The sequence below is a fragment of the Muscardinus avellanarius genome, assembly GCF_963383645.1.
Source record: "Muscardinus avellanarius genome assembly, chromosome: 17".
In the NCBI taxonomy this organism is placed as follows: domain Eukaryota; kingdom Metazoa; phylum Chordata; class Mammalia; order Rodentia; family Gliridae; genus Muscardinus; species Muscardinus avellanarius.
In genome coordinates, this window is record NC_137803.1 from 24,625,451 (window position 1) to 24,697,539 (window position 72,089).

Sequence of the window (72,089 nt, forward strand, 5' to 3'; positions counted from 1 at the left end):
GTTATCCCTACCATCAAAAGGCCGGGATGATAAGTTGGGTCCTGCACTCATGTGACTTTGTGTCACATGACCTCTGCAGGGCAAGGGAGGGGCTGAAACCCCCGCGAGAATTGGGCGTTCCCGCGAGTAAACCCTCATCTCGCGAGATGCATACCTTGAAAAGGAGAGCCCGCGTCCTCAAGCTTCGGACAGGCGCGCGGGCCCCACAGTGCCTCGCCCTGATCCCCGGGAGAGCCGTGCCATTAAAACTTTACATGCCACGTGTACCGGACCTCTCTCGTGTTTTTCACACTCCGCCGTACTCACTTATTTTTATTTTACTCGCATTTAATTTTTTATTTTACTTATCAAGATGTATCACAGTTGAACCATTCATCTGTTAAGGGACCTCTGGGTTGTTTGCAGTTTTCAGCCACTACAAGTAAAACTGCTATAAAAAACCAGATACATGTTTTTATGTCTTCTCTGGTTTACAGCCTGGGATAGAGCTGATGGTTCTATGATAGGTACATGTGTAGTTTGTTTTTTGTTGTCGTTGCTTTGTGTGGTAGTAGAGATTGAATCCAGGAATGTTCTACCTCCAAGCTGCACTCCCAGCCCTTTTTTAAAAAATGTTTTATTATTATTATTATTGTGTGTGTGTGTGTGTGTGTGTGTGTGTGTGTGTGTGGTGCTGGGGGTGGAACCCAGAGGCTTTCTACTTCCGGGCTCTACTCCCAGACCCATTTTATACTTTATTTGAAAACAGGGTCTCACTAAGTTGCTGAGAGCCTAAGTAGCTGAGGCTGTCCGCAAATTGCGATCCTCCTGTCTCAGCCTCCCGAATGCTGGGATGACAAGCGTGCACCGCCACGCCTGGCTTCGTGGTGATTTTAAGTGTGTCTCTCTGTAGCTAATGACACCGAACATCTCTTCATGCGCTGATCTGCCTCCTGGGCGTCCTCTGGTAAAATGCCTCTTTGTGCCTTCTTCACATTTTTAGTTGGAATGTTTGGGGGTTTTGTTGCGCTTTGATACCTCCTTATCTATTCTGGACACTAGTCCTTAGTTGGATCTGTGGTTTGCTCATATTTCCTTGCAGTCTCACATTTGTCATTCTCTTAATAGGATCTTCCACAGAGTTTTAAATTTTGATGGAATCCAACCTGTTCTTCCACTTACAGATCATGCTTTTAGCATCACATCTAAGAACTTCTTTAATTCTAAAGCCTCCAAATTTTCATTTTTCCAAGTTTTATAGTTTGTCTGTGGTCTATTTTTAGCTGTTTTGTATAAAGTATAAGACTTGGGTCAAGATTCATTTTTCTTAATGTGTCCAAATTCCCCATCACTATTGGTGAAGGGTGGCTTTCCTCCACCGAATTGTTTTTGCGCCTTTGTCAAAACTCAGGGTTGCAGCTGGGTACAGGGGTGAACATCTAAAATCCTAGCTACTAACCGGGTGTGGTGGCACAGTTTGTAATCCCAGTGCTTGGGAGGCTGAGACAGGAGGATCGCGCAGGTTCGAAGCCAGCCTCCGCTACTTAGTGAGGCTCTCAGCGACTTAGTGAGACCGTTTCCAAATAAAGCATAAAATAGGGCTGGGGGTGTAGCACAGAGATAGAAAGCCCCTGGGTTCGACCCGCCAGTACCACCAAAAAACAAATAAATAAAATGAAGAAAATAAAATCCTAGCTACTCAGGAGGCAGAAACAGAAAAATCACAAGTTTAAGATCAGTATAGACAACTTAGCAGGATGCTGTCCCAAATTTAAAATTTTTAAAATCCAAGGATGAAGCTCAGAAGTAGAACACCCCCAGGTTAAATCCTCAGTGCCCTCCCAACACACACATATGCACGCGCGCACACACACACAATTGTGCATATTTGTGTGGGTCTATTTCAGGGTCCTTTGCTCTGTTTCATTTTCTGTGTCTATTGCTCTGGCAATAATGAGTCTACATTACTGTAGCCACATAGTATCTTAAAAACAGGTAGAGTAACTCCTCTCTTTTACTTTTACAAAATTGTCAGCTCTTCTGGTTTTTCTTTACATATAAATTTTAGTATAATCTTGTCTATGTATTAAAAATTCTTGCCAAAATTTTAGTTAAAGTTAGTTGCAGTAAGCCTGTGAATTTTTATATTTAGGGAACACTGACATCTTTACTATGTTGAGTGCTCCAATCCATGAACTTGGTTTCTCCATTTATTTAGATCTTCAATTTATCAGCATTATGTAGTCCTACAGATTTTTGTTAGGTTCACGCCCATGTACCATAGTACTATAAAAATATCACAAAAAATAAAGATACCCAAGTATCTTTAGGTGATTACAGATGGTATATTTTTAATCTGTGTAATTGTTGATAACAGCTGATTTTTTAATGTAAAGCTTGCATCTTGTGACCTTGCTCAACTTATAGTTCTAGTTTAAAAAATACATCCCTAGCTAGGTGTGGTGGTACACACCTGTAAGTCATCCCAGTACTTGGGAGGCTGAGACAGGAGGAAAGCCAGCTTAAGAACAGCCTCGGCAACATAGTGAGACTCTCAGCAACCTAGCAAGATACTGTTTAAAAACAAAAAAATGGGTCGGGATGCAGCAGCGCCCCAGGCCTTCCAGCACCCCCTATGGGTGGGTCCTGGCACAACCTCAGGGCACCCTGGGTACCCAGGCCCTGACCCACAGTGGTGCAGACAGCACCTGCCAGGTCCTCCCCACAATGTCCAAGGCCAAGGAGGCCAAAAGGATGGCGGAGAACCACGTGAGGAATAACCAAGTACTGGGAGTCGGAAGTGGCTCTCCCCATGGGGGAGCACGTAGCTGAAAGAGTGAAGCAGGAGAATCTGAACTTCGTCTGTACTCCCGCTTCCTTTCGGGCCCGACAGCTCATCTTGCAGGACGGCTTCACCCTCAGCCACCTGGACAGACGCCCAGAGATCGACCGGCCATCCACGGTGCTGATGAAGTAGGAGCTGATCTCAATCTCATCGAGGGTCCAGGAGAGGATTGAGGCTAGATATGCCCTGCTGCTTCATCCTGCTTGAGACTCCAGGGAAGAGTCAAAGAGCCTTGGGGAATAGTGGCCCAAGGGAATCCCTATCATCCCGATGGCCCACGGCCCAGTGAGCCCCGCTGTGACCAGGAAGTTCGGTGTCAGGTTGAACTTCAGATGGCCGTCAAGAAGGCAGGTCCTGTGGTGGACACTGGCCTGTTCATCCGCATGGCAGAGAGGGTCTTACGTCTGGATGCAGGCTGGCTCCCTGATCATGAGCGGGAAGCCGTTCTGGTGACCTTGTGAGGGGCGGCCTGCTCCCCTCAGTCTTCAGCCAGGCTCTGTCCTTGAAGACTACTCTTGGCTAGAAGTCTAAGAACAAGATAGAAGAATAAAGCTTCCTTCACAGGCTCCTTTGGAGGGGAAAAAAGCCAGGCCTCTAGGACAGCCCCCAAGATAGGCACTGAATTGCTAAAGAAACGGTGTACAGACTAACCACTACTCTGCTTCTGCATCCTGCTTACCTGCTAAAACAAGTCTCACACGCACTGCTCCCTTCTAAAAAATTAAATGATCAAATGCATAAAAGAAGTTGCATGTTCTGAGCTCTGGGCTCGGACCCGGAGCTTTGCTTACTGAGCCACACCAGTGAATAAACAAACTCCAGCCTCTGTTCTCCAGGAACTGAGCCTCCCACGTGGACAAGGTGGACATACCTCCTGCCCAAAGTGGACAGCTGGCTACGCAGGAGGTAGGGGCAGCTAAATCCAGTCTTCTTGAGGTATTATGTTTTTAAAGAGAAATTTAAACATGTATTTTTACTATTAAAAGTCTTTTAATAAAGTAGAACTTGATTTCATGTTTTATATGAGACACAAAAAAAAGCAGCGGGAGATGGGACTATCTTTGAAACTTTTAACTTGAGCCTGTTGATTATTATTTTGTGTGTGTGTGTGTGTGTGTGTGTGTGTGTGTGTGTGTGTGTGTGTGTGTGTTACTGGGGATGGAACTCAGGGGCATTGTACCTCCAAGTTACACCCCCAGCCCTAGGTTTTGGTCTTCTTACTTTTGAAACAGGGCCTCACTGAGTTGCGAAGGGCCTCACTAAGTAGCTAAGGCTGTCCACAAAGCACCATCCTCTGGTCTCAGCCTCCTGAATGCAGCGTGTGTCACCACACCTGGCTTAAATTTGTGAATATTGTGTTTGCTGAGAAATGAACAACACAACTCTCTTTAGGCTGGTAAGATGAAAGGCCCATCCAGCAGTGACCTCCTGATGCCCTATGGGGAACTTTGTTTACTTTTCTGCTACTCTATTTTTTTGTTTTTGTTTTTAGGTCATTTTCATTAGGAACACACACAGTACCTGGTTATCTTTTAAGATCAGGTTTATAAAGGTCTGTGACTGGAGCAGTGTGGGATGTAGTGAGTAGTAGAGATGTGAACCTTTAGGGATGCTTCTGTTGCAATCAGGGAGTTTGTGCACATCCCTCTTGTCGGAATTCAACGGCCAGAATTCAACCTTGGAATTCAGTGCAAGGCCAGAAGTCCTTGCTGTGAAATGTGAAACACTCCTTTTTGATTTCTTGTTTTTTCTGTCCCTTACTCACATGGTTTGGCATCAGAAGTTGTCACCTGTTCATGTTGTTTGAAGGTTGAGATAAAAGTGTGTTGTCAAACGACAACAAAGGGCTGAGTTGTAGCCTGGAAGTAGAATGCCCCGGGTTCAATCCCCAGTACCACAAAAATAAAATTAAACATTCCTTGGGTTTTCTACGCAAATGACCATGTACAAAGAGGAGCCAATCTGTTTCTCCTTTATAGTCTGCATGTTTATGTTTCCTTCACTTGTCTTATAAGATTGCCTAGAACTTGCAGCATTAGAACTTACCAAGTACAAAAATATATCCTTGATTTGCTTATGATTTAAGTGGGAAGTACACAGCTTTACATCAGTAAGGATGCTAGCTGCAGACGTTTTATAGGTGTTCTTTATCAAGTGAAGCACACTGCCCTCTACTTTTTTTTTTTTGAGCTTTTATTATGAATGGCTGCTCAATTTTGTTACATGCTTTGTCTGCATCAACTGATGAAATTTTCCTTCCTTAGCCCAATATTGTGGTGGGTCAGATTGACTTATTTTCAAATACTGAACTAGTCCAGCATTTCTGGAATTAATTTGGTACTAGAGATTGAACCCAGAGGCATTCTTACCTCTGAGCTACATTTCCAGCCCATTTATTTATTTGTTTGTTTCTTACAGTACTGGGGATTGAACCTTGGGACATTCACCTCTAAGCTACATCCCCAGCCTATTTTTCGTTCGCTATTTTGAAACAGTCTCTCAGTTCTCAGTAAGCTGTGGGGGCCTAAGCAGTTGTGGCTGGCCGAGAACCTTCAATCCTCCTGTCTCGGCCTCCCAAGTACTATGGGTGTATATTACCATGCCTGGCTCATTCTTTTTTTATACAGTGGTGAATGCAATTTCATAATAGTTTGTTAAGGTTTTCCACAAATATTCATGAGGGATATTGGTTTGTAGTTTTCTTCTATATTGTCTGTTTTGTATCAGGATAATACTAGCTTTTTTTGGGGGGGGCTTGCTTTCTTCTCCTTTTTCTTCAAGAAATTGGTCCATTTCATCTACGCTGTTTAACCTATGTGTGTAGTTATTTGCAGTATTCCATTATCCTTGTGATGTCTGCAGTCTGTAGTGTTAGCTCATTTTTATTCCCCAAATTAGTTTTTTTTTTTTGCAGTACTGGGGATGAAACTCAGAGGCATCCTACCTCCGAGCTACACCACAACTCTATTTTTTATTCTTTATTTTGAAACAGGGTATCACTGAGCTGCAAAGGGCCTCACTAAGTAGCTGAGGCTGTTCGCGAACCGCAATCCTCCTGTTTCAGCCTCCCAAATGCTGAAGCGTGTGCCACCACACCTGGTTTCCTAAATTAGTAAATTGTTATCTTTTTTGTCATTCTGTTAGATGTGTTACTTTTATTCTTTCTGAAGAATCAACTCTTTGTTGTATACTTTCTCTATTGCTTTTCTGCTTCAATTTTATTAATTTTGGCTCCTATTTTTATTTTCTTCTTGCTTTTATTTTGCTGGGTGCTGGAAGTGAGAACACTTAACATCCTGACTTGAGATTTTTTTCCTCCAAGGTTTGCATTTAGCACTATAAATTCCTCTTTCAACCTTTCTTTGGCCATATCCCACAAGCAGTGGTATTGTTTGGTTTCTATTTTCATCCCGATCAGTGTCTTATTTTTTAAATTTTCCTGATTTCCTCTTATCCCATGGATTATTCAGAAGTATTTTTAGTTATAAGTGTTGGAAGTTTGTTTCTTGCTGAGGTCAGAACACTTTGTATGACTTAAATTCTTTAAAATTTTTTTATAACCCATGATATGATCTTTTTTGGTATGTGTTATATTAGCACTTGAAGAGTGTATGTTTTTTAAATATATTTTAAACTGACACATAGCAATTGTGCCAGGCCCAGCTAGAATTACTCTGCATCCTTGACAGATTTACTCCATGGCCCCCAACCCTCTTTTGGACAGGTCTTGGCTCTCTGCTGCCCAAGGTGTTAAACTCCATGGGTTAGTGGCCTCAGGTGACTTGATGGCTGGGACTACAGATGTGCATAACCATACCTAGCCAGACGGGTACTTTTATCATTTTATAATTCTGCTACCTTTGGTATTTTTCTCTGTCCCAAAATTTACTTTACTAATATTAACAGCCCATACTTGCTTTCCCTTTTTTTTGTTCCACAGTGTTGAGGATCAAATCTAGGACTTCAGGCATGCCTGGCAAGTGCTCTGCTGCTGAGCTACACCTCCAACCACCTGCTGCTTTTACTATTTATCTGATACATACTTTTCCACGCTTTTTCAATATTGTTTGAAGTGAGTTTCTGGTAGACAGAATATAATTGAGTCACATTTCTTAATTCTGACAATGTCTCTCTTTTGATATATTTAGACCATTTACTTTTTTTTTTTTTTTTGGGTGGTACTGGGGTTGCTGGAAACCCTTCTACCTCTGGGCTACACTCCTGGACCTATTTTTATACTTTTTTATTTGGAAACAGGGTCTCTTAAGCCAGCATGGCTTGCTTCGAACCTGTGTGATCCTCCTGTCTCCGCCTCCCAAGAGCGGGGATTACAAGCGTGCGCCACCACGCCCGGCATGACCATTTACTTTTAATGTAATTATTGATACGTTAGCACATAAGACTACCTTTTTTGTTGATTTGCTTCTATTTTCTTCTTCCTACCTTATTCTGAGTTACCTGAACATTTTTTAGAATTCTATTTTATCTGGGTTTTTTTCAGTGTATCTCTTTGTATAGCCTTTTCAGTAGTTATACTATTACTTTAGATACAGATAATTTATTAGTCTACTATTACTTTAGCACTTTGAGTGAAATCTGGACAACTTCTAGGACCCTATATTCTTCCTTGTTTATAACTGTTTCAAATATTTCTTGTAAGTATGTTTAGATCCATCTTAAGCAGTGTTATAATTTCTGTTTCAACTATGAAACATCATTTCGAAAACTCCAAGAAGCCTCTTTACCCATATTTTTGCGGTCTTTGTTCTCTTCTTTCTTCCTGATGTTCCACTTTCCTTCTTTTATTACTTCCTTTCTGTTTAGAGAACTTTCTTTAGCTGCTCTTTTGGGGTAGGCCTGCTGGCAACTACTCTGCAGCCTCCCTGAACCCATCCTGTCCCCCTGTCTGAGACTAAGTGGAGCTAGTGGAACTACTTCAAAGCACAGAGCTAGATGCCACCCCCAAAGCAGAGACAAAACTAAAGGATTTGGCTTTAGAACATTGAGGGCTAAAGGGGAAGGGCCCTGGAATTTATCAGTGAGACAACAAGGGTAGGAAAGGTTTGAAGGAGGCTTAGAAACATTTCAACATATGTGTGTGTATGTGTGCAGGCTTGGAAACATCTCAACGTGTGTGTGTGTGTGTGTGTGTGCACACGCGTGTGCACGCACACGTGCACGTGCACATAGTACTGGGGATGGAACTCAGGGGCATCCTATCTCCAAGCTACACCCCAGTCCTGTTTTTTATTCTTCATTTTAAAACAGGATCTCACTGAGTTGCAAAGGGCCTAAGTAGCTGAGGCCGTCCACAAACCGCAATCCTCTTGTCTCAGCCTCCCAAATGCTGGGATTACAAGCGTGCGCCACCACGCCTGGCTTACATCTCAACTTTTGAGACTGCCACCTGTGGGAGATGAGATCATGTGGAGATGGAAATAAGCACAATGGTTCAAGGGTCAAGTGCAAAGGGCAGGAAGAGAGGAAGAAGACTATACAAACTTCCCTTTCTCCTGAAGGGCTCCACAAAGTAATTTTTTTTCTCAAAAACAATGATTTGAGTGTTAATTTACTACCTTCTTCTAGTTCTAGCCTAAAATATGATAAGTTTTGGTTAGTAAATAGGTGAGTCTCAGCCTCATAAACTTCTCTAAAACTCATGTCAGCAAGATCAGAAAGAAAATATTGATACGGTTATATGTACAAGCCACTGCCACAGAATCACCTTACCTGACACACCTCTCTCAATAACTCCCATCACATTGAGGAGGTAGCTGGGAGGGAGACAGCTTCTCTTAATCCTCAGATGGGCAATGGCAGGGTCTCCAATTTCTGCCTCCCCTTTAAGCATCCTGGTCTCATAACTTTCCCAGCACACACATCTTCTCCGATCACTATCATTCCACCCCTTCTTTTAGAGACAAATGAAAAGAGAACAGGGACCATTATTTCACTGTCATAAGAAGGCCATTATTTCCCATTTCAGTGGCTACAAAGCAACAACGGTAAACGTTGACCTCAAGCCCAAGAATACTTTAAGTGATTAGGAACTCTTTCCAGACCCAAGACATCACAAACTTAGAAAAAGAATGAGCACATAAGGATTTAGTTGGCTGTCTCTTTTAATCAAAAACATACTTTGTTACAGAGTTCTCAAGAAAGGTTCAACTATTTTTCAGCCACAGACGTCAACCAGGCAAAAGTATACAGAAAGCCACAAAGGAAATAACTGGAGCTTTATCTGACCAGTTTTCCCAAAAGCAGAAGCTAAGAGTGGCTCTTCTCTGGGTTTTAGTATAGCTGCATTCCTGGAACTTCAGGGAGCAGACAGAGTTGGGAGCTACTGCCACCAAATCTGTCCCTAATCCCCTAGTCACTTCTTCCAAACTGGGCTCTGCAGGCCCCAGGTTTTCACCAACTCTAAGCAGTCATACTTCCCCTTAAATCACATGTCCAAGGCATTAAACAGAACCCCATTCTTGGAGGGAGTTTGCTCACTCCATGTTTAGTCTTTTAAGCAATCCAAGCCCATGAGTCCTTCTACCAATGACAAGCAGCCTTAGCAGTAAGGAGCAGCTGGTTTCATGCCTCCCTCTCCAGCTACCACAGAGCTGGCCTCTACCAGGACTCCCCAGGCCCCACCCTTAGCCCTCCCCAAGGAAGGCTCCCCAGGTCCTTCAAAATGGCAAACACAGTAATTATACTTATCTACAGGAAGGCTGGAAGAGAACTCTGAGAGGAATGATCCAGCCAAAAGTTGTCTAATCAAAATGGACAGAGAGCCAAAAACAAAGCAGATAGTCACTGAATGGTACTCTTTTGAGTCATATAAACCATTTTAATTGATGCAGTTCAAAGGAACTTCCATTTTAAGCACAGAAGAGTTAGGAAACCAAACTCAAACTAATTACCTCTATTAACATTAGACATTAACAATAGGTTTTCAATCCATGTTAGTTGAAAAAAATTATCAGCACACAGCACTTAGGAGGATGGTATCACACACATACCATCTTGAAAGCTAGAATGACATGACCCAGAAAAAGCCTTTAGAAACTTTGAACAGAGATGATGGAAAACTTTAATGAAGGCTTTTCCCCATTCTTTCAGGTTTTTGTTTTTGTATTTATTGCAGACCCTAAGGTGGTGCTAGGCCTTTGGTTAAAATTAAGTCTTAAGAACGTATTATGTAACTTCTTGTCCATAGGAGAACAGTAATAAAATATCAAGCCTAGTCTCATCTGAATAACATGGAAATAAGTAAAAAGCCCCCTCAAACAGCAGAAAAAGGTAAGGAATAAATTCAAAACTGCTGCAGGTAGGCAAGGTCACTTGGAATTCAGAGCTGGAGGAACAAATTTAGTCCAACTCCCTCATTTTACAGATGAGGCAACTGAGGCCCAGAGAAGGGAAACGGCCCACCCAAGGTCACGCTCTGGCCGTGGCAGAGCACAAGCTGCAGAATGCAGCCGCCTGGCCTCACCCAGAGCGCGTTTCAGGCTGAGGATGAACAAGAACTCTGGACCTACTGAGCAAGCATCTGGAGTAAACGGCGTGAAAAGTACCCACGTCAACAGAGAGATGATTGTCGTCACCTAAGTCTTCTCCTCAGTCCTTCCTAGTTAAAAGGGGAGGGCATCATTCTTCCATTCAGATCTGATGTAAAGTCCCTGAAAACATCAGCCATTACTTTAGCTATTCCTTGGGGCAGATCAGATAATTCTAATAAAGGCACCTATGGGTCCAAAGTATCTTCAGAGGGGAGGCCAGAAGGTAGGGCTAAGAAGACACCAAAACAAAACAAAAATGTCTCTTTTTCCAAGGTGTGGTGTGTGTGGTGTGGTGTGGTGTGGGTGTGCAGTGTAGTGTGGTGTGGTGTGTATGGTGTGATTGGTGTAGTGTGGGTGTAGTGTGGTGTGGTGTGGGTGTGTGTGGTGTGGTGTGGTGTGGTATGGTGTGGGTGGGTGTGGTGTGGTGTGTGTGGTGTGGTGTGGGTGTGTGTGGTGTGGTGTGGTGTAGTGTGGGTGTGTGTGGTATGGTGTGGGTGTGTGTGGTGTGGTGTGGTATGGTGTGGGTATGTGTGGTGTGGTGTGTGTGGTGTGGTGTGGTGTGGTATGGTGTGTGTGGTATGGTGTGGTGTGGTGTGGTGTGGTGTGGGTGTGTGCAGGTAGTGTGGTGTGGGTGTGTGTGGGATGTGGTGTGGTGTGGTGTGGTGTGGGTATATGCAGTGTAGTGTGGTGTGTGGTGAGGGTTTGTGTGGTTTTCTGTGTCCTCGAGGGAAGAGTGCTGCCTCTGGCTGTTGATGCTAATTTAGGAATCCTTGAAATTCCAGTTTTTATATGAGCAGCACTTAAGTGGAAGCAATGAGACCTTTCCAATCATTATCTAAGGGGGGAAATATGAATGTAACTTGTTTCTCTCCACCTCAGCCACCTGAAATGAATTTCATCAAGAATCAGGGAGCACTAAGAGCAGTCTAACGACACCCAACACCGGTGTACTCGAGCCCTTCCAACACGTGATTCCTGGGGCCTGTCCCAGAGTTAATACCATGGTTTTAAGGGAAGTTCTAATAATTTTGGTTATCTGATTTCCTTACTCAAGCATTTAGAAATAATAAATCAGAAAAGGAGAAGAAAATACTATGGGGAAATACACTAACCACCACACAGGAAGTGGTAGCTTTCAGAAAAGAAGAAGACCACAAGAAGGGAGGGTTGAAAAGACTGAAAATTCATAATTGTAGTAATCTAGGACCATTCCGTAATGGCAAAACAGTTTTCAGAAAGCTAAGCACAAAAAGGAAGGCTATACCCAGTATATTTGGATATATATATTAAATAATTCCATCAAAATTTAAACTGTACTGCTTAGTAAGGCAAGTTTATGGAAAATTTCACCCCACAGTACTACCAGATAAACCACCCAGCAACACTGGGACAAGTGCTGGGATTAAGGCTGGGCCGAAGACGCTGCCATGAATAAGGCCACTGACTTGTTACATCCTTCTTGGTATATTAAAAAAAGAAGAAACTACCTAGATGCCAGAAGGAAAAACTGGAAAGGCTTAGACAAGACCCTCACAGCCTAGTCTCTAGAATCTTGCAAAGCAGGATCTCAGGTATTATTACAGACAGCTGTCTGCGACAAGAGGAGTCCTGCCTTCAGGAGGAAAGAGAAACATTTCTTCATGCTGAGTGTTATCTGCTTGACAGACTCTGGCCAGACCCCACTTTAGAAAGTTAACTGACTCCACAGGTCACTGCTTTCACGCACTCATTTATCACTGACCTCACTAAACTAATCCACCATTTCACCAGTCGATCATCATCAAATGCTGATAAAATGACAACACTTGAAGGGAGCGAACTACAGAAACTACTAAGAACAATTCTGCCCTCCTTGGACAATGAAACTGCTCCTTCCAGATGGCTCTCAAAAAGGGTCTGAACTAGTCATCTGACTTTGCACGAAAGAGCTAGTGAGTGACCACTGACCAGTTACCACTAGAATATGAGCACAGAAATCCTTCATCTCCACAAATACATTATGGGAAAATGTAAAATTTCCTTCCTCAAGATGGCCAGTCAGAAAGTGACCTGCAATTCACCCCCTTACAATTAGCAATACATGGTTAAAATAAGGTATTTAAAATCTGGAAGACAGGACATTTTACTCTGCCTTCCAAATTACTATTAAAAGCCACATCATCACCCACAAAACTGAATTTAACTTTGAAATGCAGCGCATCAAGTGTGTTGTTTACTTGGGTGTTCCAGGTACAGCTGACCAGATCTCTCAATCTGCACCCCTATACTGCTCACAAAAGGAAGAGGTGGTGGTCAGGCCAATACAAAGTGAGCTATGTTTCTGGAAAAGCAAGGGTACATGGCAGTGATTTTTTTAATTATTATCTTTGTTTACCAGGAGCAGTAAACTATAAAAAACAAGATAAGACTACCCCACAAAAGGATCTAGTCCCTGGCAAATAAAGGCAATACCATTAAGGACTCCCTTTGATAATATACAAAAAGGCACAAGACAAAAGTGGAATGAGTCTCACTCTGGATCTACCTGGTTCATCTCTCATTCAGAAATTCAACTTTGAGATACGAGCACGCTAGAGAAAACTCACCCAGAACCATCCCACATTGCAATCAGACTCCAAGAACTATAGAAACTAATCCATCCCAAGGTAGACAAAAAATTTAAATCTAATGAGATCCTTAGTCTTACTCATCACACATGAGCACCTCTAAGAAATGGAAATACAGTTTAACAACTGAGCTGTCAGGAATAATTGATAACATACTAGACTTTTCTCAAGAGCATGTGACAATCTAGATACGAATATAAGTCACTACTAACTAGAAGTACTTCTATAAGTTATGGCTCTTAACAGAAAGAAACCAAGATAGGTAGCTTGGCTCCCCAGAGATACTTCTTAGCAAATATTTTCACATACTTTCTGAAAACCTTCCTTGAAGTAATAAAAAAAAAAAAAAAAAAAGGCAACAGGTTATATACCATTGCATGGTTAAGGTTTTAATCAAATAATTTGGATTTTTAAAAAAATTATTCTAAGTACAATAGATCTAAAGACACATTTTTTTGGAGATGGTATCTCTATATAATTCTGCCAATAAAACTTTAAAAATCACCAAGCTTAGACAGAAGAAAAGTAAGCTTTATCAAGAGTATTTGTGAGTATTCAAGAGTAGAAATGAATTGATAGAAAAGCTGTTAAAAAAAACAAGATGTGTAATTTGGATTGAGATCTATGTTTAAATCACAGCAATAAGAACTCAGTGGTTTCTAGAACAATCTTAAGACTTTCTGAGTGAGGCCATAGAAGACTTGTTCATTTCAGCTGCTTTAAGGAGGACTACAACACATAAGTGATTTTAGAATGCAAATGTGTAAAACACATTAAAGAATTTTAAAGAGATTACAAAAGTCCTCCAAGCAAAAAATAGAAACATCTGAAAGATAATCCTTGATCTTATTTCATATTATTTATCCTGTAGACAATCAGGCCTACTTTTTGCTATAGTAAAATAAAAGTTAAAAAAAAAACAAAATAAAAAACCAACTCTATACATTACATAATGTCCATGGGAAAGTCCTGGTAGAGTATGAGGGAAAAACCAAAGCTGCCCAATAACTGGCTGCTGCCTGTCATTCAGTAGAAGGTGTCTTCCACTGAGATTGGACTCAAAAGTGCACAAAAAAAAAATTAAAAATCAAACCTAGAATTCAACTTTTTATGTTGAGATTCAGTTTTATTTAGGCTACTGGCTAGGTAAAAAGCATACATATTATGTCTGTGGTACAGTCAATACATCTGCAACTTTTCTACTTAAATTCTCTATACAAAACCACTGCCGATTGATATGATCATCGATGGCAAAGGGCTTAGAATAACCCAAAGGTATAAAAAAGTTTGCAGTCTTGCCCCAAGATACAAAAACTGAATTTTAAACAGTCATAACATACATGATTTAAATGGTATATGAAATAAAGGTCACACATCAAATCAAGTACAAAAATATCCAAACTACCCTATTATGAACTGCAATGTTTCCATTATTCTGCACAGTATTGAACATAAAATTTAGCAGTTCCAAAACACTCATTATTTAGTTTAAGCACTGCACCTTTGCAGAACAGTAAGATATTAGGTAGAGTGACACTGCTTTTAGTGTTTTTAAAAATACAAAACCTTTCCCTGTGAATTAATGAAGGAAAAAAAATTCCTCTTCTAGGCTTCTTAGCAACCATCCATGTGCCTAGAAATATAGAATACATCTACTGTTTAACAGGGCAAAAGTATACTTCTTGATAAACAGTCACCCAAATGGGATAACAAATGTAATATTTGTCTGATAATTTTAAGGAATTCTCAATATACACACAGATTAGTGTTTTGCCTTGGTAAAAATAAAACTGGAGTTGCAAGACAATCTGAATTGAAATCATCTTCACTAGTTTAACTTGCAAAAAATATTTCAGATAAAAGGTTATATAATACATTGCTATCTTATTTTTTAAACACAGAGTAAAGTTGCTCTTGATAAAATTAACTCACCCACATGGCACAATATTTTGGAGTAAAATATGTTCACCAATAACAATTTGCACAAAAAAATAACATAGGTGAATTAACTTTGAGAACTTCTCTGCCTTTAAAATCAATATTAAGTTTATTCTGTAGAATAACACACATACCAATGTTCTGCATATAAAAGGCTCTAAGACATTTTAAAGGGCTAAATTTTCCAGCATTGGAATGACTCCTTCATACATAACTGGTGAAGATTTAATAAGTGTTCTTCCTGATCTTCAAGCTCTGAACCATGCCTGAAAAGTTCTAAATAGGAAAAAAAAAGTTTTAATCCAGTTTCTGTCTGCTAGGAGCAAGGCAGCAAACACATCTTTCAACCCTTTATGAAAAGATAAAGCAGAACAAAAATGAAATCGATCTTCAGATTATAAACAGGATTGTATTTTGTAGTCCACCATCCTGACAATGGCAAGGGCCCCCAGAGAGAGACCTCAGTCTAAAGGCTGCGGGTCTGCAATAGGCATGGTGTGAAGTACTTCATCTAGGAGCTGGAGGGCCCGGTGTAAGTGGATCTCAATCCAGCAAGGCGTTTCTTTGATACTCTGTCTTGGGTAATCCGGTCCCCAGCCTTTCACAAAGCTCATCCTGAGTATGCATAAGCGACGGAGGTCATCAACGCCAATGCCGGCAGCAGCGGACAGACCTAGCAGAACACGGTGGGAAGACGTCAGAGGGCAGGTGGTCTCTCCCCATCCTCCCTACATTCTACTTTCGTTCTTTTCCTCAGCTTATAATGTCTCTGAAAATGCCAAGAAGCAGTAGATCTAAACCTTATCAACAGGGACTGAAAGCTTTTGGTTAAGACAGTTATATTCCACATGTGTCTTCTAGCTACCACCAATTACAAATTACCACAGTCCATCAATACCCCATCTATTTTTCTCTTTAGAGTGGAGGTGAAAGGATAAGAAACAACTTGTTTTAAGAGACAGTATATATCCACAGGTTGGTTCTAAGAACCTTACTGTCTACACAGCCTAGTTCAGAGTAAGACATGACTAATAACGAGACAGTTAACATGGCTGGCTCCACTAAGACCTCTCAGATGACCCAGATGATGTTTATCTCTCAACTTTGCAGTGTTAACAGAGATAAAATACAACAGAGGCAGTAGATGAGAATAAGGAATTTAAAACTAGTTCTGATTTCTGTAGAAAAAAATAAGTTTATAACATCAAAACTAGCAAATTAATGGTTTAGACGCCCATTTTGTTAAATTAAAACTCTCTACTGAATATGTCTTACCTACATCTAAATTGTAAACTCCTGAACATAAGTCACAATGAAGACTCTGCATCTAATTTTCCACTCAGAATATACAGTCATATAGTCATCTGCATAATCAGCATTACCATGAAACTAATGGGAAGAATTTGCATGTACTGTAGAGAAACCTGCAGGGCCACTGCAGTTTTCTTGGCCAGTGTGATTTGCTTACCACACTGAAGAGGTTAAGAACAGGGGTTGAATGAATCACTAGTTATGCCTTCAGACGTGGAAGATGGGTGCCACGTGTTTCCATCATAAAAGTCTATAGTCAGGAGTTTAACTCTGCAGTAAAAAATTCCCCATCAGTGTGAAACCTGGCACACAGTTCAATTTTACCCTAAAATTAAAAAGAAGTCTACAAGTTATCAAAATACCACCCTCACTTAAGTTTTCTCTCCATGCTTAGCATACTTGGGAAAAAATCAGAGAGGTGTTCAATTCTAAAATTCGAATATGCTTTCCTTACTAAACAAAGCCAAGCACTTCAGTGATTACAACCCACCCTGGGTGGTGAGGCACAAATCAGAATAAGCATCAATGAAAAGGGGAGACAGAATAATATAATATCATAATAAGACCCCTTTCTCCCATACTCCCTTTTTGATACAGAAAGAACTCAAATAGGGTTCTATCCTAGTCGAGGCAACTATTATCATCCCAGTAAAAAGAATGTTAACTTCTATTATTACTTAATTAATCATCTGAATAAATAAAAGAAAAAAGCCACTATTACACTTTTAAAGAGAAATCAAGAGTATACTTACTGATAGCAGGAGCTATGCCACCTACTGATCCAGGACCAGGGATGTTTCCTGCCACGGCTGCTGCCTGGGCAGCAGCGGCAGCCTGGGCGGTGGCCGCCTGCTGCTGCATCTGTCGATGACACTGACGCAAATCAAAGACCTTTAAAAAGAAGTTAAAGGTTATGAGTCTGTCAGAAAAGAATTCAAAGATAAAAAAATCAATGTCCAGCCTGGCATGATGGCACACACCTATAATCCTAGTACTTGGTGGCTGAGACAGGATGATCATAGTTTCACACCCTGCTTCAGCTACTTAGTGAGGCCCTCAGCAACTTAGTGAGACCGTTTCAGAAAAAAGAGTAAAGCTGGGCATGGTGGCGCACGCTTGTAATCCCAGCATTTGGGAGGATGAGACAGGAGGATCGTGGTTTGGGGACAGCCTCAGCTACTTAGTGAGGCCCTGTTTAAAAATAAAGAATAAAAAATAGGGCTGGGGGTGTAGCTTGGAGGTAGAACACCCCTGGGTTCCATCTCTAGTATCGGGGGGGAAAAAAAGAAAAAGAGGCTGGAGGTGTAGCTTTAGCTTGGAGGTTAGAATGGCCCTAGGTTCAATCCCAGTACCTCAAAAAATATATATAATTTATTGAAACTCACAGCTTCATTTTTACCTCTTACAAATAGCGAATTAAGCCGGATGTAGTGACACACGCTTGTAATCCCAGCATTTGGGAGGCTGAGACAGGAGGATCTGGGTTCACAGACAGTCTCAGCTATTACTTAGTGAGGCCCTTTGCAACCCAGTGAGACCCTGTTTCACAATAAAGACTAAAAAAATAGGGCTGGGGCTGAATGTGGTAACGCACGCTTGTAATCCCCGCGCTTGGGAGTCGGAGACAGGAGGATCGTGCAGGTTCGAAGTCAGCCTCGCTGGCTGTTTCCAAATGAAAATACTATAAAATAGGTCTGGGAGTGTAGCCCAGAGGTAGCAGGGCTTCCAGGAACCCCAGTACCACAAAAAAAAAAAAAAATAGGGCTGGGGGTGTAGCTCAGAGGTAGAATGCTTCTGGGTTCCATTCCCAATGCTGCAAATAAATATATAAACAAACAAGTAGAGAATTAAAATTTAAATTTTCTATGTAGATTGCAACCAGTATAAAACTAGTTAGAAAAGGTGGCTTGGAGCACCCCAAGAGGTACACTTCACTATCAGTACAACTCTGACCACCACAGGCCTCTGTACCCTTCATCTCATTCAGTGTGGACCAGCTGCTACTCTCCTTGTGAAAAGACCAAACTCAAGAGTTTTTCTTTAGACTAGAGTTGATGGCTTTGGTCACTTTGTCAACATCTTTTCTCACCATTCCTTATCAATATTGCTATCTATTTATTTATGCACTGGGATTAAAACTTAGGATACTCTAACTCTAAACTACATCCCCAGCCGTATTTATTTCTTAATTTGGAAACAGCATTTCACTAAGTTGCTGGGGCTGGCTTCAAACTGTGATCCTCCTGTCTCGGTACTGGAAGGACAGGCATGTGCCACCAAGTCTGGCTCATTCTTGCTATTTAAAGGAGTGTAATGTCACTATATAAAACATCTACATTTTTACAGATGTATGCTTTAGTAACTAGGAGCAAAATAACATGATAACTAAGGCTTTTTTCAAATTCTCCAAGGAAGAAAAAAAAGTATAGATCAAGTAAATATAAAATCTTAACTACTTCATCTGGGTGATGAATATATGGAATTTATTCGTTTTTTTTTGTATGCTTGAAAATGTTTATAGTTTGGCCAGGCGTGGTGGCGCACGTTTGTAATCCCCACGCTTGGGAGGCAGAGACAGGAGGATCGCGCAGGTTCGAAGCCAGCCGCGCGCACTGGCTTAGGAGACCCTGTTTCCAAATAAAAATATAAAAAAAATAGGTCTGGGAGTGTAGCCCGGAGGTAGAAGGGCTTCCAGGAACCCCAGTACCAAAAAAAAAAAAGTTTATAGTTTTAGCTCTGTGTGTGTGTGTGTGTGTGTGTGTGTGTGTGTGTGTGTGTGTGTGTGTCTTTTTGCAACCAAGGATCAAACCCAGAGCGCCACACCCGTAAAGCAGGCCCTTTTCCACTGAGCTATATTCCAGCTACAAAAATGTTTAATTTTAAAAGAAAAAGACCAATTTTGAATTGTTGCTACCTGCGAATTGTATAGGTTAAGTTTGATAACCTATCTGGAGCTTCAAATTTCTTATCTCTAAAATTAAGACTGCTAGCCAGGTGTAGTGGTGCACACTTGTAATCCCAGTACTTGGGAGGTTGAGACAAGAGGATTGCATAGGTTTGAAGCCAGCCTCAGCTACTTAGTGAGGCTCTCAGCAACTTAGTGAGATTCTGTTTCCAAAGGAAATAGAAAATAGGTCTGGGAGTGTAGCCTGAAGGTAGAATGCTTCTGGGTTCTATCCCCAGCACCACAAAAAATAAAATTAAATTAAAACTAGACTGCTAAATATATGCACTTTTATAGGATTATTATAAACTCAGTGTAATACATGGTAAGGTATCAATGCATTTCCCTTATTATTTTGTTTCTGACCTCCCCGGGAGCCATTTTTCTTTCAGGATGAGTGAAGGAGTAGCTGACATGTACTTATACTATCCTAATTTTAATGCTCTCTATCACAAAGCAGGGGAAAGAGGCCAAGAGGAGGGCAGAGGCAAGGCAATTCAGTATCAACTCTTTTTTTCTTTTCTTTTTAAACATGGTCTTGCTAAATTACTGAAGCTGGCCTGGAACCTACAATCCTTCTGTCTCAGCCTCCCAAGTCCTGGGATTACAGGCATGGGCTACAGTTCCAAGCTCAGCTATTTTTTAAATCGTTTTAACTTCTGGTATGGAAATAATCCAAATATGAACAATTATCACTGAAACTAAATCAAAGAATGCCTAATAGGTGACAGGTCTGGAGCCCACAGTATAAATTTTGAAATGCTTGAAAAATCTTTAACCATGGTATTTACATAAACTGTAACAAACAACACACAATAATAAGCTCTTTGTAAACTATAACTTAGAATAATACACTCTCTTCACACAGCAAAGCGCCTTCCTATTTACTTCTCCACTGAGTGCCTATCTTCTCTAGTCATTCTCAGAATCAATGAAAGACAAAACTTATACTGTCCTATTCTATGAGGAGATAAGAATTTGTCAAATGACCAAATTATTAAGTCCTAATATATATTCCAAGACAGAAGCATGACAAAATCAGGTTCTAGAAATCAGAAATCTCAGATGCCCAAAACTTTATCAGGATTTCCCAACAGTTCATTAGATTCTAAATTATTTCCCCAGGGTATGACCTTTGTAGAAGGCATTACCAAGCATGGCACAAACACTCTAAATGACCATACAAATGCTTCTTTTAAAAAATAAGAAAATGCTGAGCCAGGCATGGTGATGCACACTTGTAATCCCAGCACCTGGGATTGGGAGGCTGAGACAGGAGGATCGCACAGGTTCGAAGCCAGCCTCAGCTACTTATTAAGGCTCTCAGCAACTTAGTGAGACCCTGTTTCCAAATAAAATATAAAAAAATAGGTCTAGGGGTATAGCCTGGAGGTAGAAAAAGCCCCTGGGTTCAATCCCCAGCACCACACACGAAAGAAAGAAAGAAAGAAAGAAAGAAAGAAAGAAAGAAAGAAAGAAAGAAAGAAAGGAAGGAAGGAAGGAAGGAAGGAAGGAAGGAAGGAAGAAAGAAAGAAAGAGCTAAATTTTTACATTTTAGATAAGTTTTAAGCTTATAGAAAAACTGAATAGAAAGTAAAGTTCCTGTTTCCTCAACATACACATACACTTCCCCCCACTATCATCTTTAGTACAGTGTAGAGACAGTGACATCTTATCACCCTAAGTATACAGTTTGCAACTGTTTGATGTATTACCATTTACTCACATATGAAAAATATCTTGGCTGCTTTCAAGTACTGGCAACTATGAATAAAGCTGCTACGAACATCTGTGTGCAGGTTTCTGTGTAGACTGAAGTTTTTAATTTATTTGGGTAAATGTCGCAAGGAGTATGATTGCTCGATCGTATGGTAAGAGTATGCTTAGTTTTATAAGAAACTGCCCAACTGCCTAATGACGACACCAGTTTGCATTCTCACCACAATGATGAGAGCTGCACCTCCTGGCCAGGACTTGCTGGGTAGTTTGGCTTTCCTAGTAGGTGTGTAGGAGGGTCTCATTTTAGTTTCCATTCACAATTCCATACAGCATGTGACACTGAGCACCTTTTCAGATGCTTGCTTGCCATCTGTGTATTTTTTTCACTGAATTGTCAGTTTAGGTATTTTGTCCATTTTTTTAACTGAGTTGTTATTGTAAAATTTATTAAGAGTCTCTGTATATTTGGAATGCAGTGCTTTATCAGCTATGTCTCTGGGAAATATTTTCTTCCTGGCTGTGGCTTGTCTTCTCGTTCTCTTAACATTGTCTTTCAAAGAGCAGAGATTATTGTCAGTGAATTCAGGCCTATCCATTGTTTTTCAAGAATTATGCCTTTGATGTTACATCTAAAAATTCATCACCAATATCATTAGATTTTCTCCTGCTTTTAGTTTTATAGTTTTGTGTTTGACATTTAAGTCTATAAAAACACTTCTTAAACCACCACTAACCAAGTACGGTACATATGTAATCTTATTATCTGCGAACATGGAATAAAACTTATTACTTCTGTTGATGATGAGATCTAGGTTGGTTCCATATTTTGGCTATTACAAACTGTGCTGCTATGAACATGGGTATGCTTATGTAAACGTAGTTCTCTGATTTCAACCCCTTTGGAAAGATACCCAGGAGTGGTATAGCTGGATCAAGTGGTGGATCTATTCCCAGTTTTCTAAGGAATCTCCATACTGATCTCCATAGTGGCTGAACTACTCTGCACTCCCACCAATGGTGTAAAAGAATTCCTCTTTCCCCACATCCTCGCCAGCAATTGTTGTTTGATTTCTTTATGTTTGCCACTGTGATTGGGGTTAGATGGAATCTCAGCGTAGTTTTGATTTGCATCTCCCTGATGGCTAGTGATGTTAAACATCTTTTCATGTGTCTATTGGCCATTTGTATCTCTTCTTTTGTGAAATGTCTTTTCATTTCAGTTGCCCATTTCTTGATTGGGTTGTTTGTTTTGCTAGTGTAGAGTCTTTTGAGCTCTTTGTATATTCTGGATATTAGCCCCCTATCAGAGTGGTGGCTGGTAAAGTTCTCCCATTCTGTAGGCTTCCTCTTTAGGTTCTTGATGGTTTCCTTTGATGAGAAGAAACTTTTTAGTTTGAAGAGATCCCACTTATTAATTCTTGCTTTAATTTCCTGCGCTTTGGAAGTCTTATTGAGAAAGTTGCTCCCTGTGCCTATATGTTGGGAGATAGATCCTATGCCTTCCTCTAATAACTAGATCTCCATCAACAGATGAATGGATTGCAAAATTATGGGAAATACACACAATGGAATTCTATTCAGCTATAAAGAAGAATAAAATAATAGCATTTGCAAGAAGATGGAAGGAAATGGAGAACATTATGTTAAGTGAGATTAGTCAAGCACAGAAAGAGAAGGGACATATGTTTTCTCTAATATGTCCAAGCTAAGGAGTAGTGGTAATACCAGAGGGACTTCAAATGATGGAGGGGAAATCTCAGCAAAGCTTGAATGGAAAGATAGGAGAGGAAGAAAGCTGAGGTTGTTCAATGGAGGAGCTACATATGAATATGTGTAATAGTATAAATATAACATGGTTAACCTGGACACTCTCTATTGGGAGGGGGGAAGGGAAATGGAAGGGAAAGGCATGAAGCACAATCTAAATGTACACCACTTTCAATATGTTCCACTTATAAAAAATTAAAATTAAACAAAAACTTATTACTTGAATTCCAAGATTCAAATATGCTCAACATTCCCCTGCCTCACCATGAATCACTAAAAACAACCAAGTAATCATCACACAGTCATGCTACAATTACACTGTAAATAATCACATTTAAGGTTTAGCCTGAATCTATAATACTGAACACCAGCAGTATATATTATAGACAATCACAAAGATAAAACTGGGAAACTTTTATCTGAAGATGTAGCAAAAATGATTCATTAGACATCTCGGCAAACTTTCCTTCTATGATAGACTATACAACACTCAACCAAAAAATGTAAAATTCCTCAGTTAAACTCCGTAACACTACTAAGACCTGGATTGTCTCCTAACTTCACTCCACTGATACAATACACATAACATATTTATCTATTATAATAAATGGTAAAATTGAGGCTGTCATTGAATGGTAAAGTTGGGCATGGTGGCACACACTTGTAATCCCAGTACTCGGGAGGCTGAAACAGGAGGATCGCACAGGTTCAAAGCCAGCCTCAGCTACTGAGTGAGGCTCTCAGCAACCAAGACCCTGTTTCTGCCGGGCGTGGTGGCGCACGCTTGTAATCCCCGCGCTTGGGAGGTGGAGACAGGAGGATCGCGCTGGTTCGGAGCCAGCCTTGCTGGCTTAATAGACTCTGTTTCCACATAAAAATGTTAAAAAATAGGTCTGGGAGTGTAGCCCGTGGGAGTGTATATCGGAGGTAGAAGGGCTTCCAGGAACTCCAGTACCACCAAAAAAAAAAAAAAAAAGACCCTGTTTCCAAATAAAATATAAAATAGGTCTGGGAGTTTAGCCTGGAGGTAGAAAGCCCCTAGTTTCCATCCCCAGTTCCACACACACACACACAAAAACCTGACTATCACTCCTGTAACTACCATGTATGTTTATATGTAGTTTCCTACAGTTACTCTCATATTTTTCCTTCAAATTTTTTATTCAACATCTTCAAGATAACTTCCTTTCAATCAAGAGTCACATTTTGACATTTTTCTTTCACAAGGTTTAATTGCAATAACACTTCCGTTTGAATTAACACCAGAAAAAGTAATATGGAAGGAGAAAAAAAATGGTTTTGTTGGTAATTGGGGGGCATCTGAACATAAAAATGCATTAAGAACTTGCTAAGTAAGCCGGGTGTGGTGGCGCATGCTTGTAATCCAAGTGCTTGGGAGGCTGAGACAGGAGGATCGCACAGGTTCGAAGCTAGCCTCAGCTACTGAGTGAAGCTCTCAGCAACTTAGTGAGACCCTGTTTCCAAATAAAGTATAAAAAAGGTCTGGAAGTATAGCCTGAAGGTAGAAGAGGCCTTGGGTTCCACCCCCAGTACCACACACCAAAAAAAAAAAAAAAAAAAGAAAAAAGAAAAAAAAAGAACTTGCTAACTTATGGAGGAACTGAGAATAAATTTAAGTGGATTTCATAATACCCTTCAACCTAACACACCTGTGGCTTAGAAGCATCTTGTCTTCTCTCCCTGACATGGCCCGACTCAGGATCAGAGAAAAGAAAACCAAAACCACCACAAAAGCCGGGCGTGGTGGCACACGCTTGTAATCCCAGCACTTGGGAGGCTGAGACAGGAGGATCCCACAGGTTTGAACCCAGCCTTAAGTGAGACCCTATTTCCAAATAAAGTATAAAATAGGTCTGGGAGTATAGTCCAGAGGTAGAAAGCCCCTGGGTTCCACCCCCAGTAAAACACACACACACACACACACACACACACACACACACCCCACCACCACCACCACCACCACCACCACCACCACCACCACCACCAGATTTCTCTTCACATCTACTAGGACAGTGAAATAAAAAAGATAACAAATATGGATGAAAACGGAAACTGGACCCTCACACACTGCTAGGGAATATGAAATGGTATAGCTATATTTTTAGAAAACACTAGCTGATCCTCCAAACATTTCACACAGAAGCTACCCTATGATCTGGCAGTTCTACTGTCAGGTATATTACCAAGATAAATAAAAATATGATCACACAAATATTTGTACACAAATTTCCACAACAGTGTCATTCATAATATGGCCAGAAAGTAGAAATCCATTGCCTATCAAACAATGAATGAACAAAATGTGGCATATGGAATATTATTTAAGTATAAAAAGGAATAATGTCCTGCTACATGGTACATGGATGAAGCTTGAGACATGCCTAGTGAAAGAAGCAAGTCACCAAAGACCACATTATATGAATCCATATATATGAAATGTCCTGAATAGGCAAATACATAGAAAAACTAGTGGTTGTCTAGTATTACAGAAAAAAGGGTCTGGTGGTAATAGCTAAAGGGCATAGGATTTATTTCTGGTATGATGAAATGTTCTAGAATTGAACATGATAATAGCTGCACAATTCTGAATTGTACACATGAAAGGAATAAAATATGGCATATGAATTATATCTCAATAAAGCTGTTGAAATTCAGAATTCCCTGTGTGCAAGTAACACAAAACAAGACCTTACTTGTGGAAGTAAAAGAACAAGGCCACCTAAAGAGAAGTTAAACATGTTTTATTTAAAGCTTGAAAAATATCATTCCACTAGATTTTTATGAATATCAGATGACTATATTATGAGAGAAATAAAAATATCAACATCTAAGAAGAAGAAAATTTAAATTCTAGCTTCTTGGCTTATAAAATTATGGCTCTCTAAATCTATGCTTTCTTCACTAATTAAAGAGGGGAAAATGTGTATGTGCACTTACACTCAGTGCCTAAGCACTCTTCCTCGGGTTACTGCATACAACTCCCCAGTAATACCACTCCTAGTGAGACTCTTATCTGGCAACCTAAATATTAATTTATATATTCTTTCATTACTGCTGCCCCAAAAATTTGACTAATAAAGAAAATGTAAATGGTTAAATTTAAGGTATACTTGCATCTGTCTCTTTTTAAGAGTCTTCTGAATATCAGCCATATAGTTAATAAAAATAAATAAATCATGCCGGGTGTGGTGGCGCATACTTGTAATCCCAGTGCTTGGAGGCTGAGACAGGAGGATCACACCTTTTCGAAGCCCAGCCTCAGCTACTGAGTGAGGCTCTCAGCAACTTAGTGAGACCCTGCTTCCAAATAAAATATAAAATAGGGCTGGGAGTATAGCCCAGAGGTAGAAAAGCCCCTGGGTTCCACCCCCAGTACCACAAAAATTTAAAAAAATTAAATCATCTTTTTTTTTTTTAAGCTTTCTTTTTTTACAGTACTGAGGATGAAACCCAGGGGCATTCTACCTTCAAGCTACATCCTAGCCATACCCTATTTTTTTCCCCCTTTATTTTGAAACGGAGTCTCACTAAGTTGAGGAAGGCCTCACTAAGTAGCTGAAGCTGTCTGTGAACTGTGATCCTCCTGTCTAAGCCTCCCAAGTACTGGGATTACAAGCGTGGGCCACCAAGCCCAGCTAACTATATCCTCTTAAATTTTAGTTAACATGACAAGACAATATGTCTGTGTTTTGTTTGTGGCAAAGTATGAGATCACTATTAAAATCAATCCATGCCAATGGTAAAGACTTACTTCAAACCTTACAAGTCTCTTTCATACCTTTGAGCCCTATGTACCAATATAGAAATGTTACATTCAAGCTGGGCATGGTGGCACAGGTAAAAACTTTCTCAACAAGACCCCAAAGGCACAAGAAATTAAAAGGCAGATCAATAAATAATATTGTACTAAACTGAAGAGCTTCGGTACAGCAAAAGAAACTATTAAGAAATTCAACAGAGAGCCAAAAGAATGGGAGAAAATTTTGCCAACTATTCTTCTGATAGAGGACTAGTATCTAGAATATACACAGAACTCAAGAAACAAAAAACCCTAGCAAAATGAGCAAGTGAAATAGACATTTCAAAAAATTATTAGTTCAAATGGCCAATAAATGTATAAAAAATCTTCATCATTAGCAATAAGAGATGCAAATCAAAACTACCCTGAGATTTCTCCTCACTCCAGCCAGAATGGTAATCATTCAAAACACACACACACACACACACACACACACACACACACACACACACACACACACACAATGCTGGAAAAGATGTGAAGAATTGGGAATTCTAACACATTGTTGGTGGGATTGCAAATTAGTGCAACCATTTTGAAAAACAGTATAGAGGATCCTCAAAAGAATAAGAACGAACATACCATATGATCCAGCAATACCACTTCTGGGTATCTACCCAAAAGAATGGAAACCAAAAGCCAAGAATGGTGGCATAGGCTTGTAATCCTAGTACTTAGCAGGCTGTCATGCCAGCCTCAGCAACTTGTGAAGCCCTCTATAACTTGTGAAGCCCTTTACAACTTGTGAAGCCCTCTGCAACTTAGTGAGATCCTGTTTTCAAATAAAAAATAGGGCTGGGGATGTAACTCAAAAGGTAGAATGCTCCTGGGTTCAATCCCCAGTTCTGGGAAAAAAGAAAAAAAAGAGAATGGAAGCCAAACTAATGTATGAATATCTATGTTCACAGCTGCACAATTCACAATTGCCAAACTATAGAACCAGCCAAGATGTCCATCAACAGATGAATTAATTACAAAACTATGGGATATGTATACAATGGAATTTTACTCAGCCATAAAGAACAAAATTAGCAAGCTAAACCAGGGCGTGGTAGCGCACACTTGTAATCCCCGCGCTTGGGAGGCTGAGACAAGAGGATCGCACAGGTTCGAAGCCAGCCTCAGCTACTTAGTGAGGCTCTCGGCAACTTAGTGAGACCCTGTTTCCAAATAAAATATAAAATAAGACTGGGAGCCCTATTTTATAGCCCGGAGGTAGAAAGCCTCTGGGGTTCCACCCGGTACCACCACCAAAAAAAAAAAAAAAAAAAAAAAAAAAATATATATATATATATATATATAGAGAGAGAGAGAGAGAGAGAGAGAGGGAGAAAGAGAAAAGCTTATTGATAAGGGGAGATGGGAGGAAGGAACAGGGAAAGGGGAAGGAAAGAAGATATAGAGACTGAAAAAGATAAACCTAAAATACTGAAGAAAATACTTGAAATCATGTATCTGATAAGAGACTAGTACTCAGAATATATAAAGAACTCTTCGAACTCGATAATAAAAGTTTACAAATGGGCACAGGATCTGCACGGATATTTCTCCAAAGATATACAAATAGCCAATAGCATGCCAAGAGATGCTTTTATTAGTCATTAGGGAAATGTAAATAAACCAAAACCATGATAACACTTCATATTCATTAGGATGGCTAAACCAAAACAACAGATCATAATAAGTCTTTGTAAGACTGCAGAGAAGCAGATACCCTCATATAATGCTGGTCGAAATGTAAAATGACACAGTAACTCTGGAAAAAAGTTTGGCAGTTCCTCAAAAAGTTAAAACACAGAATCACGTTATGATAAAGCAATTCTACTCCTAAGTATATGTCCAAGAAAAGAAAAACTTAAATTTACCTAAAAACTGAAGGCACTGCTGATTACAGCACCATTATTCAAAATAAACTCAAAGTAGAAACAACCCATATGTCTGTCAATTGATGATAAACAACTCAGAATGGAGAGTAGAGACTAAAGACAAAGGTCCTAGAGAAACCAAGACCCTAAAAGAGAGGGCAAAGGAGAACAATTCAACTTCTTGGAGTAACATGGAAGAGACAACAGCCAAACACTTTGGGGACTACAACTGGCTACCTACCTATCAGTCAAGTACTGGTAAACTACTTCAACAGCCAATTCAGAAATGGGCCTAAGAAAAAATATTGCAGAGACGGGAAACTTACACAATGGTAATTAGGCCCTGTAGAGACTAGAACTTAATTCCCCCAAGAGACAAAATCCCCCTACCTAATTAAAAGATTTGGTTCTGAAATGTGAATCCTGGTGCCAAGCAAAATTGCCCTATAGAAAGAGGCAATGACAGAGATGAAAAAAATAAAATGAATTTTTTTTTTTTTTTTGTGTGTGTGTGTGTGGTACCAGGGATTGAACCAAGAGGCATTCTACTTTTAAGCTACACTCCTAGTATATTACTATTTCCTCCTCCTCCTCCTCCTCCTCCTCCTCCTCCTCCTCCTCCTCCTACTCCTGGTGTGTGTGTGTGGTACTGAATCCATGGGCCGTGTGGGGGGGGGGGGTACTGAATCCATGGGCCTTTTACCTCCCAGCTCTGCCCTCAGCCCTATTTTTTACATTTTAGTTGGAAACAGGGTCTCTTAAGCCAGCAAGGCTGGCTTCGAACCTGCATGATCCTCCTGTCTCCACCTCCCAAGCGTGGGGATTACAAGCGAGTGCCACCATGCCCGGCACTCAGCCGTATTTTTTATTCTTTATTTTGAAAACAATCTCACTAAGCTACAAAGGGCCACACTAAGTAGCTGAGGGTGACTGCAAACCTGTGATCCTCTTGTCTCAGCCTCCTAAGTACTGGGATTACAAGCATGTGTCACCACATCCAGCTCATTTCTTTTTATTTATTTTTTGTTTGTTTACAAACAGGGTCTAGCTAATTTGCCGAGAGTCTTGCTAAGTTGCTGAGGCTGGTCTTGAATCTGAAATCTTCCTGTTACAACCTCTCAAGTACTAGGATTATAGGTGTGCCCCACACCCAGCTTGATTTAATTATTTCAAAACAAACTTTTCAACAAGTACAAACTGCAAAGCATGAGGAAATTCAACATCATTTAAAATAACAGGCCAGGCTCAGTGGCCCATTCCTGTAATCTCAGCACAGTATGGGGAGTCCAAGATAGAAGAATTCCAGTTAGCAGCCAGCCTCAGCAACCTCATGAGGCTCTCTGCAACTTTTTGAGACCTTGTTTCCAAATAAAAAATAATATGGGCTGGGATATAGCTCAGAGTCAAAATGTTCCTGTGTTCAATTCCCAGTACCACAAACAGAACAACAAAACAAGCCAGGTATCATGGTATACATTTATTTATTTATTTATTTATTTATTTATTTATTTATTTATTTTGCAGTACTGGGAATTGAACCCAGGGGCATTTGACCTCTGAGCTACACTCCCTGCCCTATGTTTTATTCTTTATTTTGAAACCGAGTCTCACTGAGCTGCAGAGGGCCTAAGTAGCTGAGGCTATCCATGAACCGCAATCCTTCGGTCTCAGCCTCCTGAATGCTGGGATTACAAGCATGCGTCACCATGCCCAACTTGATTTTTTTTTTTAACCAATTTCCATGTTGAAGGAATATAAGTTTAGAGGTTTTACTCAATATTTCCGAAATTCTATATATTATCCCATCACATTCAACACATCTGATAATAATGCACTAATGCACACAGGTAACCACAAGAGTAGATAACCATGTCAATAAATGCTCCAGAAATGTGTTTTATGCACAAAAAAGCACAATTTTTATAATGTTTCCACATACATTTTTCTATTCTTCTCACATTCACTTCAATTTTTTAAGCAACAGAGATTTCTAAATCTAAAATATTCAAATAAAATTGCAACTAACCTTTATATACGCACTTGGGTAGATCTTATGAACTGCGTCTCCAGGAGCACGTCCAGCTTCTCTGTCTAAGTAATAACTCTGTACAAAGACTGCATGGTCGCTAAGGCACCTGACCCAAACATCACCTTCACCTTTACATTCCAACTGCACGCCTTTGCCTATGTGCAACCTTAGGAAGAGAAAAAAATTACATTTCATCTTAAGTATCTGCAAATAAAATTAGTTCAGATTATACTGCATACTCATATACTGCATATTGAGAGTTACAAAGGATATAACACCATCACCAAACGATAACCATGGTTACCATTTTTGCATTTTCTTTTCCTATGCATACACAATAATGAGAAACATCTACCTAGAGCTTACTATGTGTCAGAAGCACTTAAAAGACTTCTCATTTAACCCTCACAACTCAATGAATTAAATGCTATAATTTCCATTTTATAAGACAAAACTAAGGCTTATAAGCTACATTGTCCAAATCAATAGCCACAAGCAACATGTGACTAAGTTAATTAAATTAAAAATTCAGCTAATCCCATGAGCCATATTCTAAGTATACAAAAGCTACATGTGGCTAATGGCTACTAAACTGAACAGTACAGATATAAATTATTTCCTTCATCACAAAAAATTCTATTAGCCAGCACTGACATAGAAAGTAACTTGCCAAAGTCACACACCAAGTGATAAGATCAAAATTATGTGCTTGTGCACGTGTCCTTAAATAAGTGAGACCAAAGGCCTATGTGTGTTTCCCTGTCATTTTGAGCATTTCCATTTCATTAAATTTATTAACACTTTAATCATTACATAAAAGTAAAAGCTTATCAATTTACTTAACCATTTTCCTTTTTGTGTGTGTGGTGCTGGGAATTAAACCCAGGGGCATTCTACTTCCAAGCCTCACTAAGTTGTGGAGGGCCTAAGTAGCTGAGGCTGGCTGCAAACCTGCAATCCTCCTGTCTCAGCCTTCCAAGTACTAGGATTACAAGCATGCACCACCCACACCCAGCAACCATTTCCCTTTTATTACCAATTTTTCAACATTATAAATAAGTTTCAGAAACATCTGTTATATATTTCAAAAATTTGCAGATAAAACATATTATCAGAAAAAATAGAAATTAGTTTTCAAACTGAATTCTAAAAGAACTAGTTACTATATTAAACATGGAAACCTCAATTTTTATCTTTAGACACTAAACAATTATCTACAATTAAAATAGAATCCTGTCAGGTGTGATGGCACACACTTACAATCCCAGCATTTGGGAGGCTGAGATAGGGGGATCGCAGTTCGCGGACAGCCTCAGCTACTTGGTGAGGCCCTAAGTGAGTGAGACCCTGTTTCAAAATAAAGAATAAAAAATAGGGCTGGGGTGTAGCTCAGAGGTAGAATGTCCCTGGGTTCCATCCCTAATACCTAAAAAAAAAAAAAAAAAAAAAAAAAGAATTCTTGCAAATTCCAAATTTTCAAAATTATCTTTACTCCTTTATTTATATTTCAGAATGTAAATGTACATAGAAAAACACAATGCCAAATAAAAGACAACATACTGTGCTGGGCTTTTTAAAAAGCTGTGCAACTATACAGTCAGTACCTTGCTCTCTCAATGGCTTCTGTCCTGTGGACGTTGGAGAGTTGACCCAGGCAAAAGCGATCTCCTCCAGAAGGATCCACATATCCGTCAACAGTTACAATAGGGCAGCTTGAAGGAACCTTAAATGTCTCTCCTACCTGGACATCCATTTCAAAGTAAGCAATGGAACACCAATACTCAGGAGCTATAGGAAATAAATGAGAAAGAACATCCACCCATGTGAGACGTTATGCTTTCACTTTCCCTCCAAAAGACAGCTTTTCCTAAAAGAAAGGATGAAGGGAGGGGAGAGGAAAATGAAAAGCACCCAAAAGAATTGGATTAAAATAACACAACACAATAAAAGAAGAAACTTTCAAGCCTTACATTTTCTAGCTTAATATCTCACTCTCTTCTTAAAACTCAAAAGCATTTCTTGAATCTAGAATTTGGTTCTTACCTCAAAGGACCAAGTTAACTGAAAATTTAAAGAACACAAGTAAACAGAAGCTAAATTATTTTGCCATGATGTTTCATTTAACTGCACTTATTTCCTATATTTTTCTGAACTTTCTTTTTTTTTTAAATACACTGACCCTGAGGCATATTCCAGGAAAGAGTTGTTGAATATCAACCCATGCTGTATGTATGTATGTGTATATTATATATATATTTTTTTTTTCTTTTTGGTACTGGGAATTAAACCCATGGGCATTCTATCTGTAAGCCACATCTCTAGCCCTTTTTAGTTTTTTACTTTGAAAAAGGATCTTGCTAATCTGCTGAGGCTGGTCTTAAACTTCTGATCCTCCAATCTCAGCCTCCCAAGTACTGGGATTATAGGCATGAGCCACTATGCCCAGTTCATGGTTTATTGTTATAGAATCTACCTGAAAGAAAGTGCAGAAGCAGATGAGCCATCAGAGGACTGAGTAAAGGCTAATTACACTCTTAAGTGCACAGTTGTTATATACAGAGATTCTCAATTGTCTATGGGTGGAAGGTCTTTTGTTCCATCAGTGCCGTATCCCACAGCAAGGAATGTTTTTAGTGAAGTCAAGTCATATTAACAATTATAATTTTACAATTTTAACTTTGAAGATGTATTTAGTGAATTCATTTGAACGACAATTTTTTTTTTTTTTTTTGCAGTACTGAGATGGAACCCAAGGGCATTCTACCTCTAAGCTACAACCCCTGCCCTTTTTTTTTTTTATTCTTTATTTTTGAAAGAGGGTCTCAATGAGTTGCAAAGGGCCTCACTAAGTAGCTGTGGCTGTCCTCTAACTGCAATCCTCCTGTCTCAGCCTCCCCAATGCTGGGATTACAACCATGTACCACCACACCCGGCTGAATGGCAAATAATTTTAAATAATTTTAGAGTGATTGGGGAAAGGCATTATTAGTTTAGAATGCAGATACAGCTGGGCGTGGTGGCATACGCTTGTAATCCCAGCACTTGGGAGGCTGAGACAGGAGGATCACACAGGTTCGAAGCCAGCTTCAACTACTGAGTGAGGCTCTCAGCAACTTAGTGAGACACCGTTTCCAAAAAAAATATCTAATAGGTCTGGTAGTATAGCCCAGAGGTAGAAAGCCTCTGGGTTCCACCCCCAGTTCCACAAAAAAATAAATAAATAAAACAAATAAAGTAAAATTGAATGCAGATACAATCAATCAAGTACTTCTAAATTTATCTGACTACAATCACATTAAACCCATACACATGAAAATTACTTGGTTTTCCTTTTTTTTTTTTTTGCGGGTCTGGGGATGGAACCCAGGGGCATTTGACCTCCGAGCTACACCCCCTGCCCTATTTTTTATTCTTTATTTTGAAGCCGGGTCTCACTAAGTTGCAGAGGGCCTCACTAAGTAGCTGAGGCTGTGCGCAAACCACGATCCTCCAGGTCTCAGCCTCCCAAATGCTGGGATTACAAGCGTGCACCACCACGGCCGGCTCTTGGTTTTCCTTTTCTAGTTCATTTGACAGATATCAGCAGAGCACCTAGGGATGACCTAGGCATCATATACACAGCAGTGAACGAAGCAGCTTAGCCCTAGTCCATGGAGGTACAGGGCTGACAGAGGAACAAACAAATGAACAAGGTAAGTCGGGGAAGGATCAATACTGAGGGAAGAATGAAAAGATGACTGAGAAGAACACTTGGGCTGGTCGTGGGAACATACTATCTGAAGAGACAAGACCTGATAAGTCTTATATCTAGGTGAAGACTGGAAAAAGCATTTCAAGGAAGAAAACAACAAATATAAATAAAAATAAATTTAAAAAGAAAAAGGCAACCCGGATGTGGTGGCCCACGCTTGTAATCCCCACATTTGGGAGGCGGAGACAGGAGGTTCGAAGCCAGCCTTGCTGGCTTAAGAGACCCTGTTTCCAAATAAAAAAATATAAAATAGGTCTGGGAGTGGAGCCTGGAGGTAGAAAGGTTCCATCCCCAGTACCACCAAAAAGAAAAAAAAAAAAGGCAAGTACCATTTATTAAAGAATGAAAGGGAGAATGGTATATAGCTCTATCTATAGGCTTATGTGTATCTCAATGTGTTTGTTATTTATTAATTTGGACTAGAATTTGAGGAACAAAAATTTCAATGGTCCGAAAACATGGCCCCCAAAAAAAAAATAAGCCCTCCTGCTAAAAAAAATCCTAAAACAAAAATTTAAAAAGAAAAAAAAACCCACAACTTATGAACACTAGGTATATTTAATTGCTTTTTAAATGCTGTCAAGTAACAAACTACTTCCCAATTAAAAATTAATAAACCAACCACATGAAGATTGAGTGGAAAAAAAATAAAATTCAGCCAGGCACTGGTGGCCGATATCCGTAATCCCAGTACTTGGGGAGCTGAAACAGGAGGGCCACAGATTCGAGGCCAGTCGCAGTAACTTAGCTAGACCCTGTTTCAAAATAAAAAAAAATAAAAAAAACCTGCTGAGGTGTAGAATGCCTAGGATTCAATAGCCAGTAAAACACACACACACACACACACACACACACACACACACACACACACACACACACACACGTTTTGCCTCTTCCATGTAATCAATGCATCACAAATACAAGTTTTTCTGTAAGTATTTAAGTTTACAAAACTATACACCAGGTGTGGTGGTATATGCGTGTAATTCCAATACTTGGGAGGCTAAAACAGGAGGATCACAGATTTGGGAAAAGTCTCAGCAAGTAGTGAGGCTTAGTAACCTAGCAAGACTGTTTCAAAATAAAAATAAAATAGAAGTGCTTTCTACTTGAACCTCATGTTTTGTTTTTACCCAGCATTATAAACATTTTGCAACAAAATATACCTTTTGGAATTATTATTTTAATTTTAATTTTTTGTGGTACTAGGGATTGAACCCAGGGGCATTCTACATCTAAGCTACACTCCTGGCTTTATTTTATTTACTTTTGAAACAGGATTTTGCTAGGTTGATGAGAATCTTACTACTTGCTATAGACCTGAAATCCTCCTATCTCAGCCTCCCAAATCCTGGGATTACAGGCATGTACCACCATGCCCGGCTTAGACTAATGAGAGAGAGAGAGAAAGGAGAAGGGGGGCAGGGGTGGCAGGCAGGCAGACAGACGTGCAGCACAAGGGACTGAACCCAGGGCTACTCAACCTCTGAAGTACATCTCCGGCCTTTTCTATCTGGAAACAGGGTCTTAGCTAAATTACCGTGTGCTGGCCTAGAACCTGTGATTCTCCTCTTTTATTCTCCCAAGTACTGGGATTACAGGCATGTGCTGCCACATCCAGCTTAAAGACCTCTTTCTGGGAGCTAGTACTGTTTGTTGCTGCCAGAATATTGGGTAATTGTTACTGTAGCCAGCAGACCTGCCAGTCAGTTGTCTGCTGGTGCTTCTTGTCAGTGGTATGTGATATCAATAAAGAATTTTACTGTAGAAAATATCTTGTATAAATACTTCGTGATTGGCTTTTTAAGAAGATCCTTAAGCATATCATTAATGTGCATTTTCTTTTCTTTGCTTTTGGTACTGGGGATGGAAACCAGGGGCATTCTACCTCTGAGCTACACCCCTAGCCCTTTTTATTTCTTATTGTGAAACAGGGTCTTTCTTGCTAAGTTGTTTGCAACTGGGCCTCACTAAGTTTCTAAGGCTGGACTTGAACTGCAATCCTCCTGTATCAGCCTCTCAAGTCTTGGGATTACAGATGCGTACCACCACATTTGGCTTTTTTATTTTGAAACAGGGTCTCACTAAACTGAGGCTAGCCTCAAACCTGTTATCATCCTTCCTAAGCCTCTCAAATACTGGGATTACAGGTGTGTGCTAGCACACTCAACATGGTAAACAGGCCATTTTCTCTGAGTCAACTCAAGGAGGGGGAAAAAAAGGTGTTTTATAGCTCTTACGTAAGAAAAAACATACTTTTATCATTATAAACTGCAACACCTGCAATTACATTTCAACCTTATTATTTCCCATTCACCAACGGTCTTCCTTGATGTTGCTTTGCCTCATATTTCAGACACCATTCAGCAATGGTTACATAGAGCTTCATCTTGAACAGGTATAACAGGAGTTGACCTGCTAATACTGGGAAAAGGAGCTTTAAGAAATGAGAATAAAAAGAAACTGGCACTGGAGTTGTCTTACAGACCAGGATGAAAAAAGAAGGCCTACAAAGCAGGAAGGAGGCCGTTACTTTTTATGAGGCTAGAGGGTGAGAAGTAATCTAAGTTGGTCCCATAGAATCTGGTGGCACTAGGGCTATAAAATACAACATGAATAACTCTCACAATCTGCTCAAAAGAAAGGAATCTTCCTACTTTAGAAACAGAGGAAGCTGGGCATGGTGGCGCATGCTTGTAATCCCAGTACTCAGGAGGCTGAGACAGGAGGATTGCGCAGGTTCGAAGCCAGCCTCAGCTACTTGGTGAGGTTCTCAGCAACTTGGTGAGACCCTGTTTCCAAATAAAATAGAAAACAAATAGGTATGGGAGTGTAGCCCAAAGGTAGAAAGCCTCTGGGTTCCATCCCCAGCACCACAAAAAAAAAATAGAGGAAGGCAATAGGAAGTACCTATTTAGCCTTTCTGAATATCTTTATGCCTTGTTGCCACAAGGACCAAATACCATATAAATAATGATCCTGCAGCTTCTCAGCACCAGCATGAAGAGAAGGCTGGAGTGGCTCAGTTCTGAGAGGGCTTTCTTAATATCCTGACTAATCTGAAAGGAGCTAGGAATGTTATGTACTCACTGTTATTTTTAATAGTTTGCTCCTAAATTAGTAAAATAAAGTCATAAAGTGAAGCCTATTGGTTGCTTCATCACTAACCAGGAAAAAAGGTTTTATTTTGTGTGTGTGTGTGTGTGTGTGTGTGTGTGTGTGTGTGTGTGCGTGTGTGTGGTACTGGGGGTGGAACCCAGAGGTTTTCCACCTCCGGGCTATACTCCCAGACCTATTTTATATTTTATTTGGAGACAGGGCCTCACTAAGTTGATGAGAGCCTCACTAAGTAGCTGAGCCTGGCTTCGAACCTGTGTGACCCTCCTGTTCAGCCTCCCAAGCGTTGGGATTACAAGTGTGCGCCACCACACCTAGGTTGAAAAAAGGGTTTTAAAAGACTGAGTTATAGTAGAAAGGCTCCTCAAAAGACCATAAATGGAACCTCCACATAACCCAGCTGTACACTCCTAGGCATGTCCCCAAAAGAATCCAAAGTTAGAATACTACAGCAATACAAGCATAACCATGTTTGCAGCAGCACAATGCACAATAGCCAAATTATGAAACTGATCTCAGTGCCCATCAACAGATGAATGGATAAAGAAAATATGGAATATACACACAATGAAATTTTATTTAGCCATAAAAAAGAACAAAATCATGTCATTTGCAGGGAAATGAATGGAATAAGGGAATATTAGGGTGAGATCAGCCAGTAACAGAAAGCCAAGGATCTCTCTTATGTAGACGCTACAGAGAAAACCAATAACAAAAGAAATTTCAGTTAATTGAGAGAGACCAGTAAAATAGTGAAAGAGAACTAGGGGAGTAAGAGGGGAGGGCTACAATGAGGCTTGAGGAGGGAACAGTTTAAATAATGTTATGGCCATACATGAAGGTACTATCACAATCTCATTTAACATGTACAGGGAGAGGAAGGGCAAGCCTGGTGGGATTGAGAGGGAAATAAACCAAGTGATGTGTGCATGTATGATTGTCTCACTCTGAATCTCATTATTAAGTATAAAAGTAATTATCTGGACGTGGTGGTACAAGCTTATAACCTGAGTACTTAGGAGGCTAAGACAGGAGGATCACAGGTTTGTGGCCAGCTTTAGCTACTTGGTGAAACCCTGTTTCAAAGTAAAGAATAAAAAATAGGGCTGCGGGTATAGCTCCAAGGTAGAATGCTCTTGGGTTCAAACACCAGTACCACCACCAAAAAAAAAAAAAAAAGTATAAAAGTATTTAAAAGGAATACTGAGAGTTGGGCTAGGGATATAACTCAGTGGTAGAGCCCTTGCCTGGTATGTCCAAGGCCCTGGCTTCAATCCCTAACCTTGCAAAAAAAAAAAAAAAAAAAAAAAAAAAAAGACTGAATTAACAACATGAATTTTTAAGAATTTAATAAATATATATTAATAAGTATTTCTTTAAAAGGGAAATGTATCATAAATCACAATTTTATACAAGTAAATGTCCAATTATAATGGTGTGTCTTAAAGGCGTTATTTTAATTTCTGAAATAAAAATAAAATCACTCAAAATAAAAGTTAAAAATCTGGCCAGGCATAGTCATGCATGTCTGCAATCCTGAGGTAGGAGTACTGCCAGGTTCAAAGCCAGCTTTGGCAACTACGTTCAATCTTCATTATGGGGGGAGAAGGGTAAAAATCTGATCAAATGCCTAAAAGATTCATAAATTATTCCTTTTACTATTCAGATTTAATTGAGATCCCCTGTGAGAATATTTTATGAACACATAAAAGTAACTCTCTTGGACAGTGGATAGTTCCAAAGTACCAGAACATGCCTGAAGTTGGAAAATTAGGGATTTTAAATTCATTTGTGAATTTGATCTCAAATGACCTCAAAGACACTGAAGAAACCTTTCACTTTAACTTGCAAATCAGTTTTTAGTTAGGTGACTATCTACCTCAGCTTTATGAAAAAGTAAAAAACAGAACTAAGTCTGTGAAAAAGAAATGGAGTAGCCAGGCATGGTGGTGCACACTTGTAATCCCAGCATTCAGGAGGCGGAGATTAGAGGATTGTGGTTCAGACAGCTTCAGCTACTTAGTTAAGAGGCCCTCTGCAACTTAGTGAGACCTTGTTTCAAAATAAAGAATATAAAATAGGGCAGGGTGTGTAGCTTGGAGGTCAAATGCTCCTGGGTTCCATTCCCAGACCCAAAACAAAAAAAAAAAAAAAAAAAAAAAAAAAGAAAAGAAATAAAGAAATGGAGTGATTAACCCTTTCCAAAAATGCGTGGCTTTGGTTTCTTTTCTATTTATTCACTAAAAAAGGTAGCAGCCATATAAAGTAGCAACTATAATTTAGTAGAGTGAGAAAGTACTAGGTAGAAGGGGACAAAGGATTAGCGAGGCTTCCCAACAGTGCTGTGTCCACAGTACATTTAGTACAGCCAGACATGGTAGTACTCCCTTGTAATCCCAGTACTTGGGAGCTGAGACAGGAGGCTCGCAGGTTTCACAGCCAGCCTCGGCTACTTGTGAGACCCACTGCTACTTGAGTAAGACCCTGTTTTAAAATAAAGAAAAATAATCGAGCTGGGGATGTAGCTCTGAGGTAGAATGCCCCTGGGTTCAATCCCCAGTGCCACACACACACACACACACACACACACAAAGGGGGTAAGGATGCATGGGACCTAGCATTAAAGATGGTTTCAATGATTCTCACCTTCTGATATTCCTATCTATACACAGTCCCTTCCCACACTTAAAGAAATCATAAGACTCTTGAGACTAAGATTTAAAAGACACTGAGGTTCTTATCACTCATTAACTGTCAAGTTGTAAAGGCAGTCAAGCAGCTCTGTAGAGAAGTCTGTATGGAAAAAATTGGGTCTTCCGACCACTAACAACACTAACTTGCCCTGTATGTTGGTAAATTATCCTGAACATGAATCCTCCACCCTCTAAAATACCTTCAAAAGTTGAGAGTCCAAACTAGCAACTTTAATACAACTTAATGAGACCTCCCTCAAACCAGAAGTATTCAACTAAGCCACTCTCAGGTCCCACCCACAGAAACTAAGTAATCTAACAAATCCTTATTTTGTTTTTGTTTTTTCTTCCTTTTGGTGGTACTGGGGTTCCTGGAAAACCTTCTACCTCCAGGCTACACTCCCAGACCTATTTTTATACTTTTTTTTTTGGAAACAGGGTCTGTTAAGCCAGGGAGGCTGGCTTCGAACCTGTGCCATCCTCCTGTCTCCGCCTCCCAAGCGCAGGGATTATAAGCGGTATTGCAAAGTTCTATTTCTCAATCTGGGGACTGGTGAAAAAGATGGTGACTTTAATGTTATCATACCACTTACTTGTGTTATATACTTTTCTGTATATTAATTTCTCAAAAAAATTGTTTATGAAAAGGCAAGACCACAAGACCCACAGAAGTTTAAAATTAAAACAGGTACACAATGTAAAACATACACAGAAAACCTATTAAAGCGGATAAATGAAGAAGTAAATATGTAGTTTTAAAAAGGTTTCTGTCCCACCAGCAGCACTTTCCTCCTAACCAAAACAAATATTAATGGCCTTCAAATTCAACAAAAAGTTGATTACATTTACAATTACATCTACTGCTCATGAGAATGGTAAAAACTGGTTCATACTCCTGATATCGTCACTGTAAAGTAATTTGGTCTTTAAATCCAGAAATTCTGTTAATCTCTTAAACTGAAAGAAAGTTATATACTCAAAGACTATCCCTTCAATTATGTTTGAATAGCTAGAAGAAAATTTAGAATCAACAGAAGTAGTCAATAACAGAACTGATTTACACAAAGAAAATTACATAAAACTACTTAGAATTGCAGTTTAATTATATGAACATTGTGGTGATTTTTTAAAATCTTTATTGGAAATATGTGCAACTGTCTTAAGTATCCATGAGATATTGTTTCTAGGACCCTCTGTGGACAATGAAATTTGCAAATAAAGTGGTGTTATTTGCATATGACCTACAAACATCTTCTCATATGCTTTAAATCATGCTTTATTTTTTTTTTTTTTTGGTGGTACTGGGGTTCCTGGAAGCCCTTCTACCTCCGGGCTACACTCCCAGACCTATTTTTTACATTTTCATTTTGGAAACAGGGTCTCCTAAGCCAGCGCGCGCGGCTGGCTTCGAACCTGCGCGATCCTCCTGTCTCTGCCTCCCAAGCGCGGGGATTACAAGCGTGCGCCACCACGCCCGGCTTAAATCATGCTTTAAATCATGATGTATCGGTTATATGCAAATGTCATTCTATTTTACATAAGGAACTTGAATATCTGCCGATTTTGGTGTTTAAGAGGTATCCCAGAATCAACCCTCTGCAGATACCAAGGGACAACCATATTTGTATCTTTATAAGCTAAGAAAAACAGTTATGAAGTAATGGAAAGGAATTTTTTTCCAAAACCCTGAGTTTGTACTATTGGGGACCTTTCGTGTTATCTATTTTCCAAACTCTTTGTTTTATCACTTCTACAATTTAAAAAATTATGTACAAACTTTTTTGGTGTGTGTGGTATTGGGACTGAACCCAGGAGCATTCTCTCTGTGTTATACCCCAGCCCTATTTTATTTCTTTTTTTGGAAAAAGTCCCTATGATCCTCTTGTCTAAGCCTCCCAAGTACCAGGATTATAAGCATGCACCACCATGCCCAGCTCAGGTATACATCTGTATTTGAAAACAGTTACTTAGCTATTTACTCTTCAAATGTAAGTCAATCAAATAGTTTCTAAATTCCATTTAACTAGCACTTTCTAAATGTTTCTCGTAAGGCAATACAGTGAATTATTTTACTTTTCAGCATCTACTTCAGATTCTTCCCCAGCTTTTTAAACTACAGTTTTATAGCTGCTCTATCTTAAAACCTAGTTTTATTCCACCGCATATTTATATATTCAATACTGAAACAAGTATCTCTATACTTTAAATTTTAACTGAAAACAGAGTTCTTGTCTTTTCTTTCAGAGACAGCTAAATTGAATCATATATAGCTGGGCATGGTGGTAAACAACTTTAATCCCAGCTACAAAGGAGGTTGAGGAAGGAGAGGAGCATCACAAGCTCCAGGCCAGCCTGGGAAATAGAGCAAGATTCCATCTCAAAGAAAAAAAGATTTTTAAAAGATCAAACATAAACCGGTTGTGGTGGCACACGCTTGTAATCCCAGAATTTGGAAAGCTGAGACAGGAGGATCACGGTTCGAGGCCAACCTCAGCTACTTAGTGAGGCCCTTTGCAACTCAGTGAGATTCTATTTCAAAATAAAGAGTAAAAAATAGGGCTGAGGGTGTCGCTCAGAGATAGAATGCCCCTGGGTTCCATCCTTAGTACCACAAAACAAAACAAAACAAAAATAATCAAATATAGTCAGTTCATCTATGTATGACTTTAATTGCTACTCTTAAAACTGTTGATTAACTCATAATGAGTATCACAGTTGTCTGTGAAGCCATCCCATAACCATAGTAAAGCCTGCATTTGTGATCCAATTACCTTAATAAAAAAATCTAAACATAGAAAATCAATTTGAACTACACTTACCAGGATGATTGGAAATGGGAGGTTGGAATGCAAGCTCATTGTGAACTGGCCCTAAAGAAAAGACAATAAATATCCCATTTTTATTTATTAAAAGTTTTCCAATGCTATTTAATAAACCTTACATATAACTACCAAACCTTAGTACTTTTTAGATCAAGCTTATACAATGCCTAAGAACTTAAAAGCTTAGTTTAAGTTACTTTATAAAAACCAAATACTCTTGAATTATTTTGTGGATTTAACAGCTAACATTTTAGTGCTGTCTGCAAAGTACTATTAAACAATTTGCAAATAGTTTTACATGCAATATTTAATACAAAATATAAATTAATTATTCATATAACATGTAATATAATTTATAATACAATATATAATAATTTAAATTGTTAGGGCTATTCTAAAAACAAGTGCTTATGTTTGTTAAGGATATTTATATAATGAATAATAGCTAACAACTAAAAGCTTATTATGTGTTACGACATTGTGCAAAAATCTCATAAGTTAACACATTTTCTTACAATACTCCTTGAAAAAGATGCTATTAATACCTTGAGGCTTAATGTGGCTAAATAAGTTATTAAGTTACCAATAATCATATGGTCAAACCCAGCACCCTTAACCACTATGTTGGTCCAGGCAGACATTGAAAAGTATATTCTCTTAAGACACAGAAAACAGTAACATAATTGAAAAAAGCAATATATAACAATATACATATAGCATGACAGCCCCCTTCATATATACCCATTTATATGACTGGAAGAAAAATAACAAAATGTTAAAAGTAGGTATCTCTGGGTGTTAGGATTCTGAGTAATATTTTTTATTCACATTTTCAGTATTTTCCAAGTTTTCTTTGGTACTACTAACCTTAAAGTGAGAGGAAAATGTTTTATATATATATATATGGAAGATTTATGCTCCTAATTTTACTAAGCTACATGAAGTGTTCCTATTCTTCCTCACACTACAGGCTATCTATAGGAAATCCCTCCCAATCATGCCTGCACAGATTCGTAGTATCTGAGGACTGTATCCTATGGTGAGGGAAACCTTGAGACTGCAGCACTCACGGGTTCTCAATCTGTTATGGGTGAATACACAAATACACATGAGGTCTAAGAACATATACAAACAAATGGATGGAAATCAATGTGGTGTTAATGAAACATCAGCAACAAAGAAGTAAACGTATTTAGTAAACATCACTCTAAAACAAAAGTATGACAACACTACTAAAAATACTGTAAAAAGTAGTGAAAAGCACTAATTTAATAATTGTAGAATGAATAAAAGATGCAAAAATGATTTTTTTAAAAAAAGAAAGAAAACAAAGTCCTACGAAAGAAAAAGCCCTTACAACAAAAACAAGAGCTTACAGTAATGTCCGGGATGGGGCGGCATAGGCGGGTGGTGCTGAAGATGGCCGTTTTGGTGGTGAGGCAAATTAGGTGTGTATGGTGCAGTCCTACTTCCAGTCCAGGTGGTAGTGCTGTCTAAAAATTAAGGCCCACATGGATTAATTTGCTTTTATAAAGGCTGCCTATTTTTCTCAACTATTTAAAAGATTTTAAAAGCATGTACATACTATGATGGTAAGTGGCTGGCTGACCAGTAAATCCATTCTGCTGCTGTCCTGGCTGAGGCCCTGAAGCTATCTGCAACAGTCCTTCACTATGGCTGCCTGCCAGAATACTGGCAGGCTGACCTAGAGAAACAAGAAGAAATTAACATGGCACATGTATAGATGCAATCTATGCTTTTACATAATAACTAAAGGGCCAATTATATCTGATAATCCACAACTATAAGGATGAGCCAAAAGCAGAAGTCACCCATTGCCTACTAAATAAATCTTTTTAAAAACTGAAATCATCTATCAAGGCAAACCTTAATTTGAAGTTCAAACTGATTCCATTCTAAAGTAATGTCATCCTAATTTTAGTTACCTATTTCTTCACAAATACTCTTCTAAGGGCAGCAAAATGCCACTACACGTCCAGTCTATCATAAGGTCAGTAACACATCACTTCAGGACCTATCTGATTAAGACTCTCAAAACCTAGGCTCGAGAAAATGTTAAACACTGCAAAGTTAATTGTTATCAGCACTGGTACTGGTACTGGCAGGATGATAAAAGAAAAGCAGAGCAGGCAAAGATTTCAAATGGAATGTGATGGGGAAGGTGAAGTCAGAAAACATCTAGCTCCACTGTTCAATAAATAAAGCATTTGGTGGAAACAAAACAAAAATCCCTGTCTACTTGGAAACTTTTGCATATGCTTTTAAAACACATATATCATGCCTTTTCAAGATAACTACCGTATTTCCAGATGTATATGAAATTGTCCTCTCTCTGTATAACATATTAGGAGGACTAAGTTTCCCGCTTTTTGTTTTTTGTTTTTGTATTTTTTGATGGCACTGGGAATGGAACGTAGGGGCCTTCTACCTCTGGGCTATACTCCCAGACCTATTTTAGATTTTATTTGGAAATAGGGTCTCTTAAGCCAGCTGAGCCTGGCTTCAAACCTGTGCAATCCTCCTGTCTCAGCCTCCCAAGTGCGGGGATCACAAGGGTGCGCCACCACGCCTGGCATCCCTGGTTTTTATACTACTCAAAAACCATTTCATGATATTGCTTATTGTCTGACATTCTTAAGGCTTTCCTCCTCCCCATATATAGAAAGTTTATTATTATTATTTTTTTGTGTGTGGTACTAGGGGTGGAACCCAGGGGCTTTTCTACATCCAGGCTCTTGGAAACAGAGTCTCACTAAGTTGCTGAGAGCCTTATTAAGTAGCTGAGGCTAGTTTTGCACCTGTGTGAATCTCCTGTCTCAGCCTCTTTTTTTTTTTTTTTTTTTTGGCACTGGGGGTGGAATCCAGAGGCTTTCTTTATCTGGGCTATACTCCCAGACTTATTTTATACTTTATTTGGAAACAGGGTCTCACTAAGTTGCTGAGAGCCTCACTAAGTAGCTGAACCTGGCTTCGAACTTGTGGGATCCTCCTGTCTCAGCCTCCCAAGCATGGGGATTACAATCATGCGCCACCACGCCTGGCTCAGCCTCTTTTTTTTTCTTTTTTGCGGGTCTGTGGGTGGAACTCAGGGGCATTCAACCTCCGAGCTACACCTCCTGCCCTATTTTTTATTTATTTTTTATTTATTTATTTATTTATTTATTTATTTATTTATTTATTTATTTATTTGGTGGTACTGGGGTTCCTGGAAGCCCTTCTACCTCCGGGCTACACTCCCAGACCTATTTTTTTTTTACATTTTTCTTTGGAAACAGGGTCTCCTAAGCCAGCGCACGCGGCTGGCTTCGAACCTGAGCGATCCTCCTGTTTCTGCCTCCCAAGCGCGGGGATTACAAGCGTGCGCCACCACGCCCGGCTTATTCTTTATTTTGAAACCGGGTCTCACTGAGTTGCAAAGGGCCTCACTAAGTAGCTGAGGCTGTCCGCGAACCATGATCCTCAGATCTCAGCCTCCTGAATGCTGGGATTACAAGCGTGCGCCACCACACCCGGCTTCTTAGCCTCTTTTTTAAAGCAAGCATTAAGCCAACTGTTTATCCCTCTTGGAAAGTACTGAAATTTCATAATTGTTCTTTGTCACTGGTATTGCCTCTCTTTTCTCATCTAAATAGGAAAGTAACCAAATAGAAGAGTCAATGTCAACTCTGCTCAAAGAAAATAAATGCTTTCCTCCTCTATAAAGCTAAGAATCATAAAATAAAAAGCTAGAGAAGCAAATCCCTTTCTATGAATCCAAAAAATGTTTGCAAGTTATCTTTAATAGGTATGTTTTGCTCATTTTTAACACCTGTTCATGCTACTTACTCCTGCTCTTAGCTAACTTACAAAGACTGCTACTACACAGAAGAAATTACATCATTTTCATTTAAAGATATCTATAAATAAACCCTGAAGATAAGTGCCAAAATGAGCATAAATTATAAAGTAATGCACCGCAGTTATTGACTATTTCCATTACACAATTCTAGGGGCATAAGATAAACAATGTAACAAAATTAGCTCATGCAAAATATCTTTCCAATTCCTCTACTTTAGTCCAAATTCTTTTCTTTCTTTTAATTCTTATAATACACCTTTTAGGTATTAGGGAACATTTCACTGCAAGTTCTAAAACCTACAGTATTTACTATTTGACTATGGAAATCTACTCCAAAAAATACCAAGACAAAAATTAAAAACATTTCATGCATTATCACTTTTTCTTCAACCTGGACTCAGCCCCAAGGAACAAAACAGTCAAAATGAAGTCACTTTAGCAATGCACAGTGGTTTGCACCTCGAATCCCAAAATTTGGGAGGCTAAAACAAAAGAATCAACAGTTTCAAGACAGCCTCAACAGTTTAATGAGACCTTGTTTTAAAACAAAAAATAAAAAGGGCTGGAAGTGTAGCTGCAACAACATACTGCTAAGGCAGGTTTAAATACAATCTCCTTAGCAACTAGATACAATTAACAACATATGCACACCAAGACAATACTTTATAATTCATTTCAATTTAAAAAACATCTTAAACTGGGTGTGATGGCACACACCTGTAATCACAGTACTTGGGGAGGTAAGACAGGAGCATCATAGGTCTGAGGCCAGTCTTAGCAACTTAGCAAGACCCTCAGCAACTTACTGAAATATTATTTCAAAATAAAAAATGAAATAGGGCTGTTGGTGGAACTCAGAGGTAGAATACCCTTGGGTTCAACATCCAGTTCAAAGCCAGCTTCAACAATTTAGTGAGACTCTCTGCAACTTAGCAAGATCCTGTTTCAAAACAAAACATAAAATAAGGCTGAGGTGTAGCCCAGAGGTAGAACAATGCCCCTGGGTTTCATCCCCAATACCACCAAAAAATAAAACCAACTTTTTTTTCTTTCTTTTTTAGCTATTCTACTTGCCAAATACAAGCTGTTCAACCTTTAAGGAATACTAACAGAACCAGGTCACAATGTCTTTATCAGTTCTTAAGAGAAGTTGAACCTGGGCTGGGGATGTAGCTCAAAGTTGGAGTGCTGGCTATTATGCTTTGGGTTCTGGGTTTGATTCCCAGCATTGCAAAAAATGTAAAAGAAAATCTCTGTCTCCTATGTATGGCAGAGACGGTTAATACTGTTACCAAGGGAAACACCTTTTGAAACTGGTGTGTGTGTGTGTGTGTGTGTGTGTGTGTGTGTATACATGTATGTACGTATGTATGTATGCATGTATGTATGTATTACAGGGAATAGAACCTGAGGCAGTTTATTTCCAAACTATATTCCTGGACTGATTTTATTTCTTATTTGGAAACACAGTCTCACTATGGTGCTGAGAGCCTCACTAAATTGCTGAAGCTGTCCTTGAACCTGTGACCTTCAGTCTCAGCCTCCCAAGTACTAGGATCATAAGCCTTTGCCACCACCCCCAGCCTTTTTCTTTTTTTAAATGGTACTAGGGATGGAACCCAGGGGCACTCTGCTTTTAAGCCCCCAGCCCTATTTTTTATTCTTTATTTTTTAAATAAGGCCTCACTAAATTGCAGTTGCAGATGCAAAGGGCTTCACTAGGCAGCTGAGGCTGTCCATAAATCCACAATCCTCCCAAATACTGGGATTATAAGCATACACCGCAATGCGCGACTTTTTTTTTTTTTTTTTTGCAGTACTAGGGATGGAACACAGAGGCATTCTACCTCCAGGCGACACCCCCCAGCCCTATTTTTTATTCTTTATTTTGAAAAAGGGTCTCAATGAGTTGCAGAGGGCCTCATTAAGTAGATGAGGCCACCATGCCCAGCTTCTGACTTCCCATATTAAAAAAGTTTAACCAGGCATGGTGGCACATGCTTGTAATCCCAGTACTTGAGAGGCTGAAAACGGAGGATCACAGGTTTGAACTCAGCCTCAGCAATTTGGTAAGTCCCTTTGTGAAACCCTGTTTTATCCCCAATAAAGCACGCGCGCGCGCGCACACACACACGCACACACACACACACACAGAGTTTAAAATCTGAAAGAACTGTAGAATTTAGCTTTAGAACTAAGTTTGCACTGAAATGACTATTATAAAGTAATATTCTCCCAAATAAAGAAAATAAGAATACTAAAAGATTCCAATTCCATTAACACATACTTTTTTTTTTTTGGCAGTACTAGGGATAGGACCCAGGGGCATTCTACCTCCAAGCTATATCGCCAGTCCTATTTTTCAGTCTTTATTTTGAATCAGGGTCTCACTGAGTTATAAAGGGCCTTACTACATAGCTGAGGCTGTCCATGAACCGCAATCCTCCTGCCTTAGCCTCCCAAATGCTGGGATTACAAGCGTGCGCCACCATGCCGGGCAACACATACCTTTATAAAGAGTTGGTTCACTGTTGTTATCTATCACTATGAACTGCATTATGATGTGAAACTACTAGACTATAATGCACCAGTAAAAGTATTAGAAAATAAATGTAAAAGAAACAACTATTGGTTTAAAACTACTTGTTAACTACCTAAATATTTCTCTAAAATCTATCGTGAAAATTTAAGAAACTTCTTACTTCTGCATATAATAGTAAATAAAGTACAACTTAGATAGTTAATTAAAGTCAATATTAAGCCAGGTATGGTGGTGCATGCTTGTAATCCCAGCATTTGGGAGGCTGAGATAGGAGGATCACAGGTTTGCGGACAGCCTCAGCTACTTAGTGAGGCCCTTTGAAACCCAGTGAGACCCTATTTCAAAATAAAGAATAAGCCGGGCATGGTGGAGCACGCTTGTAATCTCAGCACGTGGGAGGCTGAAATAGGAGGATCACACAGGTTCGAAGCCAGCCTCAGCTACTTATTGAGGCTCTCAGCAACTTAGTGAGACCCTATTTCCAAATAAAATATATAATAGGTCTGGGAGTATAGCCTGGAGGTGGAAAACCTCTGGATTCCACCCCAATACCACAAATAAAATAAAATAAAATAGAAAGAAAGAATAAAAGTGGGCTGGGGGGTGTTGCTTGAAGGTAAAATATTGCATCCCCAGTACCACAAAAAAGTCAATATTACAATCAAAACCATTAAATTTCAAGTGGCTATCAATATAAGAATATATTAAGACACTACTTTTATTTAGACCTTTAAATAAATTAGATATTATTTTTTACCAGGACCAACTCACACACCTATTTAATGTTTGTGTGCTTAGGGGCTGGAGTGTAGTTCAGTGATAAAGCCCTTACCCACATGAACTAGGCCCTAGGACTGGAAAAAAACCTGTTTACCTATGACAGATAGCAAAGCACTTTTTTACTTACTTGGGAGTTTTCCTCTATGTGTTTACACAGAAACGATCAATGGTTAGGAAAAGTCAACTTGCTAACTACATCTGATTATGTAACTCACTTGTGGAAGCCACAGGAATGTTGGGAAAGTTGGTGGTGCTGGCAGCGTTAGACTCAGATGGGGCTAACAGAGCTGGGGTGCTGTATGTCTCCGTCGATGCTCGATTGCTTGGTGGATGCTGAATGGTTTGAATTGAATGTCCTTCAGTGGATAATGATGGCTGTCCCTCAAAGTCATGAACATATTCATCCTTCACCAACATACTTGGTGGAGCTATGCAGAAAATTAAACATATTTTTAAATTTTATAACATCTATGCACAGGAAGAAAAAATATATAAGTAATACAGCCTAAAATCAACTATAGTATCAATAATTATAATTTTTTCATATTATTTTTAAAAGCATACTACTTTGTCAGCAAAAGCCATTTATTTAGTGGCAATAACATCAAATATATTGTATCAATCTAACTCTGAAATCTGAAGCTAGACTACATTCCAATAGCCTCCAACAATGATCCTAAAGAAGTACTCCTCCGTTTCCTGAAAAACCTATAAGTAACAATCATGTAAACACATTAACATAAGGTAGGTAAAAACCAAATGCCTAGTAAAATATTTATTCAACTGAAAAGACCACTTATTCCACCCATACTGGGATTAACTACTTAGCTCTATCTTCTTGAATTTCATACTATTGAAGTTTGAGTAGGATCTTACAGGTATCCATTTCCAGGATATTGAATTATTGTTAACTAACATTCCTTGAAATTAAAGTGTACTGAATGTCCCCTATAGGTTTTGAAACAAACAGAAAAATTCTAAAACTTCTTTCTAGAAACTCAATCCAAATAAGGATGCTTGATAAATATGTGGTTTGAAAATCTCAATAATCAATATCTTTCACATATGTGGTAACAGTTTAAGAAGTAGTTAGACTCTAGCAGATCAAGTGCAATACTTTTCCACTAACAGACTTGGGGATATATATTCTGAATTGATTTTATAATGTCAATTCTCTGCCCAGATCCTCTTCATCTGTTTTTGGGCTACTGTTCTGGGATTTGCTTTTTATCTTTAGCAAAACAAAACTACTTACTTTCTTTGAACTAACACAAACTCCAAAATTTTCTAAATCTACTAAACTTTGGTAGTATTAGGGTTTCCTTTTAGAGCAGTCAATAATTCACCAAAAAATTCCCTTTTCCATTAAGAACCAGCATATTACTTCCCTTCTATTTCTCAATGTCAGTCTTTGAGAAAATCTATTATAAATAATTATCAATTAGTTACATGGCTATTTTTTACTAAATGGCATGTGCCACTACACCTGGCTTACTGTTCAAGTTTCTATGACAACCTCTTCAAAGAAGTAAGAATAATTTGTTGTTCAAGTTTGGTTATATTTGTGTTTGTCTGTTTGTTTGTTACTAGGAATTGAACTCAGGGGCATTCTACCTCTGGGCTACACCCACAGCCCTGTTTTATTTTTTCTGAAACAGGGCCTCACTACTTGCTGAGGCTGTCCTTGAACCTGCGATCCTCCTGTCCCAGCCTATCAAGTACTAGGATTACAAGCATGTGCCACTACGCCTGGCTTACTGTTCAAGTTTCTATGACAACCTCTTAAATAACATTTTCATGCATCAAAAGTAATGAAAATGTTGCTATTTTTAAGACCCATTAATTCCACTTCCAAGTTTTTCTTCAGAAAATTTGATGAAAACAAAAATATAACCAAAAGGATGCTTAAAACACCATTACATATTAGTAAAAAATTTACCTAATCACTCATCATTAGAAGTGAGCAAATTTATAAAAATAAAGAAAAATTGTACAGGGTATAAATATGTCTACCTCAGTCTTTTATTATACCCTTCAACAAAGTTCTGTTATTTTCTTCATATAGGTTCTGATATATCTATTTAATCTCCAGACATCTTAGAATTTTTCTTATTATAGTGACTAAAATCTTTTTACTAATATTTTAGTATTAGTATATAAGGACAAAGCTATTGACTTGAGAATATAACTGGTCAACTTGATGTTCACTGCTTCTCTAAAAAGGCGTAACAGGCAATCACAACATCTCCAAGTACTGTTTTCTACTCTAAATAGTTATAACTTCTTGCCTCTACTTATTGCCTCTATTTTCCCATATATAAGTATGGAACCTCTATCAGTCTATACATTTTTTAATCAACCTAAAACACGTATTTTTTAAGGTAAAACTGAAGGTATCAATAAGGATAAGAAACCTGCAACATATTTCTGCCAATACAAAAAAAAAAAAGCAAGTTACAAAACACTATTATACACTTTGGTTATATGCATGTTTGAAAAAAAAGTACACTGAAAGTAAAAAAAAAAAAAAAAAAAGCCAGGTCCAAAAAACAGTGTGCACAGTATGCTTTTTGTGTAAGAAAGGAGGGAAATAATACATGTTCTTTTTTTTTTTTTTTTTTTGCATAAAGAAACCCTGGAAGGAAATACCAGAAACTAATAAAAGTGATTGATTACCTGAGGTAGGGGGGAATGGGGGCAGGGGTGGGAGCACTTCTTTTCACTGTATACCTTTTTATAGTGTTTTGATTTATGGACCATGTATTGCCTATTCAAAAAAATAAAATTAAAAAAACATATAGTATATACTTTTTAAAGTCCAGAAAAACAGACACCAAACTCTTAAATATTTCTCCTTATGGGCTAACATTCAACAAATTCATTTACTGAAAAAACATTTATTGAGCACCTAGGCTCCAGGTACTGTTCTAGCACCTGGGATAGAGCAATAAACTAAACAAATATCCCTGGCCTCACAGAGCTTAGTCTTTGGTAATATGTTTCTGTTTTTCAAATATTTAACAGCAAGCATATATTACTCCAGCTCCTTCTATCTAATATTGGGAAAGTTCCATGACCTTTCCAGGCACCAGTACCTTCATCTAGTAAAGTGTAGGTAATCTCATCATACGAGAATCAGGAGAATGACAGCACAATACTCAAATCATTCAACTAAGTACCTGACACACAATGAGTACTCAGTGTTGGATATTATTTAACCATATTTTTAGAGTAGTCACACATACAGAGTGATTATAAAATGCTCTCTGAGGGGCAAAAAAGTATTCTACAGGTGACAAAAAGGCTGCAGCCACTGGGCTTGCCCTACAACTATGATCTTTATCACTACCAGCAGGCAGTGATAAAGCACTTGTCTGATGGTTGAGTCATATCTTTCTTAATTTTTCTTTCCTCCCCCAGACTAGGAACTGAGTGTGGGGGAAAAAAGTAGCCTTATTTACCGGAGTATTCTGGAACCTAATATAGTACCAGGCAATACAAGCTCATCAACTATTTGTCAAATGGATATAAAGGTCAATGTAGTCATGAAAAATTTCATGAAAGAGATGAGAGGCTAAAAATGATTAGTACAAGACCCCAAGTCAAAAGTGAAAGAACTGTCCCATTTTCTTAACTTTTGGTTACCTGGTCTTATCTTATTTCTTTATCCAAATCTAGAAAGAGCTGTGAGAAAAAACTCCTTTTCTGAGGAAATAAACCATTCTAGACTGTCTTTACAAAACCAACACTAGAGGATCCACAAGGCTGAATATAGCCTTAAGAGTCACTAGAGACTATCGACCCACATAATCCTATCAATGACAAGTATTCAAGACAACATTTCTAGGATGGGAGAAAAATGTTAGCAGCCTTCAGAATTTAGACCCCCTAACAGCCACCAAAATAGGGCAATTCTGAAATTACCACTGTAGTCTCCTAATCCCTACTATCATTTGAGCTAAATGCTTTATTTTATCAAAAACATGAATAGTGGAGAATAGTGAAGATATGATGGGTATTACTGTCAAAGAAAAGATTGCCTATCAACATCTATGTGGCAAACAGGCAGAGCTTTAAGCAACCTTAAAGCTATCATTCCCAGACCACCAAAGCTCCCATTACCAACTCACACTTAAAATATCTGCATGGCAGTAACCATGGTGTATTAACAAGGCACTAGCACCTTCCTCCATTACTAGTGATGCAGAGAAAAGAAACAAGTAGGCTTACATGCTCTTCCTAAATTTTAAGGCCACATTTCTGCAATTCTAAAATTCTGCAACAAAAGAGGTAGCAAGCTACTAATTGCCTATAGAATAGCACACTTTCTAAAATAATAGTGACTCTATCAAACCTTTTCCACAAATTTACTCTTAAAAAGACTTTAGTTCACATTAACAAGTTTTAAGGCAACAGAGCTATGAGATTTAATAAAACCCCATTCATATATACTATGCTAAAAAAAAAAACACACATTCCAACTGGATTTCCTTTTCTCACCTCAAGACAGTTTTTTCTTTCTTAAAGCAAGATTAAATCATCTGTGATTGGTATACTTAAAACAGCATTGTTTTACTTGAAACATAACAAGACTCAAAAAGTACTAATGCGTATCATCTTAAATCATTCTCAATATTATCATTCACAAAATATAAAGTAAAATAAAGTCTAGATTTTTTTTTTTTTTGTGGTACTTGGGAATGAAACCAGGGCCTTGCACATGCTAGGCTAGTGCTCTACCACTGAGCTACATCCGCAGTCCTTTATATTTTATTTCTGACAAAGTCTCAATTGCCCAGGATGGCCTCAAATCTCCCAGAACCTGGGACTACAGGCAGGCACCACTGTACCCGGCCAATGTTGGCATCTTTCAAGGATACATTATGCATAATTCCAAATCACCACACATTGTGGGAACTTACTTAGACCCACTTAAACTGGCTCTGAGATTCTCTTCAAAACTAGCCAGCCAATTTTTATTGATTCAAAAAATATTAAATTGAATACTGAATTGTTTTTGGTACCAGTCCAACTCCAAAGAGCCAAATGCTAATTTAAATGGCTTTTATGTATGAGGCATACACTCCCCCATCTACATTTCCAAAACAGTTTTTTCTTGTTAATATCACTGGCACTTACATAAACTACTTTTAAGTGAACACAAAAGTAAAAAGAACAGGCAAAAAAGAAAATAAAGTTACAAAAAACAGATTACCTACCATTACTCTGCAGTGTTAATCCTGAGAGATCTTAATTTTTTAAGGAGAAAAAAAATAAAACATTAATCATTACCATGAAAATATATTATTTTTATAGAATGTAAATTTAAGCAAGAAATTACAAAACTTCATAAACCATTTCAGTTCAGAAGTAGTTTATACATCTAAAAACTTATAAACCAAGTATTCAAATCCATATTTCTATCTTACTTTTCAAAAACAATGCACTACATGGGCAAAATAGCAATTATTTTAGCAGTCAAAATACAAGTTTGTTTCCAAATTCACATTTAAATACTTGTATTTCATATGAAATGTCTAATTTTTAATCTTATTTGTTGTCCTAGGTGATCCCCAAATATATAACTTAACAGAAAAATCTAAACTACTGAGTTTTTTTCCCCTTTTATCTGGCCAAGGATTAAAGCAAAGTCTACTTACCAATTCCAGGAGATACGACCCGTTCATAGTGATAGGGGTTTACACAGACACTGTCACATTTTAAGTCAAATGCATACTGACAATATTTAACATGCTTCAGTTCATTTTTGTGAAGATCAGGCCACCTCCACAGACGAGCATAGATCACATGAGGAAATCCTTTCCGACCAGCCACCTGGGGAAAAATAAATAACCATTTACTAAGCACCGGTTATATTCCAGACCTTACAAAAAGAACTTGATATATGTTGTCACTTAATTCAAAAAATTTCAGTCAATATTTATGATACTGTGAAACACAATTTTGGTTTTGTTCCCCTTTCTTGGCATACATCTCCTAAAATCTTGGAATCTTCAAAGTGATGTGTCTTTTGTACCCTAGTGAGGTGACTGACAGCAGCAGCGCAAGGTGTGGTGGCACACCCTTTGTAATCCCAGAACTTGGGAGGCCGAGACAAGAGGATCACAGGTTCATGGCCAGCCTCAGCTACTCAGTGAGGCACTCCACAACTTAGTGAGACCCTGTTGCAAAATAAAGAATAAAAAATAGGGCTAAGGATGTAGCTGAGGGGTAGAATGCCCCTGGATTCAATCCCCAGTCCCACAAAAATAAATAAATAAATAAATAAATAAATAAATAAATAAATAAAGTAGTTATCTCAGAGTGTGGGGGTCTCTTCTGCCTTTAATTTTTATTTTCCAGATTTTCTTCAATTAACTATTTTTAGTCATAATATTAAAAAACTTTTAAGGTATATCTTTTTTACATTCTTCCATATAGTCCCATAATGCCCACTGTACAGAATGCATAGTACTGGAAGAGATGGACCTCACATTCAATTGAAATCTAACGCAATTTTAAGAAGAAACTTAAGATTTTTATTTTAATCTGCCACTACAGAAGATACATAAAAATCACTATAAGACTAACCTGAAGCCTTCCATCCAATGTCCTCTGTATGGTAACACATTTACTAGGATGAGCTCCATTTGTAGTTATAGCTGTTATTAAAGAATCCAATTCATCTTTTTTCTCCTTTAACTTCTTCACCAAACTTTCAATTGCTCTTTTTGCAAATGTTTCACTTTCTCCACCTTGTCTATGGCACATCAAACTATGTACAATGCTCAGACAGGCATCATTACTTGTTGGTGTATTCGTAATAGACATATTGTCCATTTGTTTGAGCTTTTAATTCTAAACCAAGTATCTCTCCAATTGCCAGAGCAATTTCAATCTTTTTGAGGCAGTGAAAAACAATGGCTAACGTTGCAAGAAAAACTGTTAGACATCTGCCGTTCAGGACAACCTTAAAAAAGAGAGAGACAGACAGATATGAGAATACATGTCACAAAGTACATTCAATTATTTGGGTAAAGACAAAATTGTTCTAGTTAAGTCAAATATTCAATGCACACAGTAAAACCTGATGCTTAGAATTTAAAATGACTTAATTAAAATGCTGCAGAGCTAGGCATGGTCATGCACATTTGTAATCCCAGCACTTGGGAGACTGAGACAGGAAGACCACAGGCTTGAGGCCAGCCTCAGCAACTTAGTGAGACCTAGAGCAATTTAGCAAGACTGTTTCAAAATAAAAAAGGGCTGGAAGTGTAGCTCAGAAGTAAAATGTCCCTGTGTTCAATCTCCAGTACCAGCCCCTCCAAAAAAAATGTTGCTTTTGACATTTCAAAAACAAAGGTAGGGCTTCTCAGTAGTATAAAGATATGTTCTATCACATCTTCTCAGGTATACCCGTAACCCTAAAGTAAAATCTTTCTTTCCATTTATTTGTTTTTTTACGGTAGTGCTAAGGATCAAACCCAGAGCCTCAGAACCTGCTAGGGAAGCACTCTTCCACTGAGCTACACCCACCCACCTCCGCCACCTAAAGTCAAATCTCTACCTTAGTTATTTTTGTCTCCTTTCTATTCTCCTCCTTTGTTAAGGTTTTGCGCCTTCTCAGAATTTATGTCATTTAGTACTTAATACTTGCTTTCCTCTAATGTAATCTCTTTTAAATAAGTGCCTCCTTCTAAAATCATTTTATGTCCCATAAAGAGAAGCCATTTTTCCTGTCCCTGTATACTTAACACTAACCTATATTCAACAAATATATATATTGAAAACACACATCCCATACAACCAGATTACTTGCATGAAGGGAGGGTAGGAGTCAGATCTGGATTAGAATCACTAATTAATTTTGCACTAAGCAGTAAAACAAATGAAGTTCTTTAAATTCTCTGATTTTGGAATAAAAGGAGGGTATGTAGAGCTCAAAGGAGAAAATCTGTATAGAGTATATGTAACACAATGCTTAGCAAAAAGCACATACTGTCTAAGTACAAATATGTTGTTTTAAGATCCTAAAATCCTTATGTTTTAAGATTATGTATTTTTATTAAAATTTGCAATAGAAAACGTAGGAACACAGTGACATAACTAAATAACTAAGCTGGGCATGGTGGTGCATTACTGCAATCCGAGGACTTGGGAGGCTGAGACAGGATGATCACAGGTCCCAGGACAGCCTAGCAACTTAGCAAAGCTCTCAGCAACAAGACCTTGTTTCCAAATAAAGAAAACGGGTCTCAATGTGTAGCTTGGAAGTAGAATGCCTCTGGGTTCAATCCCCAGGACCCCCCCAAAGGCATATACAGTCAAATTATTAAAAATGAACAAAATGTGTCAAGTATAAAGAAAAGTTTGAGGAATACAAATGCATACCCATCTAAAGTGGGTATCCACCACTCACTTCCAGAGCAGCATTTGAGAATGCTAGCCCAGCTGCTCTATCTTCCACTGAAAGAAAAACTAAAAAATGGCCACAGGATGTGAAATCTCAGGGTGATTTATTCAAAAAGAAGGAAGGGCAAGCAAGCAAAAGAAATCACACACATGCCAAACACAACAAATTTTCAATTGAAATCTGACCTACAAAGCCAGGCATGATGGCACACGCTTGTAATCCCAGCATTTGGGAGGTTGAGACCAGAGGATCGCAGTTCGCAGACAGCCTCAGCTACTTAGTGAATCCCTCCACAACTCAGAGAGATCCTATTTCAAAATAAAGAATAAAGTGGTGTATTCATTTCGAGTCACCCCTCCATGCCAGTCTGGTATGGAGCTGTATTTCTATTTTCTGTATTTCTATCTTTCTAATAAACTTCTTTAATTCTTCAAAAAATAAATAAATAAAAAATAGGGCAGAGGGTGTAGTTTGGAGGTCAAATGCCCCTGGTTTCTATCCCCAGACCCACAAACACACAAAAAATCTGACACACAAAAAACACCAGTGTGAATGTCAGACTCACATTTTTAATTTCTAGACAGAAAGCTCTAGTGGACAAAAGTAAGTGCATGCGTGCATGCGTGCGTGTGTGTGTTGCTGGGGATTGAACCCAGGGGCATTCTACCTTCAAGCTATACCCCCAGCCCAATTTTTTATTCTTTTTTTTTTTTTTTGAAACAGGGTCTCACTGAGTTGCAAAGGGCCTCACTAAGTAGCTGAGGCTGTCCAAGAAACACAATCCTCCTGTCTCAGCTTCCCAAGTGCTGGGATTACAAGTGTGCACCACAACGCCCGGCCCCTGCCTCAATTTTAAAACACGACTCTATTCCAGTTTAGCACATTATCTTAGAGTTGCTTCCTTATGTGTTTTTCTTACAAATCTGGAAGAAAACAGCAACACAAATCTAAACGTTTAAGAAAATAGCAACATGAATCTGCAAGTTCAAGAAAAACACTCTTAGAAATTCCCAGTATCGGGGCCTCCGAGGCCAGGATAAGAGCCTGCCGAGGGGTTAGGCCGGTGCTGGGGCCAGTGTGGCCGGCATCGGAGCCTGCCGTGAGGCATGACCAGTGCTGGGGCCTCCGAAGCCGGGATCAGAGCCTGCCAAGGGGTCAGGCCGGTGCTGGGGCCAGTGAGGCCGGCATCGGAGCCTGCCTTGAGGCAAGGCCGGTACTGGGGCCTCGAGGCCAGGATAAGAGCCTGTCGAGGGGTTAGGCCTAAGGTGCTGGGGCCAGCGAGGCCGGCATCGGAGCCTGCCGTGAGGCATGACCAGTGCTGGGGCCTCCGAGGCCGGGAATGGAGCCTGCCGAGGGGTTAGGCCGGTGCTGGGGCCAGTGAGGCCGGCATCGGAGCCTGCCTTGTGGCAAGGCCAGTACTGGGGCCTCCTAACCAGGGAACGGAACCCGCCGAGGGGTTAGGCCGGTGCTGGGGCCAACGAGGCCGGCATTGGAGCCTGCCGTGGGGCTAGGCCGGTGCTGGGGCCTCCGAGGCCGGGATTGGAATCCTGCCAAGGGATTAGGCCAGTGCAGGGGCCAATGGCCAGCATTGGAGCCTGGCGTGAGGCAAGTTCACTCCTGCGGCCTCCAAGGCCGGGACCAAAGCCAGCTTAGGGGTTAGAACGGTGCAGGGGCCAGCGAGACCAGAACTGGGGCCTCCCATGAGGCAAGGCCGCTGCTTGAGCCAGCGAGGTCTGGATCAGTCCACTGAGTAGCCAGGCCACTACTGGGACCATCAAGAGTGGGATCAGTACTTGCAACGCAGCATGCACAGAGAAATATCGCAGAAAATATGAATCAGACGCTTCTCTTAATCAGCAATAACTAGGAGGAAAAGGGCAACAGGAAGAGGTTGAGCTATAGAAAGGGCCCTATAGTGAAGCAACTAATGTGACCAATCAGAGGGTATGTAATACTGGAAGATGGAGCCTCTTTAAAATGCAGGAGGTACATAAACAAATGTATCAAAGTAAATCACCAAAGAAGCGTGGGATGGAGGGAGGGGGAGGGAATGGGATGGGGGCTGGAGGAGGGCTAATTGTATGATGTGTGCTTGTATATCTTCTCAAGTCTTGTACTCCAATGTGATTGATATATGACTACAATGCACCAATTTAAAAAATAAATTAATTAAAAAAAAAGAAATTCCCAGTATCATGCATGGTTACTGACATACCAAGCAATTATTTGTGGACTGACTATACCATTATTCTGTGGAATATTCTGGCAATAAATTTTGAGGATTGAAAATATTTTTGTTGAACTCCTTTTCTAATATTATAATCCAATTGATAGATAGGTAACAATTTATCATACAATTAAAGCGTTTAAGTGTAACTATTTTACAACAACCTTAACCATCAAATGTGATCACTTCTAAAATGTATTCTATTGCAGGGTGTGGTGGCTCAAGCTTGTAATCCCCTCACTTGGGAGGCGGAGACAGGAGGATCATGCTGGTACGAAGCCAGCCACGCTGGCTTGAGAGACCCTGTTTCCAAATAAAAAAATATATAAAATAGGTCTGGGAGTGTAGCCCGGAGGTAGAAGGGTTTACAGGAATCCCAGTACCACCAAATAAATAAATAAAATGTATTCTATTTGGGAGTCTAGTGGTATCAGGAAAGTTGCTTTAACTCCAAGTTTCTTTCAACATAGATGAAAATAACCGTATTTCCTTAAATACAGCTGCCTCATATTTGTCGTTATATTCCTATGACAATGCCTCAAACATGATTTAAAAGTTTCTTATATAAATAATTGTTGGGGTCTGCTCAAACTGCCTGACAGAACTTCCGATGAATTAGCTACATGTAGCGCCAAGCGCATTTACGTCTGCACAACCACCTGACAGAACTTCCGATGAATCAGCTACATGTAGCATCAAGCGCAGGTCTGCACAACCGCCTGAACTTCCGATGAATGAATCTGCAACATGCAGCGCCTAGCGGATATGGAGGGTGCAACTACTCGCCTTGCCCCCGTTAGCCCAATTTAGTAATGTTGAGCCTTATTGGCTCAAATAATGCTTCCGTGCTCGTTAACCCCTCGTGCACTGGATAATGATTGGCTGCAAGTTATGTACTTTACACATGCAAGAGTGACCTTTAGCTTAATAGGTTAGAATAGTTTCCTGTTGGAAATCCCCCTTGTGGTTTTTGGCTTTAAATTGGGTTGCCTGAGAGAAATAAACGAAATCCTGCTTGACACGTCTCCTGGCTCGTGTGGTTCTGTTCAGGCCGTCGGCACTCAACCCTCCTGTTAAGCCCCACAGCTGACGGGCTGGACCCGTCAAATAATAACAATAATGAAAATGATAATGCTGTAGCCAGCAGGGACATGAGATATATTACAACATTATATTTTTTTGATTATGAAATATGGCAGACAAAGGTAGAACACTGGTATAAATAAAATTGCATGTTCCAAGTGAAGCTATAGCAACATCACTAAGCATGTTAACTTCTCTTTTGATTGTACCATCTATAAAATGGGAACAATATCTGCTCTGTCAATTTTATAGGCTTAAGTCAGTAACCAAATGCAACAGTGTACATAAAAAGCATTTGGGGAACCATAAATTTTGGGAACTCAACAAGCATTTTATCTATCATGTGCAAAGGACTACAAAGACAAGTAAGCATAAAATCAGAAGGTGGTAGTCAACTCAATCAGAGGAACATCACATTTTTTATAACAAATAATTTATGCCAGCTCCTTAGCCATCTTGAAAGAACATTTCTAACCTACTGACACATATTTGTAAAAACTTAAAAATATCCACCTGGGAACATTAGTGCATGCCTGTAATCCCAGCACTTGGAAGACTGAGGCAGAAGGATCACAGGTTCAAAGACAGGCTTAGCAACCTAGCTAGGCCCTGTTTCAAAACAAAAAAAATAAAAAGGAGTATAGCTCAGAGAATGCCCCTGGGTTCAATTCCCAGTAGTTTAAAAAAAAAAAATTTAAGCCAGATGTGGTGGTGCATGCTTGTCATCCCAGAGCTTGTGAGGCTGAGACAGGAGGATCACACAAGTTCGAAGCCAGCCTCAACTACTTAGTGAGGCTCTCAGCAACTTAGTGAGACCCTGTTTCCAAATAAAGTATAAAAAATAGGTATGGGAGTATAGCCCGGAGGTAGAAAGACCCTAGGTTCCACCCCCAGTACCATAGAACTTTACAAAAGGGAAGCCAGGTGTGGTGGTACAAGCTTGTAATCCCAGCATTTGGGAGGCTGAAACAGGAGGATCATGATTTACAGCCAGCCTCAGCTACTTAGTGAGGTCCTTTGCAACTCAGTGAAATCCTGTTTCTAAATAAAGAATAAAAAATAGGGCTGGGAGTGGGGTGTGCTCTCCATCCCCAACCCCAACTGCAAAAAAAATTGTTTTAATTAAAAAGAATATATAATGTATAATAAAATGTGTATTTTAATATGTACGTAAATGCTTAGGCATACCAACTAATCCAGAATATATAATAAATAAGTTGGAACTGGGTATGTAGCTCAGTGGTAAAATACATAGTTAACATGCTGGAGATCAACCCCAGCATGGATGGATGAATGAACGGACAAATATGTAAAATCAAATACAAGTAGAAATCTTTCTAAAGCAAGTGTTTCATTAGTCACTCGAATAGTACAATGTTGTTGGTGACAAAGATTTTCCCAAATGGTAAACTTACAAATTCCAAAGAAAACAATTTCAATTAAAAAATTGCATTAAGAGAAGTTTAATTCCTAGAAAACTGAGTTGATATTAAATGAAAATGCATTCTAGGTTAATTTCATATTTCCCTCCCACATGAATTTCTGCAGTATTTTAAAGTCTTGTGGAATGCAAGAAAATTCTTCATTATCTCTTACAAAATGATATCCCTAGATGCCACTACAAAAGCTCTTCTCACATATTTTCACAACACCCCTTAAAAAGTAGTGGCACAGAGGCACAGGTTTGTAATCTTGGTACTTGGGAGGCTGAGACAGGAGGACTGCTGGTTTGCGGCCAGCCTCAGCAACCTAGCGGCTCTCCTCAACTTAGCAAAACCTGCTTCAAAATAAAAAATAAAATAGGGCTGGGGGTATAGCTCAGAGATAGAACGCCCCTGGCTTCAACTTCCAGTAAAACACACACACACACACACACACACACACACACACACACACACTTACTCCATTAAAAATTAAGTGAACCTGGCCAAACATGGTGGCACACACCTGCAGTTCCCAGCTACTCAGGATGTCAAGACTAGGGAATCACTTGAACCCAAAAGTCAAGACCCACCTGGACAAAAGAGTGAAATCCCATGTCAAAAACAAAGCAAAACAAAAAAACCCTACTGATCTAGGGGCTGAGGATGTAGCTCAGTGGTAAAGTAGGTGCTTAGCATGAGCAAGACCTTGAGTTCAAACCCCAAAACCCCTTCCAAAAACTACTGATCTAGAATATAAAAAATATCACACTAAGTAATAAATGTTAAATGAGATATGTATTAATGAAATGATTTGGGACAACAAATGAGGAAGCATGAAAAGTCCATAGGTAGGCTAAGTCCTGACATACTGTACTATCAGAAAAGGACAGGCTACATGACAGTTAAAACCAACCCCAAATTATCAATAGCTTAAAACAAAGATTCAGCTAGGCATAGTGGCACATGCTTATAATCCCAGTACTTGAGAGGCTGAGAAGGAAGGATCACAAGTTCGTAGCCAAACTTAGCAACTTATGGAGGTCCTCAACTTAGTGAAACCCTGCTTAAAAATTAAAATAAAATAGGGCTGGGGAGTAACTGAGAGGTAGAATGCCCCTGGGTTCAAGCTCCAGTACCCCCCCCCAGGCCACACAGATTCATTTTCTGCTTATTTGTTCATCACAAGTAACTGATAACACTGTTCAGTCACCCCTTTGGGATTAGAATGACAGAGGTCCCTCTACATATGTCCTTAAATAGCAGAGGAAGCGATAGGAGAGCTCATGCATTATCTTTTAAAGGTATCACTTATGCTCATATTTGATTGGTCAGAGTCAAATGGGAAAGCCAGTAATTCTCAACCAAGGGCAACTCAGTCCCTCAGGGGCCATTTAACAATGTCTAGAGACATTCTGATAGCTATATCTGGAAGGGAGAAGTGGGAGACAGAGTGCTACTGGGGATTTAATGGGTAAAGGCCGAGGCCCCTGCTAAACATCCTGTAATACACAATGAGTCTCCCAAAAAAGTTTTTACCCAGCCCAAAATTCAGCAGTGCCAACTTGAGAAACTCAGGGCCATGCCTGCTATCAAGGGAAGGAGGCAGAGAGGGAGACAAAGTGCAATTCGACCATGTTCCAAAAGCGAGCCGTCAGAATACTGGTAGAATAGTACTGATGACTACCACATGTGAATATGAATTTGCCAAACTGAAGGAAAATCACAGGAAAAATACAGAGAGGGGTAAGAGTCAAATAATTTGCTTAGAGCATGTTCATGTCAGGAAAGAAAAGAAGAATAACAGCATTAGATTGATTAAGAGAAAAGAAATTTTAGTGAGAACATGAAGAATAGCCTTGGAAAAAGAAAGAAAAATGGAGACAAGGATGAAAAAAGTGTTAAGAGCCTAAATCAAGGGCCTGGCAGCAGAAACAAAGCAGGGAATCAGTGAGATACTTCTAGGTAGAAGAACCGGATTCTTTAACCTACTGAATATGGGGGGTAAAAAAAAAAAAAAAAAAAAGAGGACAGAAGACGACCAATCCATTTCCCCGATAGATTCACTAAATGATAAAGAAGGAATACTTTTTTTTTTTTTTTTTGGTGGTACTGGGGTTCCCGGGATACACTCCCACGGGCTACACTCCCAGACCTATTTTTTTTTTAACTTTTTTATGTGGAAACAGGGTCTCTTAAGGCAGCGAGGCTGGCTCCAAACCAGCACGATCCTCCTGTCTCCGCCTCCCAAGCACGGGGATTACAAGCATGCGCCACCATGCCCGGCAGAAGGAATAAGTTTTTAAAGGGATATAAAACAAATCCAGTTTCAGATGCCCTCCAATTAAAGAGCATAACAGAAGCTGGACATGGTGGCACATGCTTGAAATCCCAGTACTTGAGAAGCTGAGGCAGGAGGATAGCAGGTTCACAGCTACAATCAGAAAGGGATGAGGCCCTACGGAACTTAATGAGACCCTGCTTCAAAAGAAAAAATAAAACTGGCTGAGGGTGTAGTGTGGAGGTACAATGCCCCTGGGTTTAATCCCCAGTACTCCAATAATAAGAAGCCACTAACTTATACTACAGAAATTACAAAGTCAAGGTAAGGGTTAATGGGAATTCAAATAAACAAGAGAAAGAGGTATGTTCTTAAACCTAGCTATTGTGTGCTATTTCTCTAGCCTTCCTATTAATCATGCAGTCAATACTGTTGTTAGCCACAGGTATAACAACTAATTCATGGACTAAAAGCCAGAAAACCAAACAGATTAAGACACTCTCTAAAATTAAACAGGCTGAGTACAGGTCCCCGAAGCTCTCATGTAAATTCATAATTTTTAATAAATATTGATAATTATTTCCCAGATATTAGTTTATGTTTGAACTGACTGCATTAGATAAGCCACACATACAATTTTCTAGAAATTGTGTTTTTATCAGTTATTAAGAAACTACTCAGGCCAGGCATGGTGGCACATTCCTGTAATCCCAGTACTTGAGACTGGGACAGGAGGACAGCAGATTCAAGGCCAGGCTCAGCAACTCAGCAAGCCCCTCAGCAAATTATAGACAGCCTGTTTGAAAATATGAAAAATAAAAAGGGCTGGGGCATAGCTCAAAGGTAGAATGCCCTTGGGTTCAATCCTCAGGACAAGGAAGGAAGGAAGGAAGGAAGGAAGGAAGGAAGGAAGGAAGGAAGGAAGGAAGGAAGGAAGGAGAAACTACTTAGTATGGGAATGTTTGAGAATAGTGCTTATGTGCTTTTTAAGGGAGGGAGGGTCTGGACTGGTGAATTATCAATAAGAAAAATTCTAAACATGAGCTTTACATGCAGAAAAAGCAGCAGTTAAGCTCAGTGGAACTACTAGCAGCCCCAGTTCCAGCATAGATTCTAGGTAATGTTAGGGTTCATCAACTGAAAGAACCTCCAAGAACACAAAGGATTAATGCAATCAAAGCAACAAAAAGAATGCTTTTATGGTAACCTTTTTTTTTTTTGCAGTACTGGGTATTGAACCCAGGGACATTCTACCTCTGAGCTACACACCAGCCCCATTTTTTATTCTTTTTATTTTAAAACTGGGTCTTACTAAGTTGCGGAGGGCCTAAGTAGGTGAGGTTGTCCGAGAACCTGTGATCCTCCTGTCTCAACATCCCAAGTACTGCGATTACAAGGGTGCACCACCACTTGTGGTAACTTTTATGGTGAACCATAAGAAAAAAACTGAGAGGCATGCTTACCCAAGGATTTTGTTTTGTTTTGATTTTTTGTTTTTGTGGTACTTGGGATTAAACCCAGGGATATTCTGCTTCTGAGCTATGCTCTCAGTCCTTATTTTTTATTTTTACTTTTTTAGTTTGAAACAAGACCTCACCAAGTTGTTGTGAGCCTGAGAACCTCCTATCTCAGCCTCCCAAGTACTGTGATTACAGGTATGTCACCACACCCACCTTATCCAAGGGTCTTAAATGTTATTTTATTAAACCGACTTTAATTCAAATAATCTTATTCAAAAATTAACACTTTCTGAGCTGGGCATGGTAGCAATCCCAGCATTTGGGAGGCTGAGACAGGAGGATAGAAGTTCAAGGGCAGTCTCAGCTACTTAGCGAGGCCCTTTGCAACTCAGTGAGACCTTGTTTCAAAATAAAAGAATAAAAACATTAGAGCTGGGGGTGTAGCTCAGAGGTAGAATGCCTTTGGGTTCCATCCCCAGTACCACACAAACACAAAAATTAACACTTTCTGATTCATAAATTAGCAGCTGCTAAAAGAAGAATAACAAATACATAGCTGACACTGGCTTTTGTCTGACAGAATATATTTCCCCTTTTGTAACAAAAGTCTGAGTTTTCAATAATCTCACCATATGAGCAGGTGGGACTATGCCCAGCCTGAGTACCCAGAGCCAACCCCAGTCACACTGTTGTCCTAGAAATAAAAGAACCCAGGCCAGGCAAGTGGCAGCTCCAGAAGCTCTGACAGAACTACAAAGGGGCAAAGAAAAAAAAGCCTTCTTCATGCAGGACTTGAAAGTGGGAGCAGCTAACCTGGAAACTACCCGAGAATAAAACTAGCAGAAAAGAAAGCAAAAGCAAAGCCAAGAAATAGTCCTGATGACAGTGGTTGAGACCCGGGATCCAGCAATATGAAACCGGCTCTATGTCCAGACCAAATCAATAAAGTTCCCTTTTAATTTAAGTTTGAATAGTGTATGTCCCCTAGTAAACATAATTGAACAAAATTTGGATTACTAACATTCCCAAACAGTAATCTAGTCAAAAGAGCTAGCTACTTTAAAATAGCAGTTGTCAATCTCTCTAGTCTCAGGATCCCTTTGTTAACATTTTTAATTATTGAGGATCCCAATTAGTTTATGTGGGCTATATCACTATCAAATTACAACTAATAAAATTTTAAATATTTATCTTATTATTCACTTAAAATAATAAAACTGTTACATTAATACAAATAAATTGCATATAAGCTTGTCTAAAACAAACACAAGTTAATAATATGAATGATATTTTCACATTTTTGCAAGTTTCTTTAAAGTCTCACTTAATAAAAGACAGTTTTTCCTCTCTGTTTTGGCATTCAATCTACCATGATATGCAATCTGAAGTATGTAAAGAAAATGTACCTTATACATATATGCAATTTAAAAAGACAGTAGTAGCCGGATGCGGTGGCGCACGCTTGTAAGCCCAGTATTTGGGAGGTTGAGACAGGAGGATCACGGTTTGTAGACAGCCTCGGCTACTACTTAGTAATGTCCTTTGTAACTCAGTGAGACCCTATTACAAAATAAAATATAAAAATAGGGCTAGGGGTGTTAGCTCAGAGGTAGAATGCCCCTGGGTTCCATCCCCAGTACCGCAAAAAAATAAAAATAAGAATAAAATAAAAATAAAAATGCCGGGCGTGGTGGCACACCCTTGTAATCCCCACGCTTGGGAGGCAGAGACAGGAGGATTGCACAGATTCAAAGCCAGCCACTGGCTTAAGAGACCCTGTTTCCAAATAAAAATATAAAAAATAGGTCTGGGAATGTAGCCCGGAGGTAGAAGGGCTTACAAGGAACCCCAGTACCACAAAAAACTAAAAAAAAAAAAAAAAAAAAATAGACAGTAGTATTTCAGTAGTCTTATAAGGTTCTGATTAGACTAGTCTTCACTATAGATTACCAAAAAGATAGTGAAACAAATTATAATATCATGAATATATGCAAGTAAAAGACTAATTACAAAGAAGTTGTGTAATTTTTTTCTTTACAATTAGTTGGGCACTTCATTTCAATATCTATACACATAAAATTATTTGTTTTGGACCAGGCCTGATGGTACATGCTTGAAATCCCAGCATTTGGGAGGTGGAGATGGGAGGATTGCTGTTTTGCAGACAGCCTCAGGTACTTAGCGAGGACCTTTGCAACTCAGTGAAACCCTGTTTCAAAAATAAAAAGAATAAAACTAGGCATGGTGGCGCATATTTGTAATCACAGTACTTGGTAGGCTGAAACAGGAGGATCAACCAGGTTTGAAGCCAGCCTCAGCTTCTTAGTGAGGCTCTCAGCAACTCAGGGAGACCCTGTTCCCAAATAAAATATGAAAGAGGTCTGGGAGTATAGCCCGGAGGTAGAAAAGCCCCTGGAGTTCATCCCCAGAACCAATAAATAAATAAATAAATAAATAAATAAATAAATAAATAAATAAATAAATAGACAGACAGACAGACAGACAGACAAACTGACTAAAAACTAGGGCTGGGGGTATAGCTCAGAGGAATAATGCTCCTGGGTTCCTTCCCCAGTGTCACACACAAAAAAATTATTTGTTATTCTTTTGGGTGGTAATTAAGGATTGAATCCAGGGGCATTCTACCTCAGACCTACACCCCCAGCACTTTTAATTTTTTTTTTTGAAACAGGGTCTCTAGTAGATTGTTGAGTCTTGCTATAATGCTGAGACTAAGCTCAAACCTTCAAGTCCTCCTATCTCAGCCTCCCAAGTACTGGGATTACAGGTTTGCACCACCACGCCTTGCTATAAAATTCTTAATTCAATGTCATGTATTAGTAGAGTGTGTTTTTGTATGATGATTCCTAGCTTAGGTTAGAGCCCATTAAATACTATTTCTGTCATCCTTTCAACGGACTGGCCAACTACTAGAATTCATTAGGACATAAATACCCTTAATTCAGTTGTACATTTAGAAAAACATTTTTACTTGAAAAAGACATAAACTATATATATTCCTCCATACTGAGATACAGAAATCATACCATACTATAAACATAAATATTTGGTAACAGTCTTTTTATTTAATCATAAATAAGACTTGCATTCAAAGCATGGAAACTGGGTACTGATAAGATTTTAAGTAAATTAGTCCAATGTACTGATGATCAAAGGGTAAAACTTGTATTTATGTTAAAACGATGAAGCAATAGGATAGGATAAGCTTTATAAATAACCAAAGCCTTTCGAATCAGGAGGGCTTTAAGCAGGGCGTGGTGGTGCACACTTATAATTCTAGTACTTGGGAGGCTGAGCTAGGAGGATCACAGGTTCGAGGACAACCTCAACAACATAGCAAGACTCTCACTTGCTGAGACCCTGTTTCAAACCAAAAGTTAAAATAGGGTTGGGGGTATGGCTCAGAGCTAGAACTCCCCTGGGTTCAATCTCAAGTACCACCAAAATTAAAAATTAAAAAATCAACAGGGCTTTAAAAAATAATACAGATTCCATGCCTCCTCCACTCCATTACCATCCTTAATCAGTGTGCATTTGTTTAAACCAGGTGACAAAAGAAAAATACTTTTTTATTTTTTAAGATAGCCCTTCTAAAGCCGGGCATGGTGGCACACACTTGTAATCCCAGCACTCAGGAGGCTGAGACTGGAGGATCATGGTTTGCGGACAGCCTCAGCTACTTAGTGAGAGCCTCCACAACTTAGTGAGACCCTGTTTCAAAATAAAGAATAAAAAATAGGGAAAGGGGTATAGCTGGGAGGTCAAATGCCCCTGGGTTCCATCCCCAGACCCGTAACAAAAAAAAAAAAAAGATAGCTCTTCTAGAGACAGAGATGCAAGTATTTTTATAGCAGTACTTGGGAACCACTTCGGGTGATGTAAATGGAGAAATGAACATATTCCTAGATGATCTCTAGAGAGCTGTCAACTAGTTAAGCTAGTTGAGCAACTTTCTCACAGTGTTTAAATTATGCCCTGAGAGGAAAAGCTAAATCAACACAACTTGCCTCTCAAGAACCAGTGAAGTGACCAGTTAACTAGTGGCTGGAAAATTTTATAATTTCTAATCAGATTAACCCCCTAAGAAGAGCCAATTCCACTGAGAGATCCTAATGTAGGGATCTAAGTCTCTGCTCTTCCCAACCCTCAAAAGTGTGGGGCACAAGGACACATGGTGAGGAAACCCTATAATCCCAGTATTTGGGAGCCTGAGACAGGAGGACTTCAGGTTCAAGGCCAGTGCAGGATAACTTAAGAAGACCCTGTCTCAAAAAAATAATAAAAAAGGGCTGGGGTGTAGCTCAAAGGCAAAATGCCCCTGGGTTCAATCCCCAGTACTAAAAAAAGGAAAACAGGCCTGGAGGTATAGCTCTCTAAAAGACCAACTTCCTATTTAAAATGATATACCAAGCCAGGCATGGTGTCGCACACTTGTATCCCAGCATTTGGGAGGCTGAGACAACTTTAGCTACTTAATGAGGCCCTTTTTAACTCAGTGAGACCCTGTTTCAAATAAAGAATAAAAAATAGGGCTGGGGGTGTAACTTGGAGGTAGAATGCCCCTGGGTTCCATCCCAGGTACCGCAAAAAATAATAAGATAAAATACCAACTTTTTATCATAGGAAATACAGTTTCCTAAAACTTGCTACCAGACAGTTCAAATCAATTGAAAAAAATGAAGAAAGAGAAGAGAAAGGAGATGGGGAGGAAAGAGGCAGTGAGAACAAAACAAACTTGAAAACAAAACAAATGAGGCAAGCCTTCCAAAGACCCATTAAGTTAGATGTGATTCGACTTCACTCTGTGTGTATATCACTGTATTAAAGGATGTAAGGTTGACCCAAGTCCAAACAGTTGAATAGAGAGTCAAAAGACACTGATGGCTCAATTATGGTGGTCTGACCTGACTGCACCCCAGTCCAACTGAATCAAAATTTCTGGGGGTAAGATCCAGGCATTAATATTCTGTGGAGCTCTCCAAGAAATCTCAATGTGAAGCCAAAGTTGAAAACCACTGCTCTAAACCTTGGGGTTTAAAAAGCAGAAAAAAAAAAAAAAGCTAGGGTAGAGCCAGGTGTGGCGGCACACGCTTGTAATTCCAGCATTTGGGAGGCTGAGACAAGAGGTTCACATACTGCCTGAGCTATGTAGTGAGGCCCTTTGCAACTCAGTGAGACCCTGTTTCAAAATAAAGAATAAGAGCCAGGCGTGGTAGCACGCGCTCGTAATCTCAGCGCTTGGGAGG

The 72,089-nt window shown here is 39.3% G+C and overlaps 1 protein-coding gene across 2 annotated transcripts; it reads right to left on the minus strand.

Moving 5' to 3' along the window:
• Positions 1-15,379: 15,379 nt before the first annotated feature.
• On the minus strand, positions 15,380-56,777 carry SMAD4 (SMAD family member 4; the record flags this gene model as incomplete). Of its 2 annotated transcripts, XM_080714753.1 has the most annotated exons (11): positions 15,380-15,591; positions 16,982-17,120; positions 30,371-30,539; positions 31,978-32,161; positions 42,754-42,804; positions 44,133-44,249; positions 44,342-44,461; positions 50,153-50,365; positions 55,157-55,186; positions 55,598-55,772; positions 56,529-56,777. In XM_080714753.1, the coding sequence occupies 11 exons, from the start codon at positions 56,775-56,777 to the stop codon at positions 15,380-15,382; spliced, it is 1,659 nt and encodes a 552-aa protein (XP_080570879.1). The 2 variants fall into 2 exon arrangements, with proteins under 2 accessions (XP_080570879.1, XP_080570880.1); XM_080714754.1 differs by lacking the exons at positions 42,754-42,804; positions 44,133-44,249; positions 44,342-44,461.
• Positions 56,778-72,089: the final 15,312 nt, after the last annotated feature.